Here is a 66261-nt window from a genome sequence, read left to right as displayed (position 1 = left end):
TGGATGGACCTTCAGGGATTATACTAAGTGAAATAAGTCAGTCAGGGAAAGACAATACCATATATGTGGAATTTAGGAAACAAAACAAACGAGCAGGGAGTGTGTGGGGGGGAGACAAACCAAGAAACAGACTCTTAACTCTAGAGAACAAATTGGTGGTGACCAGAAGGGAAGGGGACGGGGGATGGGTGAAATAGGGGATGGGGATTAGGGAGTGCCCTTGTGGTGAAAAAAAAAAAAATTATATGATTTAAAAAATATTCCTCTTTCTTTAAAGATTTTTTTTTATTTTATTTTTATTGATTTGACAGAGAGAGATCACAAGTAGACAGAGAGGCAGGCAGAGAGAGAGAGAGAGGGAAGCAGGCTCCCCGCCCAGCAGAGAGCCCGACGCGGGACTCGATTCCAGGACCCTGAGATCATGACCCGAGCCGAAGGCAGCAGCTTAACCCACCGAGCCACCCAGGCGCCCCTCCTCTTTCTTTAAACAAAAGTGATTTAAATTCAGTTACATTCCTAGAGGTTTCTCCTAACTTTTCTTTTCTTTTTTTTTTTTAAGATTTTATTTATTTATTTGTCAGAGAGAGTGAGCACAGACAGAGAGTGGCAGGCAGAGGCAGAGGGAGAAGCAGGCTCCCTGCTGAGCAAGGAGCCCAATGCGGGACTGGATCCCAGGATGCTGGGATCATGACCTGAGCCGAAGGCAGCTGCTTAACCAACTGAGCCACCCAGGCGTCCCTCTCCTAACTTTTCTGAGGTTGAGTTCTCTTATCTATAAAATGGCAAGAATAGTAACTGGTTTGTGAGTCATTGTGAGGACTAAATGAGAAAGTGAATGTGAAGTTCTTAACACAGAATGTACTCAATAAATAATAGTGTAAAAAAAGTGCACTTAGAAATGGAAGAGACTGTATGAAGCAAGAACAGCAGTAACCACGCAGGTCGCCGCCTGCCAGCCGATGTTATCAGTCCCGAGGGCAGGAGTTTGTAAGGATCAATTTCTTTTCTCATTAAGAAAGACCAGGCTTTGTGGGGAGAAGGGGCACCCTTCATGAGGGAGAAGGAATGCTGCCAACCGCAGTAGGAACACACTGAAAATCTGTAGCTTATGAGCTTTGGCATGTAGGCAGTAGGATAAACTTACTTTCTCATGGTACACTAATCAGAGAGGTCTAGGGCAGAAAAGGGGCTCTCTTTTAAACATTGACATGTAATTGACATATAATGTGTAAGTTGAAGGCAAACAACATATTGATTTGATACATTTATACTGCAATGTGATTAGCTAACACCTCTATTGGGTCACATGATTAACATTTCTTCCTCTTTTTTTTTTTTTTAAAGATTTTATTTATTTATTTGACAGACAGAGATCACAAGCAGGCAGAGAGGCAGGCAGAGAGAGAGGGGGAAGCAGGTCCCCTGCTGAGCAGAGAGCCCGATGCCAGAACTCGATCCCAGGACCCCCAGACCATGACCTGAGCCAAAGGCAGAGGCTTAACCCACTGAGCCACCCAGGTGCCCTGATTAACATTTCTTCTGGCAATGGGGACAATCATGGTGTAGTCTCTTAGCCATTTTAATGTTTATAATACAATTTTGTTGTCTTTTTTTATTTTCAAAATAAGACTCCAGGGGCACCTGGGTGGCTCAGTTGGTTAAAGCACCTGATTTGTAATTTCAGCTCAGATCATGATCTCGAGGGTTGGAGCCCTGAGTCAGGCTTCATGACTAGCGGGGGAGTCTGCTTGAGATTCTCTTTCTTCCTCTACCCCTCCCCCTGCTCACGCTCTCCCTCTCTCTCTCAAATAAATAAATAAATAAATATTTATTAAAAAATAATAAAACTCCCATTCAGCGGTTCTCAAAGTTTTTGATTTCAGGACCTCTTTGTACTTTTAAAAATAACTGAGGACCCAGAAAGTTCTTATTTTAAAGATTTTATTTTTATTTATTTATTTATTTGTCATATATATATATATTTATTTGTATTATTATATTATTATATATTATATTACAATAATATTATTATTTTATATATTTATTTTATATATAACAAATATATATATTTGTTTATATTATTATATTATTATATATTATATTATAATATTATTATTATATATATTTATATATTTATTTATTTATTTATTTGTCAGAGAGAGAGAGAGAGAGCTAAGGCAGGCAGAGTGGCAGGCAGAGGCAGGTAGAGAAGCAGGCTTCCCGCTGAGCAAGGATCCCAATGCGGGACTCAATCCCAGGACCCTGGGATCACGACCTGAGCCGAAGGCAGCGGCTTAACCAACTGAGCCACCCAGGCATTCCCCAAAAAGTTCTTTTTAAGTGGGTTTTATCTGTTCATATTCACTATATTCAAAGTTAAAAGTGAGAGACACTTAAAATACATATAAATTGAAAATAACAATATCCACGTATTACAGGTTAACGGAAAAAAAGTGCCTACGAGAAATAGCTGTGTATTTTCCAAAATGAAAACTTTAAATGAGAACAGTGACATTGTTTTACATTATTGGAAATCTCTTTAATGTCTGGGTCGACAGGAGACCGCTGGGTTCTTATACCCGCTTCTGCATTCAATCTGTCACCATATGTTGGTTTGGCTGAGTTGGGCAAAGGAAATTCAGCCTCACCATGTATGTCGCTGGAAAAGGGAGAAGTGTTGGAATAGGTTTACCCGTTGTGCTTGTTCTTTCATACCGCACCAAAACCCGCCAGGCGTAGTTTCCTGAAGGTTAGTCGCCGTGTGGAATCTGAAACTCCATTAAAGAGCTTTTCATATCCTGTTACATGAAATCTCATGGGTCTGTCCTGCACCCTGAAGTCATCTTTTATCCATGTGTGATTTTGAACATCACGTCCCGGTCATTTGGAAGATATCGGTTCACCGAGTTATGCAGATTTTCCAAATACTGACACATTTCGTTATACGATACAAACAAAACACGCCCCCCCACCATCTTCATTGATGTCATCACCAACCTCATCAAAACTGAAAAGATTTCAGGGGCGCATGGGTGACTCAGTGCGTTGAGACTCTGCCTTTGGATGCGGTACCTGGGTGCCTGGGTGGCTCAGTGCGTTAAAGCCTCTGCCTTCGGCTTAGGTCATGATCCCAGGATCCTGGGATCGAGCCCCGCATCGGGCTCTCTGCTCAGTGGGGAGCCTGCTTCCTCCTCTCTCTCTGCCTGCTTCTCTGCCTACTTGTGATCTCTGTCTGTCAAATAAATAAATAAAATCTTAAAAAAAAACAACAACAACTCTGCCTTCGGTTCGGGTCATGGTCTCAGGGTCCTGGGGACGGAGCCCCACGTGGGGCTCTCCGCTCAGCGAGGAGCCTGCTTCCCCCTTTCTCTCTCTGCCTACTTGTGACCTCTGTCTGTCAAATAGATAAATGAAAAATCTTTAAAAAATTTTTTTGAAAAGATTTCAAACTCAGAGTAGCAGATAGATATTTGCCAAATTCTAATTTTCACTTGAAAGCTCTAATTTTATCAATGGCGACAAACACTAAGAAGTTGTTTCCCTTAAAGTGACGGGCTCACTTGGTTCACTTCGGAGAAAGTGGATGCCAAATACCCAAGCCCGACTATTTTTTGTCATTTGTTCTTTTAAGTAAAACCAGTGAGAAAAACGACTTTCAGCTCATAAGTCGACTGCATAAATGCTTTTCTCCAAGATTACTATCATACAACAGAATGCAGAAGACATGCTTTATGTATACTTCCCATTTGTCACAAAAATATTGAAAAGACACTTAAGGGTTGAAAGTTAAAATAATTAATAATTTTACTGTTTCATTAAGACATTTTTAAAGATTTTTTTTTTATTTATTTATGAGAGAGAGAGAGAGAGCATGCACAGGCAGACAGAATGGCAGGCAGAGGCAGAGGGAGAAGCAGGCTCCCTGCAAAGCAAGGATCCCGATGTGGGACTCGATCCCAGGACGCTGGGATCATGACCTGAGCCGAAGGCAGCCGCTTAACCAACTGAGCCACCCAGGCGTCCCTCATTAAGACATTTTTAAGTGAAACTGGCCTTTTTCCCCCTTTTATCATTTTTCCTCTCTTTTTTTTTCTGCGCATGCACAGTGGCAGACAAAATTCAAAGCTTGCTGGTACAGTTGGGAGCCACGCCCTGATTCCTCCTTGGGCATCAGATTAGAACTGCCCACCTGCTGCCCTTGCATCACTAACGTGAATATTGACAAAGTGAACATGGCAAATAAAAATTTGACATTATTATAAAAATCATTTTTGTCTTGTGGGTCCCCTGTAAGGGTCCTGGAGACCCCTGGAGAACTTCGAACAAGACCTTGAGAATCGGTGCTCAAATTTGAATTAAAGAATTAGAGTGGTTGTATTTACTTTTCTTTTTAAATTACCCTTTTTTGGGGAGATATCATTCAAAGGTTTGTAAAATGCTCTCTCAAATATCCCATGGAAAAAAATGAAAGTCAATTCCATTTGTGGTACTATTTGCTTTACTTCCTCCAAAAAGGGGCGGGGAGAGGACTCAGAAGCGGTTTGGCCCCTGGGAGTGCACAAGGCATGTGAAGTCATCCATCATATGTGTCATGGTGAGCAGACACAGTCCTGAGACTGCAAAGGCAATGGTGTTGGGAACTCAGAGCCCTCTGTCACCTTCCCCCACACAGTCTCAATAACCACACATGCCAACACCACACGCAGGCACACACGCATGTGTGGGCAGACAAGCCACACGTTTTACCATGGCCAATTTCACACAACATCAATGACAACCCCGACCATGGTTTATACTCACACAATGCAATCAGCCACATCATAGCCAACAAAAGGTCCCAGTAGTCAAACACCCAACCTTATTGTTCTTGAAACCAATTCACGTTTTATAGTCACAGTTGGAGAATTTCAATGGCCATACACCCAGTCATAGTTACACTCAAACTATCAGTATGGCACAAAAAACATCTACTGGGTTGCCATGCAACTCTGTGTGCATATTATTCACACGATGAGAGCGTAGGCTTGGGAGATGGGACCAACTTGGCTTCAAGTTCAAGTTCTACCGTGTACTAGTTCTGTAACCTTGGGCAAATTATTTAACCTTCTTGAGCCTTGATTCTAGAGAAAGGAGCTAATTCCTACCTTGTAAAGTTGATGTGAGGACGACACAAAATAACCGGACAAGTGACAACACCTTGTCTGGCTAGATGTGCCCAGGGATCCAGCTGTAACTGCCATGTATGGCTTTTGTCACCAGAGGGCACCAGGGCTCCAAGGTGTCCATAGGGGGTGCAGGAAGAAACCAGGCCAGAAAGACTGCGATTCCTGGGAAGGATTCCTGAGACAGGTGCAGACTGGGAAGGTGTGGGGGTGCGCATGGGGATATGCATGGGGCTGTACAGCCCCCGAAAACCCCAGACCCCAGTGAGGCTCAGGACACCAGAATGTGCTGCTGGGTAGGATGGGCACCTCTGGGTGAGAATTCTGATCTCACCTAGGAAGCAGGACAAGTACTTACTATATACCAAGCCCTTTTCTATGCCTACTTCACGCATACTTGATCCCCACAATACTATGATTGACGGTCACTTCTAATAGTATTCTTGTTGAGGAACATTGTAGAAACCGAGGGCCCAGTTTACCCGCATATGAAATGGAAGAGCTGGGGTATGAATGCAGGTATCTTGGCTTCAGAAACCCTGTTCGTAACCCCTGCTCTGCATTGCTCTCCCAGAGACCCCTCCCCTCCGCCTCCTGGGGCTCTGCCAGGACACCCTGACCCCTGTTGTCTGTCCTGGAGCTCAACCAGACCCAGTTGACCCTTTCCTCTTTTCCAGCCTCTCCCTGCCTGCACCTTGGGCCTGCCCTGGTAAGAGGCTTATCAGGCATGTGGGGGGGACAGATAAGGCAGGGCCCCCGAACATGGCTTATCCAGTCCTGCCATCCCCAGCTGCTGGGACTTTGGGGAGCTGCCAGTAGATGGAGCCCCACCCACCCAGCCCTATGCCACCCACACCCAGAGCCTGGTGTCCCTCCCTGCCATGTCACAGCTCCCTGTGATGTCATCATCTGTGGTGACATCATTGCTCCTCCTTTGAGTCTAAAGGGGCCACCGAGATGGGAGTTGGGGAAGTGGCGTTAGACAGGAGTCTTAGCCAGGCTCCAGGTCAGCAGGGTGGGTTGGGCTGGATGTCCCAGCATCCTCTCCAGGGTGGATGGCTATTTTTGGTATTGGCTGCTTCACTTAGAGCCACCCCCCTCTGGTCTTCTCAATCCAAAGAGGCTCTGGGTCTGGCAGGGGCCGGAGAAATCTCCAGGACCATTGCAGAGTGGCTCTGGGTATCAGCCTCTAGCTCTGAGCCAGCCCCCTACTCCCCACAGGGAGGCCTGATGCTGGCAAATAGGGGCCTTGCATCACTTCCCGTGGAAAGTGGCAAGGTAGGGAGGGACTAGAAGGATGTCCTGACAGGTGGACATAGCTGGACCTGCTCTGACAGTCACGTGTGTCAGCTTGCTTGTGTCATCAAGTTTACGTTCACAGCCTCTGACCAACACCATCACACGCCAACAGCCGTTCCATCTCACGGACAGGCCCTCGGCCACAGATGGCCACGTGGTGAGCCACACCAACACACCAGCAGAGGCACACTATCCTACCTCTCACATGGGAGAGCGGGGACCCCTCCCCCTTCATGTATTCCTCTGTATTCCTAGAGATTAGCAAATTCCCAGTACCTTGCACATGGACACTCCTATGTGGTGAGTCCATGGATGTCTGATTATACGGGACCTGTGACTGCGGTGGGGGTGGGCCTGGGAGAAAGCCAGCCCTTCTGTGTCCCCTCTTGGCCTCTGCGGACCCAAGATGGGGGCAATGAGGAAGCATAACTGCTATTTCCAGCACCACCCACAGCCCCAACTCCAGTGATGGTCGCTCCCCAGTTTACACCAGTCCCTGAAGGGCTCTGGGCCATGCAGGGGCACTGCTCCATCCCCTCCAGGTTGTTCTCTGGTGAGTTTCAAAATTGGGTATTAGGAATGTTGGATGATCTAGATGTTGGGTACCCCGGGCATAAGCCCACCTGGGTATTGGACCCCTGAGGCTCTGGGTATTGAGAACTCTGGATTTTGGGTTCTCTGAAGTGTTGGGAGCTCTGGCACCCTTGGCATTGGGTATTCTGGATTTGGGGAGATCTATGGTGTTTCAGAATCTGGGTTTTGCACGCTCTGGACGTTGGGGCTACCCACCCACCCAACCCCAGACAGGGCCAAAGCCAGCGTTTCCAGTCTATAGGCCTGATTTCACCTGGAGCTGCTAAGATCCAGCCTGACACCCTGCTCTGAGCCCCATGATTGGCTCATGCTGCCCCCTTGGACCAGACCCAGAGACAGCTCAACAGAATGATCTGAGAGACACACGGAACCCCACAGACATCTCCTGGATTGGGAACCAATTTAATCTGCTCCCTTGCATTAGGATAGGACAGGGAAGATGCCAGGTACTGAGCACTGGGCTCCAAGTTCGAGAAAGAATATGAGAGCCGAGCCCACGTGGGCCACTCCCAACAATCTTGCCCTGTTCCTGAGGCTGGGACTCCAAGAAGGTGGAGATCAATGGTCAGAACAGGCTGCAACCCAAAACAACGTCTACCCTCCCCAACGTCTCAGCAGGGCCCCTCCCCCTCTGCACCCCTCCACCAAGCTCCTTCAGTGCCCTCTAGAAGCGGCCCACATCTGGTCTTATCCCTATTGCCACAGACACAGGCCCAAGCCAACTCTGTGTCTCCCAACAGAGGCCTTGATCCTGCAGGCTGACGACAACAAAGGAGGAAGCCAGCCAGCACTGGGGGATCCGACGCTGGGTGCAGCCCTCCCAGGAAATAGCACTGTAACTGGAAGCTTGGGAGACACACCTTAACCCACAATGGGTGGGGCCCCGCCACAGGCTGCCTGCCCTCTCGCCCAGCCCCAAGAAGACAAGAAGAAGCAGGTCAGCAGGTCAGCAGATCCCACCAGTCCTCTTGTCTGTCCTAGGCCTGATCCCCCTACTCTCCTGACAATGGTCCAGGCTAGCCATGCCCTTCCCACTTTGTGGGCCAGCTGCCCAGGGCCAGGAGCTCCCAGCCAGGGACGAAGGCCATCCAGTTCTGACCTGGGCTCAGCCCAGACCTGCCTCCCTTGGGGCCTCATTTTAGTTGGGGAAGAAAAAAAAAACACAGCTGCTCTTGTCCCTGTCTCAGGGAGCCAAAATCTTTCTCAAGTTTCTCCTCAGGATTCAACTCACTGTATGGCTGCCCTTTCTGGATCAAGGTGGGTAAAATGCACACATCCATGAATCTCTCTATACGTATACAAATATATTTTGTGTTCTGTCATCTCTGTCTAGCAAAACCCTCATGGGCAAATCTCTAACCTCCCCACCAAACACCCCAGGGAAAATCTTTTCCCCCAACCCATGGACTAAGGTGATAACTGCCTCCTCACCTCCCCCCTCCCAATTAATGCCTAACTATCCTCCCAGTAAGGCCTCAGGTTGCTGAACCCTGAGCACCTCACCCTCCCCTGCCCCCAGTCCCAAAGCCTGAGGGCCTCCTGGGCGTCTGGTTCTGAATCTCCTGAAAGGCTTCCCTTCATATGGATGCCTTAGTGTGAGGTAGGAAGTCTCCTCAGGCCATAATAATCATCAGACACTTCACTGATCTGCTTGGGGCCTTCTTGTGCCCCTTCACCCTCCATCTACTGCTCCAAGAGCCAAGGAGCCCATTGAAACCCCCTCTCACACACTTCCTTTTCCCCACTCCCTACCTGGGGGACTCTTCCAAGAGCCTCCAGAGAGGGAGGGAGAGTGAGACCAGAAACAGAATGCATGTCCTAGGCAGGAGTGTCAAGGAGGGCTTCGACACTCCTGTCGAATTTGATGCTGCCAGTCCCCGGAGTTGGGGGCGCGCGCACACACACACACACACACACACACACACTTGCCACTGCACAAAGTGGCAGCAGTGCACAACAACTCCTCTAGCAAACACAGACCCACCTCCTCAAATCCACAGGGTAAGCCCACACAGGCCCAGCTGACTCCCCGGGCAGAGGTGCACTAGAGCACGCGCGTGCACATGCACAGGACACTTGGCCATTCGTTCTAGAACAGAACTCCCTAACCTGCTGTCCCTGCTAGGTTTGGGAACAAGGTAAAAATGCAAATAATCTGGTGATGAGGTAAAGTGTCTCTCCAGATCCAATCAGGTCTCCAGTGTAAATAGGTTGTAAGGTCTGAGCCTACAGCCCTGGGGAGAGTTTGTGAAATGGGCTGTGTGCAGCCTGAGAGCGCTCCTGTGGACAGGAAATGTTTGTGCCTGATACCTATTATCTTGCTCAATGCCTCTGATTGTAAATTAATCAAGTGGAATCTCACTTGTGTGACTTTGGTGTGTGCTATCAGCTTCTCGGGAGGGTGACTGTCCCCAGGGAACAAGAAGACCACAGTGAGAAACAGAGGCAGGGTCCAGAGGGCGTACCATCTCCCCAGGCTGGGCCCCTGCCAGGCAGATGCCCCACTCAGGCTGGGGCAAGACCTGTTTCTCTGACTGCTAGTACGAACTGGTGGCTCTCACAAGGGAAGCAAACTTTCCACAAACTACCAGGCATTGCCGCCCAGGGAGGCAGCCTGGAGCAATGTGTTTTATACACAAGGATACACATCATCTCAGCTCATCCTCTCCACTTCACCGGGGAGGAAACTGAGGCTCAGCAAACTCCTTTTGGCAAAGTCTCCTTTATCTAGTATTGGAACCCAGGTCTGTCTCCCCAGGGAGGGAATTAAGGGGCCCAGATTTGTGTCTGCAGCCCTGCAACAAGCAGCCAAGTAGGGCTGACCAAACCAGTAGCCCAAGGAGCGTCCCTGGAGGAAGAATTACCCCTAGACATCCAGTTCCGAGGATTAAGACCCGGGCCTTACCCAGCTGTGCCCATAGTCCCCAGAGGCACCGCTCCAAAGGCAATGGAATTTGCTCTGACTTCTCCCTGGGGGCAACGCAGGCGCAGAAGAGCAGGGGCCTGGAGGGCCAACTCTAACCCCAGCCCCCCAAAGCGCCCCAGGTCTTCTGGCTTCATTCCAGGCTAGTCGAAGTGGGCAACGACATCTACTTCCTCCAAGAGCTCCAGCTGGGGGTTGGAGGGGGGGCGGTGGGGGCAGCAAGGCAAGGGCGAAGGGGGCTCCTTTGTGGAGCCCACTCCCAGGGGTTATGGGGATCAATCATCTGAAAGCTGGAGAGACTTGTAATTTTATTCCCTGGGAGGAGGAGCCTGAGAAGTCGGCCAGTGGGGTGGGGATGAAATGGGGGAGGGGGGGGACAGCGGCCAGGGGAGCTGTGTTCAGGGAGGGGAGGGACTTGGCTAGGTCTCCCAAGCCTTCTCCACTCTCCAAACTTTCACCAAACTCTTGGCCCCCGCCTCCCCGAAACCAAAACACAACAAGCTCTAGAGGAGCCGCGAGCGCAGCAGCGGGGCGGGCGGACTCGCGGCGGCACTGAGCCTCGGGAGGCTGATGCAACTTTCCCTTTAAGAAAGCCACCTGGGCGCACCGCGGTGCGGACCCAGCACGCCTGGGCCGGGGGCTGCAGCATGGTAAGGGGGCTTAGGGAAGGGAGCGCTGCGGCCCGCGCCTCTGTCTGTCCTGCCGTCGGTCTGGGTTTGGTGGCTCCTCGAGGCTAAGCCCCAGGACCAGCGGGCGTGAGTGTGTGTGTGTGTGTGTGTGTGTGTGTGTGTATGATCGCTCTTGCATGCGGGCATCTGTGGGTAAGAGTGTGGGTACACGCACGAGGATGTCTGTCTCGCCGCAAAGATCGGGGGTAGGTGCGCGCGTCTGGGTGTCACCGCTGTCACCAAGGAGCTAAAGCGGGCGAGAACGGAGGGGGGGGCGCGCTCCCGAAGGGGGGGCGCTGCGTGCCGACGCCGGCTCGGTCGGGGGCGGCGGGCGCGGAGCTGTGCGGGCAGCGCCGGAACCAGAGCGTGTCACGGTCCGTCTGGGGCGCCAGTGGGTCTGCGAGCCGGGGGCCTGCGGCGGCGGGGAACCGGCGGGCCGGGTCTGCGCCCCGCGTGCAGGCTCCCGCTCCATCTCTTCGCACCGCTGGCAGGCCTGTCTGCCTATCTGGCCCCTTCAGCCGGCCTGCCTCCCTATCTGCCCGCCCACCCACCGGCCCGGTTTGGGTTCCCGCGCGCCTGCGGGTCCCGGGAAGCCGCGCCAGGGGGTCCCGACGCCCCCAGGATCTTTGTCCGCGGCTCCCGGCCACGGCTTTGGGAAGGGACTACGGCCGTGCAGTTATTTGGGGGCTGCTACTCCAGGGAAAATCCGCGCCCTCCCTACCCCAACCTTCGTTTCGGGTGCGTGTGGGGCGGGCCCGGGCGGCCACAGGTGAGGGCAGGGGCCTGGCAGCCGGGGGCGCCCACCCGCAGCCGGCGCCCCGCACCCCGCAGCCACCGCGGGGCGGTAGAAGGCGGCGGGGCTAGGGCGGGACGGGAGGGGGCTAGCCAGGAGGGCCGGGAGGGGCCGGAGCCGGCCTGGGGGCGGGACAGGGGGCGGGGACCTCGGCGCCCCGGTACTTTTCCACCGCTGGGGCCGGGGGCGGGGCCGCCGCCTCCACACCAGCTGAGAGGCCCACACGTGGCGGCTGATGTAACACCGCCCCCCAACACCTCGCACCCTGATTAAAGCGGACGCACCCCGCTTCGAGGAATCAGGGTGCTACGGGAGGTGCCGCAGCTCCAAGAGCGACCGCGCCCCTGCCTGCCGGCCCTCGGCCTCCTCGCAGTTCGCAGGCTGCTTCTTAAAGGAGCCGCGCCCCCTTCGGGCCTGCTCTCCACAGACCACGCCCCCTCGCTGGTCACTCTTAAAGGAGCCGCGTCCCCGGCTCGCTGGCAGCTTCTGCACAAAGCCTGGGTCTATTTCTTTGCTGAAACAAGCTTGATGCTGCGATTGTTAGAAGATAAAGGCTGGGGTGGAAGTGGGGAGCGAGAAATGGAAAAGGAAAGAAGGACCTGAGAACTCCAAAGTGAGAGAGCATCGGAAGGTTGGAGAATAGGGGGTGAGGGAACCGGTTGGCGGCACTGAGCATGCCCGAGTGTTTCCAAGGACCGCAGAGAAAACGCCCCCCTTAGTTGGCCTACACTGCGACTGCGGCGGTGCCCGCTCAGTGCCCAGCCCTGGGAACACAGAACAATCACACGTTTTCCCTGGAAGATCTCTCCAGTTCGTGGGGAGCGAGAGCTGGGCACAAGTAACCATGCCGCGACACTACATGTGATGAGAGTGTTCATGTGATGTACACGCTTTGGGGGTACAGCAAAAAGGTGACTGCAGCTGGAGGAGGAAGGAAGGCTTCTTGAAGAGAATGCTACTGGGACAGGCTTTGAAGCTGGGTAGGATCTATACAGATGGTAATGGGGACAAGGATGCTCAAGGAAGAGGGAATTGCCTGCACGAACATGGAGGCAGGAACCTCTGGGAATGGTCCCACATGGCCACAGGTGGCTGCAGGTAGCCAACTTGGGCTCCAGGCAAAACTAGAAGCCATCCCCTGCTCCCACAGACCCTCCACTCCAGCATCACAGTGAACAGAATTTATGTTTCCTCCTCTGTCTTTCTCCTTAACTATGAGGTCCTTGAAGGCAGGGAAAGAGCCCATCACCTTTCCATTCCCAGAGAGGACTCCAAGGCTTGGCTCAGATGGACCCTTACAACTGATTGACAGACAGCCCCCTCTGGGGAGAAGGAAAGACAGAGCAAAGGTAGCTGGGTCCTGGGACTGCCCTCTCACCATCCACCTTTGAGTGGCTCCCAGGCAGCTCACACCCAGCTCACCTGCCTCCCACTCTAAACCTGCAGCACCCCACACTCCTGTCCCTGGCCCTGGCACTGGCTTTTTCCTGTTGCACCTGCAGAAACCAGAGATCCCTGCTTGTCTCTCAGCTCCTGTGAAATTCATCACCAAGTTCTACCAACGTCAGCTTCTATATTTTTCTCAGATCTGTGCACCTCTCCCCACCCTATGGCCACCTTCCTCATCCACACCCCGTCATTGTGGCCTGGCCTCTTCCAGACTGACTTCTCTTCCACTAACCACTCCCTCTCGTCCTTCCCCCACACTGTGTCTAGGGTGATGTTTTCAAAATGCACCTTCTACCATTTGCTCCTGCCAGGTGCAACTCTGCCCTAAAGCCTTTGATTGAGACTACTGCCCTCAAGATAAAAATCAAAATCCAGGCTCCAAAGGCCCTGACCCTACTTATCTGTCCACCTCCATCTTTGGCCACTTTCTCCCTGGCGATCTGAGCGCAGCCTCAGGGTATTTGCACGTATTTAATTTGTTTGAATCTCTCTTCCTGTTCTCTTCCTCACTATTGCCACTTTGCCTGAATAAGTCTCCCTGAGCCTCTAACATCGCTTCCTCAGGAAAGCCCCCTGTGACTCTCAAACAAGGCCATGTCCCCTTGCTCCCAGCTCTCATGGAAGGATCTTTCTCCCTCAGCCTTTGATTGTCTACATCTGAGTCATGAGTTTCCCTTTCCCCCTAGTCTGTTAGATGCAGGAGGGCAGAGACCAATGAGTTCTTGCTGCCCAGGACAGGTCTGGCCCAGAGCAAGCCTGAAATATTTGTGGAATAAAGTAATTGAATTGTGACCAGCCCTAAATGCCCACTAAACAATCTAGGCCATATCTGTTGGCTGTGGAGAACCATGAGGGGGAATTCGGGCTTTAGGGCTTTGGGAAGCTTAATGAATTGGCTAGAGGGGGGGACTTGCAGTAGAGTCCAAAATTAAGCAGAAACTTCAGAACTTACAGAGGAAGTATTACTAGTCCCGTCTTCCAGTTAGAGAAAACTGAGCCTTAGAGAAGTTAAGTAACTTGCTCGGAGTCATATACGTAGTAACTGGCAGAACCAGAATTCCACCCCAGGCCTACCAGGTCCCAGAGCCCAAACTCTTCATCACATGCTAAACTAACTGCTTGCCAGTGGCGGCCCATATGTGGTTCTTTTTGAATGGATGGACAGGGCCATTTAACAGAAATGGCAGAAGTGGGAGAAGCAGCAAAGCTTTCCAACCAACTCATTCATTCTCCTGGAGCCACCACCAAGCTGTCTTCTGGTCACCAGTAAACACTCTGAGCACAAGTACTATATTTGTAGTCTGTGCTCAGGGATAACCTGAGTGAGAACACTCTGGAACCTGAGTTCCTGAGCAGAGTGCCCTCAGTTTATTTACCTAATCAGGGGACATAATAATTACTAACCCAATATTTGAATAATGCCATGGGCTGTTATTACCATTTGTTGGCTGAAGAGGGACAGCTTTGGGGAAGTCAGATCTAGAGTTTACAGCTTAAGGAGGGGTGCAGTGAGTGAGGAGGACAAGGGTATGACCTTCCAAAGGAGCACAGACCCCCTCTTCTCCTGACTGCCCCCAGAAGACCAAAGCCATGTTCAGGGACCTCTTTAGGAGGACCCTTTGAGAGGCAGAGAGGCCAGACTGGGTGACTGACGAAAGGGAAATGGTTACAGGTCTTATCCATGCCCATACCCCTTCCTGCACCCACCTTGGGGAGAAGACTGTGCAGGAACCAAGTGGCGGGGGCCAACTCCTAAGGAATCCAAGAGCTGAATTTTCACAGGCAAGGAGCTGCCTCCTCGTCCCTTCTGGCCTTCTAAAACCTTCCTGGGCCTATAGGAGAGAGGGGGCCCTTGACAGGTGGCTGTGGGTGGGGCAGAGTGGCACCGAACAGCCTTTGGAGTAGAGTCTGCTCCCTGGGAGGATAGAGAAGGCCCCAGAAGCTGAACCCAGTCCCTCCTGGGACCAGGCCCTATGGAGGTTGAACATCCTTGTCCACCTAATCCAGGTTTTCCTCCCATGAGAGAATTCCTTGAGGCTCCTTGAAGGTTGAATCCTCTCCTGAGGCTTCTCAAAAATGAGCCCCTATTGCATCTGTGTCTGACATTAAACCTGTATACACCAGTACAGCCATGGCCGTGTGGCCACTCCTTCCATTTGTCTGCCGCCTCCGCTCATCACGCCCACACTGCATCTCAGATGCTTCCTCCAAGGTCTCTGGCTGGCCTGGACTGTCATTCCAATACCTCAGTCTCACCCATTGCCCTTCAATCCCATTTGAGCAAGACATCGGGCTTGTGTGCCCTGGGCTAGGGGCAGGTGTGGAAGGTAAATGAAACAAGGACCCAACCCGCAGGGAATGCACAGACTCAGGTTGATGGACAGAAACAAATAAGTCTAGTATGAGTTGATAAGGACACCAGTATAAACCTGCTAAAAAAAGAAAGGAGGAAGTAGTTTGTTCACTCTGGTTGGGGAGAGTGCCAGAAGAGGCTACAGAGAAGATGTAACATTTCAGCGTGGTTCTAAAGGATTTGCAGAATTTAACCGGGTGAGCAGAAAGGAAGACGTTGCAGGCAGGGGAAGGCCTGAGGCAGGGCAGGGAGGTGGTCCCGCATACTGCATGTTTGGTGTTCACAGAGCCTGTGGTCCAGGTCCAGCTTGCCCGGCTGTTCTGGAGCCCCAGATGAGTGGCACCAGGTTGAGGAAGGAGCGTCCTGGCTGCCTGGCTGGGTGAGCCTGGGGAGCACGTGCTGATCCACGCTGACTCCCCTTCAGGAGAAAGGTTGAAGCCATCCACACAGACGATGAAGGAATTGGACCCTGTCCCAGTCCTGTGTTCATTTTTTAATCTTTTATAGAATTGGGCATCTGGAGAGTCAAAAATAGACTTTTGCCCATTGGGACAGGAAGCCTGGAGACCAAGGGATTCAAGGGAAAGGTTGGAAGAAGGGTTAGGAAGGAACTGATCGAGGGTCATCCAGAAAGGACCAGATGGGAAAGGGTCTGGCAGACGGTGGGCCAGCCTGGGAGGGGAGTGAGGGCCTGCCAGCTGGTGGCCCAGGCCCAGCACTACCTGTCCTGGAGAGCTCTGACCACCCCACCTGGCTTGCCCTCACTTTCCTGGGCCAGGTTCCCACCCCGCTCTCTGCTCTTTCCACAGCTCTTGAGGTCTGTGGTCTGAAAGGTGCTGGAAGCAGAGCCTGTGAGCGTGGTCCAGGACTCCAGGGCCCCCCCAACCTGCTGCTGCCATGGTAGGAAAAGGTGCCAAAGGGATGCTGGTGAGTACAGGAACCAGACTGCAGGGAGGAAGGGGGGATCATGAGCACTGCCCCCCCGGAGGCCTTCTGCTGGCTGCTTAACATAACAGGAGAGCCAAGGGGGCTTCTTGGGGCCCTGAGTCTGGCTGCACTGCTGGGGCTCCTGAGTAGTAGGGCTGTTCCAGGCCCCAAGTAGGCAGCCCCTTACCCAACAGGCTCAATGGTATTGTAGCTCTGAGCCCATAACAGGGCCGATGCTGCCACAGAGCCCACGACGGCACATCAGGAGGCAGGAGCGCACACCCCATCCTTATTACAAGAGGTGCTCTGGCCAAAAAGACAAGAGGACACCCAGGACCATCACAGAGTTGGACCCCAGTACCCCACCCCCACCCCGTGCTCTGCCTGCCACACAGAGCATTCCGTATGTGCAAACCCAGGGGTCTTCAGACCGTCTGTTTTTTCTCTCCTTCCCTGGTTCCTTCTCACTCTGAAAAGGAACAGAGAACATTTCATTTGAATCTTCTTCCGAGGCCTCAGGAAACTCCCCTCTCCCCCTTCCCCAAGCCATGGCCTTTCCTTTGCCCACTGCTACGGAGCACTGGAGCGGTGGTAGTGAGGCCCCGTGAGAGGCAGCAGGCAAGGGCCGGGCGTGGTCAGGGCTTGAAGGAGGAAGACTCGCCGATGGACAGAGCAGGTTGGCACTGGAAGCAGGAACCGGGAAAAAGATGTCAGATCCCATCCCAAGAGCAGTGGTTGTGTTTCTTCTGTTGGGATCTTGCCTTGGGGACAAACTAGATGGGGCTGCTGTCAGGGGAGGAATCCAGCGACGGAGCGCAACCCTGCTCTTGGCACCTCTCTCGCCCACATCAATTCCTTCCATTGCTTTTCTCATTCTGTGAAGGATTGACTGGCCTAGGGTCTCTGCAGAGCTCCCCCACCCCCTAAATAGGCCCTGTCTCTCACCAGAGATTTCTGGGGCTCCGAGTACTTGGTCCAGAGGAATGGCCTGGGAGCAGAAATGGGCAGTTTCCCTCCAGGGTAAGGACCCTCCATTCTACCCCGTTCTGAACGTCTAGCATTCAGTCCTTCAGGCCTCCTCTGGCCTGGCTCCTACCTCGTTGGAACACGTCTGAATGAGCCAAGCTTCTGAAAGCACTCCCGAGCCAGCCTGAACTCAGGGTGCTCACAGATGGGCGGAGAGGAAGTCTCGTGATGGAGTCAAAATGGCCTCCCTTTCCCAGAGAACTCTGGGAATCGTCACATAGGAAGTGGGGTGTGGCTCTGCCCCAGGCTACATGGAGATTCTGAGCCCCATGAAACCTAAGAAACCCTCGGAGGATTCCCTGGCTGCTCTTCTGTCTTGGGAGTGACCCTGAAAGGACTGGTGGGAGCAAGCAGTCGAGATGCAGGCCACAGAGGGAGCATGAATCACAGCGTCCCATAATCCCTGCCCCGAGCTGGGCTTCCCGGACTTCGGGCCCTGCCCGGCCAGCCTGTCTGTAGAAGGGAGTGCTGCCTTGGGACGCCCGTTCCCAGCCCCAGGATGTGCCTAAAGATAGCTGGGGCTCGGATGCCCTCTGCCCTTTGGCTTTTGCCTGCCACTGCTGGTTTGAGGCCCATAACATCTGTCCCCTGGGCTCCCCCATCCCCCACCACAGCGGTTGCTAGAGATTCTATTCCTGCCTCTTTCTCAGTTCTGCTGATGACCTTGGGCTACTCTGTTCTCGGGCCCCAGTTTGGAAACTGAAGCCATCTCCATTCAGGGCCTGTCTCTAGGACACAGGCTGCGAGGGGCGCCATCCCTCCTGGCTAGCTGAGTCAGCCCATTTTTAGGTGTCTCTGCTCCCCTAAGGGCAGAGAGCTAAGGACACTCCTTTCAGACATGCCTTCCTCTCCATGCTGGCGTAAGGGCAGAAGAGAGGCTACTGAGGGCCACGCATGTAAGCTGCATGGACGGTCCCAGGCCTGTGGCTTCTTTTGCCATTTGTAACCTGGTATGTGGGGATAGGGTAGTTAACCCCTGCCACCGGGTCCTTCCTTCCATCCCCTTTCTGTCTGGTTTGGGTGTGAGGACATGGGTCCCTCCCATCCCCAGGCTCTCTTCGGTGTCAGCAGACACCCTGTTTCATCCTTGGAGCTCCTGCCCTGCTCTCCATGGGGCAGGGGCCTGGCGGGGAAGCAAGGCCCTCTTCAGCACGTGCCCAGGCCCACATGCCTGCTGCACGTGTCCCTCCCCCACCCCCAGCCCAGATGGTCTCTGCCGGTCTAGCTCAGCTGCCTCCCTCACGCCTCAGCAGCTCCTAGGACAGGGCCATGCGAGAACCCAGCTGGCCAGGGTGCCTCCAAGCCTGGGAGCAGCTGGGATGCTTGGGGGCACTGGAGGATGGGTGGGGTGATACTTGCATGGAGACCCAGTGCCTCTGTACCCGCATGGGGCGGGGCTGCCTGAGGCTCAGAGGACAGGGAGCTGGGGGAGAGGAGCCCAGGACAGGAGAACCCCACTGGGATTGGCTGTAACCACATGGCCTCCCAGCAAGGTCACCAGCTGGCTGATTTGGTCCCCTCCCTGTGCCTGGTCCCCACTGACAGCATCTTGGCCAACAGAGGCCTTGGTGAGCCTCATTGGCCTCTCCCTGTGTCTTTGAGCACCCTGGTTGCTCTTGTCATTGGGCAACCTTGCGATGATTAAGAGCAGAGTCACCTGGGCTAGGGCGGTAGGCGCCAGAGCATCTAAATCGTCCCAGAAGCCTTTGCAAGCACCACAGGCACCTGGGGCTGCCCCGCCCTGACCTGCTCGGTTAGGCTTTGACAGGAGGATTTGTACAGTTTGTACACCTCTTATTTGCGATGCCCATCACAGGGCCTGGCACACAGTGAGTCCTCCCCCAGCCCACAGCCTGACATGTGGCAAGTGCTCAGCTAATAGGGGCTTGGCACATGCTGGGAGTTTACCAAGCACAGGGTTTGGCTGACGTTAGGCACTTCCTAGGGGAAGAACCTGTCCTCCGCTAGGCCCTCACCGAGCACCAGCCCCAGCACATGGGAGGCGCTCACCCAGGACAGACTCGGCATGCATTGGGCGCCCATCTGTCAGTGCCAGGCGCACAGTGGGTCCTCCCCCAGCTCCACGTGGGGCATACCATGGATCCTTACCTGGCACGGAATTTGGCCTACATGGGCTTCTCCTCTGGCGCAGGACCTAGCCCACAGCTGGGGCTCGCTGGTGTTGGGCTGATAGGAAGGGGTGCTCTCTTCACCCCAGTTTGGCACCGTACGTGTCCTTATAGCTCAGACTTTGCGCATCGTGGGCCCTCTGCTAACACAGGTCCTGGCCCACAGTGAGTGCTTTCCAAACACAGGTCCGGGGTGGTACATCGGGTGCTTTCCTAGATCGGGGCCTGGCACACAGTAGGTACTCTCTTAGCTCAGGGATTCGCACATAGTGGCAGTGGCATAAGAAGTGCACCTTCTTATAGGAGGCCTAGCCCAGATTTGGGGCTCTCTTAGCCAGGACAGCCTGAACAGTGACCTAGGTGATCAACCAGGTGATTGGAGACATGTAACTACACCCTCCCTGTAAAATGGACGATATCTAGATCCAGAGGAAAAGGCTCCATGTTCCTGAGGCCTCCTCTCTGGACCTAAGATCCTGCCCTCCCTTCCCCTTGGTCTCCTTCCCCTCCCCACCTTCCTGGGAGCACACCTGCTCCATCCTGTGCCCTCCCCTCAGCTCACAGGGCTTCCCTGCAGCCCTCGCCCTGCTCAGTCCTAGCTCTGCAGGACCTCCCCTCTGGAGGCACAGGGCACAACAAAGCAACTAGATTCCTTGCCCCTCTGGAGGCATGCCCACTCTTATTAAGAAAAGTCAGGCGTGGGGGCTGGGGGAGTCGGCCTCCCAAAGTGGGGCTGGAGCAGCTGGATCCCACTAATGAGGCCTCATTACGGCCAGGGCCCAGCTGGGCTGCTGCCGCCTCCTGTCCCCATGGTCAGGGCCAGAGAAAGCCGTCCAGCCAGGGCTGCCTGTTCTGGGCACCCTGCCCAGGCCAGAGCAGCCAGAGCCGGAGCCCACCCTGGGTGGAAGTGAGCATTTGGGCATCATGGGTGACTGGGCCTTCCTGAAGGCAGTGGCCCAGCCAGGGCCTTGGCCCGTAGTCTGTGCGCGCAGGAAGTCGGCGGAGTGTGTCTGGGGACCTGGCTGCGTGAGGCTGGCCCAATGAGACACTGAAGTCAGTGGGGTCTCAGACCATTCTTGGGAGACTTGCTTGAGCCAAGGCTGGTCTCTATCTATCCCCAAATATGGGGCTAATATCAAGGGATGGGTCTACATCAAGGCAAGGGGCGGGGGGATGAAACAAATATATATATATATGTGTGTGTGTGTGTGTGTGTGTGTGTGTGTGTGTGTGTGTGTGTGTATATATAAAACGTGTTTAGGACACTGTCTGGTCCATAGTAAGCACTCACTATGTGTTATCTATTACCGTTGCTGCTAATTCTCACTAGACTCGGTGATGGGTGGATATTATTCTTATTTCAGAGATGAGGAAGCTAAGACCAGACATATTAAGTGATTTGCCTGTCTGTATGGTGAGAAACTGGCTGTGCTGGAGTTTAAACCAGGTCTGTCTGACTCTAAATCTTGTGCCTTTTTTTGTTTGCTTAAAGCCATTCTTAAAAAAAAAAAAAAAGCCATCCTGACTTGTTCCCTTCAAGGTCACCATACTTACCAAGCTCACAGAAAGGCTAGGTTTTCTTTACATCAGACTGCATGCTTCCACTTGGTGGGTACTTGCTAAGATTGTACCGTGTGCCCGGCACTCTGCCGACCTATCCATTTCCAAAGAGAGGTTCGCCTTCCGGGGAATGGAACACTCTTGTCTGCCTTCCTGACCGCTGGTCTGTGGCATGTCAGCATCAGCTGGAGACTGACCTGTGAGTGTGGTCTCAGAGAAGTGGGACTGGATGGGTCTGAGTGACATCCCGTCCCAGTGACAGGGACACCTGCTGGACGGAACCCAGCCCACACGGCACAGACTCCCAGAGCAACACGTCAGGGTCTGGACAATGCAGTACAGATCTCTAAGAGTCCTACCTAGTCCATGGGTCCTCCTTTGCCTGGACTCTGTGGTGACCACTCTCTGGGCTGGTGCCATCTTTCTTAGGATGGTGACCGGGTAGTGTCTGGGACCAGAGCTTTCTTGCATGGTCAGCCACATTCTCCTGTGAGGACCTCAATCATCTTGGCTGGTTGAGGGTCTCCAGCTCTTGCAGGGGGATGGGGGAAACAGCTCCAGGGCCCACCCCCGCTTCCCCCCACCCATATCACTCTAGGCAGTCGAAGGTGCTTTGTTAGGGCCCTGTGGACTATGCCCCCCCCTTCTTCCTGCCCTTCACCAGGTCTAGTGCCCAATGGCACCCAACCACCCTACCAGGAGCCCACCAAGTACCAGGCTTGGGAGATCAGAAGCATCTGGGCCCTGAGGCCGCTCACTCTCTTAAGCGCTCGCTCTGCCTCACTCTGTGGTTGTGAGTGTGTGTGTGTTTTGTTCCAATAACTTGCTGGGAACAAGGGAAAAACACAACAAACCCCATGCCTCACTCCAGCTCCAGAGCACCAGCGCTGGGCTGCTGTGGGGACTGGCCCGAGGGGGAGGGCCAGGGGAGGGGGAGGCAGAGCTTCGGGAGGAGACGAGGTGAAAGTAATTGACGCTGCCCAGCCAGCAGTGGGAGAGGCAGGGATGCGTCAGTGTCGCCTGGAGCTGGCAGAGGTGTGAATGAGCAGCGGAGACACGAGCACTGCTCTGAGGGCTCATCCTGGGATGGCCTCGGCTTGTGGACCTGTGGCCCCCTCCTCCCCAGAACAGGTCAGTCACCTTCCAGAAGGTTGAGCGCCCCCCTCCTGGAGCCAGGCGGTGTGGGAGGCTGGGCTGGGGGTGGGGAGAGGGGCTGAGTGGTCTGTGCCAGGGAGGGGCAGGCACGGCCAGCCAGGGAGACAGACACCAGCAAAAGTGACCCAGAAAGTTACAACTGTGCGAAGGAGTGCAGGAAGAGTTAGCTGTGTGGTGGGGGCCTGGGGGAGGAGAGTGGGGGTGTTGCGGGCTCCCCCAGCCCAAGGACCTGCTGAGAATCTGCTCTGTGTATCAAAGCTGCATTGTCCCAGCTCCCGGGGAGACGGGCCGGAGGTGCCCAGGAATTGTACTAATCAATACAGCCCCATTGTCCGTGCCACGGCAGTTACTCCTATGGGGAGAGTGAGCGAGGGGGTAGGGGGACGTGGTACATGGACTCAGCAGTGACAGTGGGGGAAGAGGAGGGGATGACGATCTCCGCTGGGAGGAGAGAGACCCCAGAGAACATTCACCAGTGTCCACAGCAAGTGCCCTGATGAGGTGGGCACCCTGTGGCCTCCTCCCTGGAAGCTGGGGTTGGGCAAAGATGTTGGGGAAAATGGGGCTGATGGCAGCAAGGGTGAGGGGGACAGGGAGAACCATCCTCCCCACCCTGTAGAGCATCCTGATTTGACCTTCAGAAGGCAAGAGAAGGAATGTCTTCTGGCGAGACGCAGGTTGGGTCCTGGAGAAGCATTATGCAGAGCTGCCCTCAGACCTCAGAACTGCCAGGGTCACAGACCAGAGCCACTTCTCTGAGTGCCAGCCCCAATGCCAACTGCCTAGGGTAGAGACTGCCCACAGCCGCTGTGCGTGAGGCTGGGCTGCTGGACTTCTCCAGGCCCACTCAGTGTTCCCCACCACTGCTCCTCAGGGCCTGGAGCGGAGCTGGGCATGCCTGGGGGTGCCCCTTCTGTCTGCTGTCCATAGTGTTGGCGTGTCTCTCTCCACCAATCACGGCTCTGGGCGAGACAGCACAGGGTATCCCCTTGCCTCTCTCACCTGCTCTACAAAGGCTTAGACTCCTAACGGGTGCCCAGAGCTTTCTCTGAAGCTCTCCTGGAGGCCAGAGGCACTCACAGCCCCCGGGTACTGTGCGAGCCTCAGGCAGATTTTCCCATGGTCCTGTCCCTCCACCTCTGGTCCCTCTTTCCCGGATCTGGAGCAGCGAGGCCAGATGAAGGACGGAAGGCTCTGTCATTGCAGGGCAGCGCTATGTAAGGGCCAGCCTGGCCCCTGGACCAAGGGGAGAGAACTTGGGGGAACAAGAATCTAGGGGTATGAGGCCGTTGTGAGGTCTTCTAAGGCGGCCACAATTTACTGTAATGGCGTTCCTGCCTGAATTCCCTGATGGGGCTCAGAGAAAGTTGCCAGTGATCTGGATTTGGCTCAAGGTCAGTCTGGGATGTGGGGTCTTGTCTGTCCTCCTTCATAAAGTTTGTCTTGGATGGGACTTCATCCCATGAGCAAACCCTGGGGCTGTGGAGTTCTGAACCAGAGGCCTGCTGGATCCTAGCGGGGCCCGCCCAGCCAGGCGGCTCCAGGATTCTTCTGTGTCCACCGAGAGCAGGAGGGGGGAGCTCACAATTCACAAAAATATCCAGTGGACCCTGATCCGGGAGGGCGGGAGTCAGGAGCCAGAGGAAAGCCGTAGCCCAGGGTAGAAATCCGCGCTCTGTCCAAGTCTGTGCATGGAGAAAAGAGGGGGTGCCTCTCGTGTTGGTGGTTACCTCTGGGAGGGGACTCTGTGGCTTTGTTTCCTCTTCACTCTTTGCTGTGGGTTCCCATTTTTTGGTGATAAGCTTATAATGCTCTTATAATTAGAAGAAAAACAATAACAATAAAAAAATCATTTAGAAAGTTAGTGGGAACTAATGGGAGATTCAGAAGAGAGTCGGAAATAGGAAAATTCCAGGCAAGGCAGAACTGCAGAGGCTAGTAGATCTGTTGAGGTGGCCTGGTCTGTGAACGGATTTCATAGTTAAGGATGCTGAGTCGCAGGGAGTGGAAATGACTTGCCCAGAGTCGCTGGGGTAGCAGGATCTAGAATGCTGGGGTTCTCACTCCTGGCCCAGGGTCCTGCCCTGCCAAGCCCAAGGCACAGTGGGGAGATCTGGATTCTGCCCTTGGAGCTGAACACCGCTCGTTCCAGGAGCTGATCTAGCGGGGACTAAGACAGGCACAGGGCTGTGTAAAGGACTTACGTAAGTGATTGTTCTGTATGGCTCACCTGGCTAGGCAGGCATGGGGTGGGAGGTGACAAGTCCTTGTGTGGGACTGGACCCTGCTGCCTCAAGGACTGCTCCTAAGGGGAAGGGCATCTGTGCATGTGTGGTCTTACGTGAGGGTCTTACGTGCGTTTGTCTATGTATTGTGGGCATCGTGGAGGACGATCAGCCAGCCTACCGCTCTCAACCATGGAAAGAAAGCCCCAGAGCCTGCCTTCTACTTCGCGTGGGGAGCTTGGGCACAGGGCAGGGCTGTCCCTATCCTGGAGACCACCGATCAGGCCCATGGTCATGGAGTCCCAGGTGAGGGTGGGGGCTATCTAGGGAGCCTGGGGAGGAAGCACCAGCCCACTATGGTTTAATTCATCACCGAGGTGTGAGCAGGAGAGGAAGGGAGAGCAGTGAGGGGCTGAGAGTGAAAGATGGGTGATGGGCAGGAGAAGCCTGGAGCCTGGCCAGTCAGCAGGGCTGAGCTGGGTCAGGCAGACGGGCCGCCAGTCTGGGTGAAACTGTGAGCACAAAGGGGTTCTATCGTGGGTGCCCGAGAGCCGACGTCCACTGCAGGGACGGGTCTGATCAGTGACACAGGTGTCTACCCAGCAGATGAAGAAAATGAGCGGCTTGGGCTAGGGGAAAGGACGAAAGGAGAACAAAATCGAGGCAAATACTAGGAAAGTCTTGCCAGCTGTGGGCCTCTCTTACCGAGGAAGGCAGCAGCTGAGAGTGCCCAGAGGAGAGCAGAGAAGGAAGCCGGAGCCCTTAGAAGCCCCGCGGGGCATGCATTTTGGAGATCCTTTCCTCTAGCGTACTTGGAGAAAGGGGGCTTGCTATGTCCTCTGCAGAGAGCCAAGCCCTCACCAGCCAAGTCCCTTGAACATAGCTCGTTCTAGCACAGAAGTCAGAGGCCTAGCCGTGCTCTCACGGTGACCTCCCAGCCACAGCTCCGGGAGTCTGCCCCGTGCATGGTGCTGAGCCGCAGGGCCTGGGAGCCTGAGCGGGTGCTGCGTCTGCGGGGCATTTCTCACGGGGCTTGCAGAGCATCGCTGACCCCCAGCTCCTTCTGCCCCGCAGACCCTTAGTGTGGTCAGGGACTCCCACCAGAGCCCCATCCCTGGCTCCCGGCCCCTGGGCCCAGTCCCAGGGCCCCTGCTTCCCCGAGGCATGGATTGTGGTCAGCATAACTAAAGTGCTTAGCGCAGGGCCCAGTGGCGTGCAGCTCATTAACTGAGTGGCGCTGGCTCCTGAGGGCGGCCTGGGGCACGTGGCTGGGGAGCACTCACACCCTCCCTGTCCCCCTCGATGCCAGGGAAGGAGCAGACCTCAGAAATCCCAGTCAGGTCCTGCTGAACTTGGTCGGGGGGAGCTGGGAGCAGGACAGATGCCCCAGCCTTCCAGCCTTGGGGACCTCGGTCTCTGCGAGGAGTCCTGGCTTTGCCCTGCCCCATGAAACACTCCTGGCCCCTCGGCTGTCTCTGTTACAGCTGTGAGCGCTGCTTCATGACCCCACCCCTGTACTGGGCAGCTGCCACAGTCTCCCATTGTGCCCCTAAGTAAACAAGCCTTGGACAGAATAAAACTGTTATTGTAGGGTCAACATATAGGAGCCCTATTTGGCCGGGATTTGTTTGGGAATGCAGAAACTGTCCCCCAGCCGGACTCACACCCTCTGAAAAAATGCCCCCCCCCCGCCACCCGGACCATGCAGAATTGCTAGGCCTGTCCCCAAGAAGGCCCTCCTCGGAGGTGGTGACAGCCTTAGGCACGATTTTGTATAGGCCTGTCCCTGAGGGCACCCTCAGACTGTGAGCCACCCTCTCCCAGAGCCAGACTGGCCCTCAAGCCCCTTCATCAGGGAAGCTTTCCTGACCTCACCCCAAGGGCCCCCCGCCTGGCCTCCTTCCTTATTATTGTGTCCTGAGAACTTCCGCTTTGTGGTCACCTTACGGCTGTGATATAAAAATCACGGATTTGTTTCTGACATTACCGGCTTGCTCCGCCACCAGATTCTAAGCTCTGAGCGCACCGCCGTGTCTGTTCAATTCACTGCTGGGTCCCCAGTGCCTGGGGCGGGGCCTAGCACACAGGGGGTGTTAGTAAGTCTCCATGGTTGGTGGTTGCGGGAATGAACGTATGTGGGCCCTTCCAGCCTGCCAGCCTGCTCTGGGCACTCCTCGGAGGGGACCAGACCCTGGTTCTCGGTGCCACGTCCCTGAGCCTCCCTCGAGGGCATGAAGGTCAGCATCTCCTCTGGGGTCAATACCAGTTTGGGGGAGCAGGATGGTCTCCCACAACACCTCACAAGAGTGTCTGTGTTGTAGGGGTCAGGGTACGCAAGCCGAAGGGTGCCCACCGTGGGAGCCAGGGGTCCATGGCTGGGGCCTCTGCTGGCCCCTGGTGCCCCCACTGGCCCCTGGTGCCCCCTGTGTCTGCATTCCCCAAATAGGCCTTTCTGGAAAGCACACAGGTCCCCGAGAAGCCATTCCTCCCCTCTGCATTTGTCGGTCAGTGTCAGGATCCGATAGCATTTCAAAGCACTAGACCTCTTTGCTTATGGGCCAGTGTCACTGTTGTCCTTGACTATGTCTCTTTCAAGCTGAGGGCTGGTGTCACTTCAGCCACGTCTCTCAGGAGCCATGCTGCTCTGTCTCCAATCCCGGTGTCCTCTAGGAACTCCTGTCTCTTTCTCTCAAGGGAACAGCCCATCTCCGAGAGGCTGTCTCTGTCACTCCAGGGCTCTGTGCTTCTCTGCTGGTGATTCTCAGGGTCCCTGGTCTCCAGTGAGACGCCCCCCAATCCTTTAGGTGCTCGCTCAGGGTGGCTTGATTTCCTGGGAGGAGGTGGAAGGGCCATGGCATGGGGAAGGGGCATATTTACACTTGTAAAGGGACTTGCTGAGTCAGTTCCAACTGTGGGGTTGGGGTTCAATAGGGACTGTCCTCAGTGGGGCCTCAGGCCACCCAGCCCAGCCCTGAAGCTCCCCAGGGCAGGCCTGGCTTCCTCTCCTTGGGGTGAATCCCCTCATCGGCCCCTCCTGGCCAGCCCCCTGCTCCTCAGCTCAGAGACCTTTTTCCGGAGTCCCTCCCTCTGTTTCCCCTAGCAGAGTCTGTCCTCCAAGTCTGGCATGGTGCCTACAACTCTGGTCTCCTCCCCCAGCTCATGGCCAGCACCACCCAGCCCAGGTCAGCTTCCCCAGGGTACCCCCCACCCCAGCTATGGCAGTATAGGTGGCTCCCTTGGGTCCTCCCATCCTGAGTCCCAGATCACCCTCCCTGATTCTGGCCCAGTTCAGTTGCTCTCCCATCTCCCACCTCCAGGCCCTGCCATCCTGTGCCCCTAGGAAAGTGTCTTCGGCTGGGGAAGGGGTCGGGCATCCCCTCCCCCGCACTGCCTGCCCATGGGCAGGCGTGCTTAGCCTGGTGATGTGGTCATGGCGGATGGGGGGGGCTGTCTGGACACAGGCCCCTTTGTGCCCAGCCCGACTTGGCTGCTTGGTATGAGGCTCAGCTGCTCCCAGATCCTCACCCAGAGGGGAGAGGGGAGGCTTTGGAGGGGCTGGGGCTGGGGGCTCTGGACTTGAGCTCCCTCTCCACATCCCACCTCTCAGATGTTGGGAGTAGCTGCTCAGGTGGGCTGGTGCCCCTGGCACAGGGTGCTGGGGGGCTGGTGAGCAAGGCCCCGCTTGGAATCCTCTGGCAGCCGCTCCTCCCTCCTCCCCTTCTCTGCCAGGCCTGCCAGCAGCTCCTGCCAGCAGACGGGAAGCCCAGGGTGGGGGTGGGGGCTTGGAGGGTCCATAGTGTCCCCGCTGGGAGAGGCCAAGAGGGTCAGGCACGGGAGCACAAATGCCTTTCTGATGGTAGCTTCTCTCCTGTCCCCACAGAATGGTGCTGTGCCCAGCGAGGCCACCAAGAGGGACCAGAACCTCAAACGGGGCAACTGGGGCAACCAGATCGAGTTTGTACTGACGAGCGTGGGCTATGCCGTGGGCCTGGGCAATGTTTGGCGCTTCCCATACCTCTGCTATCGCAACGGGGGAGGTACCCAGCGGGCACAGGGCAGGGACCACCCACTTGGATAGAGCCTACCCACCAAGGCCCGGGCTCCCCCCTCCCCGGCACAGACCCCTCTCCAGACAGGCTGGCCTCTGGCTCTCATCTCCTTTGCCCCAATCCCTGGCTTAGGTACACTTTACCTAAGGCACGATCACCCCCTGACCCTGGCTGTCTGCTGTTTGGGCCTGACCCTGCTAACCTGCTCCCTTGAGGTCAAGAGAGGTGGAGAAAGGCACCTCAGCCTCCCAAGGTTCCCTGTCTTACACCCACTGTGTATCAACAACCCCTGAATGGCTTGGGGAATTTGAGGATCCCAGCAACTTAGGTTTGTGACTTTGCTTGGTGAACCCATCAAATCCCACCCTAACATGGTGGGTCTGGGGCCTGGGTTCTGTTCAGGAAGCCTCTGCCAAGTTCAAAGGTGGGCTGTGGGTAGGATACCTCAAGCCCCAGGCTCCTGTTCAGTGTGTGGCCCACCCTCCTTGGGCCTTAGCTGATCGCGAAAGTTTTGCTGTTGGGTTGTCAGCAGGAAGAGGGTGGGAGCCCCCAAGCCCACCCTGAGCCAGACCTTTCCCTGCCTGCCAGGAGCCTTCATGTTCCCCTACTTCATCATGCTGATTTTCTGCGGGATTCCCCTCTTCTTCATGGAGCTGTCCTTCGGCCAGTTTGCAAGTCAGGGCTGCCTGGGGGTCTGGAGGATCAGCCCCATGTTCAAAGGTGAGGCCTGGGGAGGGTACACCAGCCCCCCACCCCCACACACATGCACACACACACACGGGCCTCTGGGGCCCTACTCACCCATCTGTACAAACACTGCCAACCTCCCCGGAGCCCTGGTGCTTGACCCCAAGCCCTATATCAATGGCCAAGGCCACGGATGCATGCTGGGATCCAAGTTTACTTGGCCTCCGCCCTCCCCACCTACCACGTGTATCCATAAAGTCCCTGGGCCGCCCAGCTCACCCCTGCTAAGGCCTTGACCTGTCCCTTCGATGGCCCTCCACAAAAGCCTGCCCCGGGGGAGGGGGGCAGGGCGGGGGCCCTTCAGCGTTAACCTTGCTTCCTTCAGCTAGATGCGTGAGGCTACCCCCCTCCCTCCCTCTCGCAGGTGTGGGCTACGGCATGATGGTAGTGTCCACGTATATCGGCATCTACTACAACGTGGTCATCTGCATCGCCTTCTACTACTTCTTCTCGTCCATGACGCATGTGCTACCCTGGGCTTACTGTGATAACCCCTGGAACACGCCTGACTGTGCCGGGGTGCTGGACGCCTCTAACCTCACCAATGGCTCCCGGCCCGCCGCCCCGCCAGGCAGCCTCTCCCACCTGCTCAACCACTCCCTCCAGCGGACCAGCCCCAGCGAGGAGTACTGGAGGTGAGGTCCCACTGGCCCTGGACCAGACCCAGTGGGGGATGGGGTGGGGTAGGGGGGTGGGGAGTGGGGGACGACATGGATACCTGGTGCCAAGCCTTGGCTTTCCCCGCCTCCCCTCCACCCTCCCTGCCCAGCATCTCCCTGCCCAGCACCCCCAGCCATCGTGCAACTTTCTGCTGAGCAGGTAGGGGGCCAGGACCAGAGCCGGGGAGAGGGCCTCAGGAGCTTACAGATGAGCTCAGGAGAGAAGGCTGACCCAGCCGACAGCGCTGGAGGGCTAGACGCTGAGTGGAGCATCCTGACCAGGGTGCCATGAGGGAGGGAGGGCTCCAGCAGTCGGACACGAAGCAGAGTGGAGTGGGGACAGTGGGGTGTCTTCCTTGTGAGAACAGCGTGAGCAAAGTCCTCAGGTCCCAGAGGAGCAGAGGCTGGTCCTAACCCTGAAGGGAAGCTCTTCTGCTGAGACTCACAGGTGTGTGGGAAACTCCTGGGACCCAAGGGAGCCAAGGAGGGGCTCCAGCCTTCTTGGAGAACTTCTATGAATTAAGCATAGACATACCACTGCAGGGCGAAAGGAGCTGTAGAAGTTTCCTGAGCCCAGGGCTGTCATCATCAAGCTATGCTTAGGAAAGACAGCCTGGCACTGATATGGTGACAGAGATGGGAGTCTCAGTCTGCTGCTGGAGTGTTCTAGAACACCTTGTTCCCACGGGGTAGGAGTGAGGGCGCAGGGGGAAGTCCTAAAGGAGACTCCCCGTGTCTTGTTGGGGAACCGATGGGAAGAGAGTGTTGGGGGCCTGTGGGAAGGGCATGTTAATTCATTCCACATCTGCACGGTCTGCTCTGCCAGGTCCTGGGTACCCATGGGGTCTGAAGAGCCCAGAGGTGCTCACCTGAGGAGTCCACAGCCCTGAGGGGGTCCAATTAGGGCAGAGGTGTAGTAGGGGCACAAAGAGGGGGTGGCCAGTTCTGAAGGGACGGGGGCAAGAGGAGGTGGTCCAAAAGGCTTCCCCTAGGAGGGAGGAGGGAGGTGTAGAAGGGTTAGGAGAGACATGGGAAGGTAGGCCATTGCTGCGAGGTGGCTGAGGTTTGAAGTCTGTCCACCAAGTGGCAGAGAGCCATAGGTGAGAGGGCCGAGGCCCCAGGGAGGCTGGAAATCCTAGCAGGTCAGTATCCTCTGAGCCTGGTCCTGGTGCTCTGACCCCACAGGGCCTGGCTTCCCTGCACCAGCCGCTGTGCTGTGCCACCGACATTCAAAAACAGCTAAGATGTGGTCACTACCACCAGGGGCTCGCAGTGTAGACAACAGTGCTCCTGCCTCCCAGCGAGGGGCAGGTAAAATTACCTCCAGGCTGACTCAGCCCCTCAGTCGCTAGACAGACCATTTCTTTTCTTTCTTTCTTTTTTTTTTTTTAAGATTTTATTTATTTATTTGACACAGAGAGAGAGATCACATGTGGGCAGAGAGACAGGCAGAGAGAGGAGGAAGCAGGCTCCCCGCTGAGCAGAAAGCCCGATGCAGGGCTCGATCTCAGGACCCTGAGATCATGACCTGAGCCGAAGGCAGAGGCTTAACCCATTGAGCCATTGAGCCATCCAGGCGCCCCTGGACAGATCATTTCTTGAGCACCTAGTGGGTACCAGACCCTGCCCTTGGAAGGGAGACAGCATGAGGACTGAGATACTCGGCCTCTGCCCTCATGAAGGTCCCATCTACTGAGAGGACCAGGCAATTTACTGCCCAGTTAGGTGTTGTACTACATTTGAGGCACGGTGTGGGCTGGCAACTTGATCTAGACTTGGGGGGGTGGGGTGTCTGGGGAGCACAAAGCCTCACCCACACCCACCAGGCTGCTTCCGAAGCCCTCACCCTAGCAGCTGTCTGCCAGGAAGTCCCAGCTAGCTAGGGCCAGCCAGGGCAAAGTTCTGGAGATTTTATCCAGAGGGGAATAGTCCTCAAAGAAAACTGCTCATGGTTTGGGAGGGCTCACTGGGTGGCCCATTGAACTCTCCTCAGTCAAGGCTGGAGCCAGGCCTGCCTCACTAGCCACAACCCACCGGGACTCCTTCCCTGCGGGATGGCTCCCTGCTGCCCCCTTCTGGAAACCCTGGGAAAATGACCCTTGAGAGGTCTGCCCAGGCTGGCTTCCGCAAGGAAGTGGGGAGAGCAAGCACCCCCATTTCCTGGGCCCCTACTATGTGCCAGGCATATTATCTCCTGTCCTAGTACCCCTATTTTTCAGATTCAGAGGCTGATGTTCAGAGATTAAGGAACTAGGCGGCCACGCTGGGTCAGGATACATGCCCTCCCCCGTGTGTGAATCAGGTCGATGGTATGAATCACGCCAATGAGACTCTGCAGGTGTCCTTGGCCCACGCTCTCCAACACCCCTTCAGAAAGCTGTGTGATCACATTGCAGCCCCACCACAACCTCGTTTGCTAGCTCGTGCAGGTAGTATAAAATAGTCCCATTTTACAGATGAGGGAAGCAAGTCAGAAAAAAGATTAGGAGACACTTCTAAAGCAAGAGAAGCGCAGAGGACAGATTTCTGAGCCCCAGTCTGCCTCCTGCCCACCCTCTGGCCCATGGTCTCCTCTCTCCTACCAGCCCTTCAGTCTTATTTCACGATCATCTGCGTGCTGGTCTGATTCAGGCCTGGAGGTCCTAAGAAACGACCAGGCCCTCACCTCCACAGCCTGTGGAGCCCAGAGCACCCGAAACCCAGTGGGACTCAGGCCCCAGCACCCTGCTCCCAGTGTCTTCATGGCAGCTCTGGAGTTGCACAGACCTCCCTCAGATCGTGGCTCTTTCGCTTATCAACTGTTTGGCCTCGGGAGACCACCCAACCTCTCAAAGTCATAGCTGTTCATCCATTAAATGGGAGGGGGTCACAGCACCTACCTTGTTGTAAAGAGGAGATGAGATCACGCAGATGGACCACGAAGGACAGGGACGGGTGCTCGGGTAGCACAGTGATGCCTGCCGACGAGCTCCAGCTGCTGCTGGAGACGCAAAGAAACAGATTAGGCTATTTTGTTCTCAAGGAGCTGATCGCCAGGCTGCGGCAATTAAAAAATAATGCAGAATAATTCCAGAGATGTTATGCACCGAGAGCCAACTTGTAAAGATGTTGGGTTCCAAGAGTTCTTAGGTTAATTGATCTCAAAAGCACATGGTCCCAAAACAAAACAAAAAAAAACTAAATATGGTGCCATAAAAAAGAGAGGTAGAATTCACTACTTGGTGCCCAGGCTAGCATTCTAAACTTTGTTAACCCCCTGGTATTGTAATGCTGTGCCCTTGCAAATCATATAAATGATTAAACAAAGTCATATAAAACACTACCAGTTGAACATACATAATTAGACAAAGTTAAAAAAAATCTTTTGAACAAGAAATGGTTTCTTTACATGGAATACTATTGCCTGAAGTAAGGCAGGTCTGAGTGGTAGAAGCAGAAGGACCCTGTGGCTATTCTAGAGGGCAGAACTTCCCAGCACGCACACAGTAGGTGTGCCCCGTAGAGTGGGGCCTGGGCAGCCCGGAGCCCCAGCCCAACTGCCTTCAGCTTTGAGTGATTTCGTCTGTTTACCCCCAGTAGCTCCCAGAATACTTTTTCTGTGTACTATGAAGGAAAAAAGATTGAAAGCACTGTCGAAGGGGATCAGGTGCCTCTTGGTGGTGGTCCCGCAGCTCCTGAACCAAGAGCCTGGAGTTGGGGGCGCAGAGGGACGTGTCGGACAGCGCCCTCTGCGGGTTGCGGTGCAAAGGGTGGCCTCCGGGGAATTTCCGTGGCTGCAAAGAGACAGGCCTGCGGAGCAAACACCAAATCCCAGGCCTGGCAACATTGTCCCATGAGGGGACAGAGCAACATCGCATCACAAGGTATTAAAAATGTCGCCGTGAGGTTTGAGAACTGACTTGGAAAAAAAGGTGAGAATAGCTGAGAACGGTAGAGGACAGTCTATGAGCTATTCTGAGAGATCTTAGCTGTGAGAGGGGACAGAAGGGAGCCTGTGTTTACCTAAGTCCAGCTACAGATTATGCTAGATTGGTGTTGTTATGCCCATTTTACAGATGAGGAAACTGAGGCTCAAGAGCTTGCCTCTTGCTCATCACTTCTGGCCTGGACAACTGCAATACCAGGCTGGTCCCCGCTCCCAGGTTCTCTCCTTTCTACTTCCGAGTCCCTTTACCACGGTATTCACTTACTCATTCATTCATTCATTCATTCAACATCTTTTGAGTACTGCTCCGTGCCAGGCACTTTGCTAGACAGTGGGGGAGCTGGGTACTCCTGCCTTCCAAGAAAATGGATGACAAACAAAATAAATTAGGTTAAAAAAAAAAAAAAAAGGAGATGTGTGCTGTGGAGAAAAATCTAGCAAAGGGGGTAAGGGGTGCTGGGCAGGGACCAGGGCTGCCATTTTAAGCAGAGTCGCCAGAAAAGGTCCCTTTGCAAAGAGGGTACCCAGAGCAAGTACCTGAAGGAGCTGAGGAGGGAGAAGGCGATGCCGACAAACCCAGTGGCGTAATTTGTGGGACCCAGTGTGAAATGGACATATGGGGCCCCTTATTCAGATGTAGTCAGAATTTCAAGATGTCGGTGGCAGAACGTTAAGTCCAGAACAAGGCCCTTTGAAGCAGGGGCCCTGTGTGACTGCACACGCCTCACACCCACGTGTCCATATGGATGTCTGGGGAAAGAGCACTCCAGACGGAGGGAAAGCTCATGCGTGCAAAGGCCCTGAGGGAGGTGCGTGCCTGGCATGGTTCAGGAACTATGTGGAGCCCCATGCAGCTGGGGCAGGGAGTGGGTCATCAAGTGTAAGGACAGGAGACCAGAGGGGTGGCAGACTGGGGACAATGGACCACTTCGGGCCTTGCAGCTACTGTAAGGACTTAGGCTTTTCCCTGGTGAGAGACGGGTGCTACTGCAAAGTTTTGAGCCAAGGAGAGACCCTGAAAGTGCTATTATAGAAACCCTTCAGAAGCTTCCCATTGCTCGCGGGATAAAATTCAAACTTCTCAGCCTTGCCTTTCATGGCTTCTTATAATCTGGCTTCTTCCTTTCCTTCATCCTTCTCTCTTCCCTCACCTTCTGTTCCAGCCTTGCTGAGCTACTGACAAACCCAGGCCAGGCCACGTTCTTTCATGATCCCCTGTCTTGCTGCGAGCTGCACCCACGACCTGGCATGCGCATCCTCTTCTCTTCACGCACCTGCTCCCTTCCTCACACCTTAGCTCAAGCCTCATCTCTTCTGGGAAGCCTTCCAGAGTGCCCCTCTGCCTGGTATCGAGATGCCCTTCCTTGGTGCCCATGTGCCTGATCTGGGTCTCTGTGCCCGGCACCTATCACAGGGCCCAGCCCATAGGTGCCCCGTTGATTGAAAAGGCACTGCTGGGGCGGTGTAGGGCACTAGATAGAGCCACACATACATAGGGGAGGAATTTGGGTTCAGGCCTAGGCCTGCATGCATCAGAGCCTCCAGTCTTTACTGAGCACTCCACCACCTCCCTCAGCTCTTCAGGGATGGAGAAGCTAGTGTGGGTGGAGAGTTCCCAGAAGGCTTCCTGGAGGAGGTGACGCCTGACAGGATGTGACCATTCTAGAGGAGAGGGCATTACTAAAGGAAGAAAGGCACAAGTCAGGGTCTGGGATGGGCCCGAATAGGGGCGGGGAGACCTTGACACCCCGGGGGCTGAGGAGGCTGGTCCAGGCTCAGGGTGTTACCTCTGGGCACCTTTGAGGATCCCGGAGGGGCTGCAAGCAGTGGTGTCTCAGGGAAGCGGGCAGAAGGGGTGGGGTGGGACCCATTGGGCTGGGGCCTCCCAGTGGCCCCCTTCTTCCATGCTGGGACCTCATGAGAAAGAAGGAACCTGCCAGGCTGTACCCTGGGCCTTGGGACTCAGTTGCTGGGCATCAGGGACCCAGGCCTCAATAACAGAGTGTCCCCTTCCCCAGGCTGTACGTGCTGAAGCTCTCAGATGACATTGGGAACTTCGGGGAGGTGCGACTGCCCCTCCTTGGCTGCCTCGGTGTCTCTTGGGTGGTGGTGTTCCTCTGCCTCATCCGAGGGGTCAAGTCTTCAGGGAAAGTAAGTACCCCTACCCCAGCAGGGTGTGTGCTCACCCAGGAAGATCCTGCCTCCCCTGCTGGGGTTTAGTGTATAGGGCTTGGGTGCAGGCAGTGATGAGAGGACATGGAGGAGAGGGAAGGGCCAGAGGGCTGGTGGTGGCTGGGGGACCAGGCGGAGGCTGCCCAGGGCAGGAACAACAGCTGGGAGGAGCCCAACAGAGCCCGTCTTGCGCACAGGTGGTGTACTTCACAGCCACGTTTCCCTACGTGGTGCTGACCATCCTGTTCGTCCGAGGTGTGACCCTGGAAGGAGCCTTCACTGGCATCATGTACTACCTGACCCCCCAGTGGGACAAGATCCTAGAGGCCAAGGTGGGCCATGGAGTGTGTCCTGGAAGGGGCGGAGAGGGGCCGAGAGGTGCCCGCCTCTGATCCCAGCTCCTCTGCCCGTCCTGCCCCGCAGGTGTGGGGGGATGCTGCCTCCCAGATATTCTACTCGCTGGGCTGTGCCTGGGGAGGCCTCATCACCATGGCTTCCTACAACAAATTCCATAACAACTGCTATCGGTGAGATTCCCCCCCCCCGCCCCTGCCCTGCCAGCCCCAGGCTGCCCCCTCTACCCTGCAGCTTTCCCCAGGCTTTCCCAGATCCCCAGACCCAGTGCAGCCTCCTAGGCCTCCCCCGAGGGCCCTCCGTTCCACACATGGCCTGGAGGTCCTGGGAGCACTGGGTCTGGAGTGGGTCACTGGAGAATCCCGAGAAGAGGGTGGGGAACGGTGATGCCCTATGGGTCTGTGGGGACTCGAGAGGCTCAGCCCACTTAAAAAGGCCAGGAGCAGACCAGAAAAGAGGCTGAGGGGGATTCTGTTCCTAGAATGTTCCATCTCAGGTCTCCTCCCTGCCCAGCTGGGCAAAGGGAAGAGGGCAAAGGCAAGCCAGCTGCTCATCTTGAAGCCTGTTTTCCTCCCTCTCCCCCAAGGGACAGCATCATCATTAGCATCACGAACTGTGCCACCAGCGTCTACGCCGGCTTCGTCATCTTCTCCATCCTGGGCTTCATGGCCAATCACCTGGGTGTGGACGTGTCCCGTGTGGCTGACCATGGCCCTGGCCTAGCCTTCGTGGCTTACCCGGAGGCCCTCACCCTGCTGCCCATCTCCCCACTCTGGTCCCTGCTCTTCTTCTTTATGCTCATCTTGCTGGGGCTGGGCACTCAGGTAGGAGGTTCGGGACATGGGCCAGGGGCCCGGTGAAGGAGGAGGTGGGGCCAGAGGCCAGGCCCCTGCTCTGACAGCCACACCCTGCAGTTCTGCCTCCTAGAGACGCTGGTCACAGCCATTGTGGACGAGGTGGGAAATGAGTGGATCCTGCAGAAAAAGACCTACGTGACCTTGGGTGTGGCCTTGGCTGGCTTCCTGCTGGGCATCCCCCTCACCAGCCAGGTAAGACCTGAGGGAAAGCCTGGGCTGGAGTGGCCAGGGTAGGGGGTTTCTGGGGCGGGAGATCGGGGCCTCGGGCACTCCTGACTCAGCTACCCACTGTCCCGTAGGCAGGCATCTACTGGCTGCTGTTAATGGACAACTATGCGGCCAGCTTCTCCTTGGTCATCATCTCCTGCATCATGTGTGTGTCCATCATGTACATCTATGGTAAGTGCCCAAGTTTCTGTGTCCTCTCACGTCCCAGGCCCTGGCCTGCCCACGCTGCCCTGCCAGGCTTACTGACACCCCTCTCTCAGGGCACAGGAACTACTTCCAGGACATCCAGATGATGCTGGGCTTCCCACCGCCCCTCTTCTTCCAGATCTGCTGGCGCTTTGTGTCTCCAGCCATCATCTTTGTAAGTTTCTAGTCTGGACCCTTCCTCCCTGCTGCCCTCTGGCAAGTGTCCTTCTATTGGGAACCAGCAGAGGGAGCTCGGGAGCCCATCCGTCTAGCCAGAGCTCCCCAACGGGGTCTATGCACCCAGGCCACTGGGAGTCTGAAAGAGGTTGCACAAAATCAGGTGGAGACTCAGAACCACCCAGGCACCGGCCTCAGTGTAGGGAGGGAGCTGAGAGCCCTTATTCGACTGAAGAAAGCAGACTGGCAGCTGCTGAGAGTTGGCCCTCCCTCCTGCCTGTCCCCGATGGGCCTCAGCAACCATTAGTGATATGGGTGTCCCCCTTGCTGGGCCTAGCTGAGCTCCCATCTCCAATCTCTCTAAGCCCAGGTGCTCGGGGTATGCAGTGTGAATGCATGGGTGTTCCAGAAGTGGGTTGTTCGAGTCAGATGTCAGCTCCAGACTAGAGGCAGCCTCCTAAGCCTTCTAGGCACCAGAGTGGCCTGGCTCTGGAGAGGGAATGCTCTCATTCCACTGATAATCAACACCTGGGAGACTGGAATTTCTGCACGTTGTTCATGGATCAACTCATGTGATCCGACTCTCCAAGGTATCATTGTCATTCCCACTTGACAGATGAGGAGACAGAGGCACAGAGATGTTCAGTCATTGACCCAAGTTGACACAACTAATAAAGGACAGAATCGCCCTTGGAAGCCGGTGGTCCCGTCTGGAGCCTGTGTGCTGGGCCAGGCTACATCAGAAACGCCTGCAGGAAGGCGGACTGGTCCACGGGCTAAAAACCATCTGATTTTGCTCCTTTATGCCCAGGGTTGGGGGAGGAGCCACAAAGTGTTTGACGATGGAATGGTGGCTCCACAGAGAAGAGGAAGGGCCACCTGAGTGACAGAAGGGTGAGCCTAGTGGCAGGGGAAGCAGTGTTCAGTCATGTCCCTGTCATGCCCAGCTTCTCTGGGCCACAGGGAGCTCAGCACTGGATTTTCACTTGAGCTCCTATTTCTGGGGGAGGGAAAAGGCCCCCGAGGCTGAGGAGGCCTCTGTCACATGGGGTGTGGGATCTTCCCGGAGGTTGGCACAGCCACCAGCTCTGGCCACTGGCCCAGCTGTGAAACAGGAGCAACGGAAGCCTCCTGTAAGTGGTGGGAGGCGGGGGCGGCTAGGCACTGTGGCCAAGCGTGAGCCCCTGGGGGCTGTGGCTGAGGCCAAGGCCCAGGACCCTCCGGAGGGGAGCTCACCCTCCAGAACTCCAAAGAGGCTGCCACCCTGGGCAGAGACCCCGGGTACCAGCCAAGGCAGAGCAGGAGGCAGTGAGGAGACGGACACAGGAAGGCTCCCGAGGTTTGGGCAGGGCAGTGGCAGACTGAGCCCAGGTCCCATGTCTCTGTGAGATTGAGACAAAGTGGGCAGCACCATCTCTGAGTTCAGAAAGCCAGGCCGGAGTCGCCCTAAGCCGAGGACTCCAGGCCCTGTGGACCCATATTTCTGGGCTGTCATGTCTTCTTTGGGGGCTTTACTTCTTTATATTTCTGAAAGGCTCTTTTTGACAAACTGTCTTTCTGTCAGCTGAGACAAGGGACTTGTTTACACCTTGATCAGCATCTAGTTCCGTTCAGGAAACTTGTCATAAGCTCCTACTATGCACAGCTTCCGGGAGGGAGGCCCCCTAGTGGATGTGGATCTCGCCCACCCGGAATTTGGGCACCAGGATGCTGCTGAGGGCTCAGGAGGCGGGAGGCAGCTGCCGAGGCCCCCCGGGGAATGGCCCTTGGGCCACCTGCCCATCTTTCTGCTTCCTTAGTTTGTTGTCGTGTTGCTGTGGCCCCGGGGTTCATTTCCATTCCATTCCTCTCTTTCCAAAACCGTTCCTGGTCCCCAGACTGCCATTCGCCATTTCTAGCCTTTGGAGCCTCCCCTGTGGCTCCCGAGCCTTAGACAGGTGGGGCTTGGCCCTATCCTCTCCTGCATCGCTCCCATCTCTCTGCACAAGTCAGTTCAAATCGACAGTGAAGTTGTGCCAGGTACTGTGTCGGGAACTGGAGACCCTGATGGGGTCCCAGGAGGCCCCAGGCCTATGGGAAACATGAAACAAGTGCTCAGCAGTTGGAAAATGCCATTGAGAGCCCTTTTAGGAAGAGGGATGAGAAATCTGGAAAGGCTTCTTGAAGGAGGTGGCATTTACATAGGGTCTGACAGGAAAATGGAGAGGATTCTCCAGAATAAATGAAGAGGGAGGAAAATGCTGGGTGCAGCCCAGACACTGAGACCAGGGTGAGATCAGGGTAAGAACCCTAAGGCCCAGGATTCGGCAAAAGGGAGCCATCGAGAGTCTCTGAGCGGAACTGACTCAGGTGGTTATCAGTTGTCATCAGTGTTATCAGTGGTTATCAGTTGTTCCCTGGCGGGTTCAGGATTATGGTGCGGACAGACCTCTTCTCTTCCACGATGCCTGATGCCTACCTGTCCCCCAGGCCCTGGACCCCTGGTTCCACCTGCTTTTTCCCCTTCCCAAACCTTGACATTGCCTCTGTCCTGCCCCAAATGCCTCTTCCTAGTTCGGGAGACCAGAGAGGAAGGGGAAGGGGTGCTGGGCGGAGGGCAGAGGCCTGGAGAAGGGTGGGGATGGAGGGGTGGAGGATGGAGGGGCGGGGATGCAGGGGCGGTGCTGGGCTGGCCTCAAAGGCACTCCCTTCCCCTACTGTCTGCAGTTCATTCTCATTTTCACCGTGATCCAGTACCGGCCAATCACCTACAACCACTACCAATACCCAGGCTGGGCTGTGGCCATCGGCTTCCTGATGGCTCTGTCCTCCGTCATTTGCATCCCCCTCTATGCCCTGTTCCAGCTCTGCCGCACAGATGGGGACACGCTCCTCCAGGTGAGGGGTCGGGGCAGGCCACAGCCAGGTGAACCGGGAGGGGGTGGGTGGATGGGGCTTCATGGCCCCCTTCTGAAGCACCCATCCACCCTCCATGTCTACCTCTCCTGCAGCGTTTGAAAAATGCCACAAAGCCAAGCAGAGACTGGGGCCCCGCCCTCCTGGAGCACCAGACTGGGCGCTATGCCCCCGCCATCCCACCCTCTCCTGAAGACGGGCTTGAGGTCCAGCCGCTGCACCCGGACAAGTCCCAGATCCCCATGGTGGGCAGTAACGGCTCTAGCCGCCTGCAGGACTCCCGGATATGAGCACAGCAGCCCGGGGAGGGCCCCGCCCAGGGAGGGCCCCACCCCCGCCCGTGCTCCCACCACAGAGACTGGGGAGAGAGGGGACAGGTGTCACCACCTGCCCCTGCCATGCCCTACCCAGGGCGGCTGCTGTTACCTTGGTCACCACTGGTAATGTGGTCATTTGTGCTCGTGTCCCCAGTGTTTACAGGTTCTTTGGATGCCAAGATGGCAGCTGGGGATGGGTGTGGGCGATAGGAGGGTTGCCAGGGGTGGGGCCAAAGCACTTTGGAGGGGGTCTCAGGCCAGGTCCCCAGAGATCTGCTGGGCTTTACATGGCCTCTGATGCCCTCACACTTTGTCCGGAGCTGCGGTTCTAGGTGGGCCCCTACCTGACCCGGTCCTCAGGCCTCCAGCCGCCTGACCAGTGTTCTGCCCCCAGAGCAGACCCCAGCCTCTGCCCAGGCAAATTTGGGTCTTCCTATCCAGGGGCAAGGTGAGGGGCTAAGGGGCTGTACAGTGTTATTTTGTCAGGCTGTGCTGCCCAGCCCTGTTTGTCTGTGTGATTATTTTTGTAAAAATCGTATTCTCTGTGGTTGCCACTCCCATGCCCCCCGCCTTGGGCCCCTCTGTCTTCCCTGCCTGCCTGCACCTCACTCGGCTGCTCTGGGGTTTCCACACCTCATTCCAGCCCTGGCTGTCAGGCCCAGCCAGCAGAGGCCCATCACCCAGCAGCCTGCCCAAAGCACTCGTTTCTGGGGGGTAGGGGTGGGGTGCTGCTCAGCAGGAGGTTTGAACCCAGAGCCCCAGGGAAGGGGACCTTACACGAAACCCCCTTGCCCTCCCTCCACCAGGCTAAGGTCCAGTCCTCCCAAACTGGACTGCCCTTGTTCATGTGCCAAATGGCCCCATCCTGCGTGCCCCATCCCCTCTGGAGCCAGAGCTCCTTTCCCCCCAGCCCCGCAGTGTCCGTCTGTCTATCCTCTGTGCCCCTCTGTGCAGTGACAGCCCTGAAGAGCCGCCTCTAATCGTCTGTAGCAATAATGGTGCATCGCCCACCCCTGCCCATCCGTGCACCACTAGGATTTTAAAGTCCATAGATTTTAATGAAATTTCTATTCCTGTCTCTGAGCTGCTGCTGTGCTTTGTCTGAGTCCCCCAGGGGGACAAGAGTCGGGGCAGGGATGAGACCTCTGCCTGCCAGGCCTTTGTGGAGGACCGGGAGAAGAAAGGCCAAAGGCTCTGATGGTCAGAACCAGACACCAGGGGCTCAGCGAAGGGGAGGGGCAAGAAGGGCCAGATAGATGGAGAGCCTTGCATCCTGGCTCGGGCCCATCCAAGACTAGATCTGAAGCAGGCTGGGCCACAGCAGCTGAGGGGTGGGCAGCAGCGGACGGGGTGAGTTCCAGCAGACGCCAAGGCCTACTTGACGATCAGCCCTTCAGGTGGAGGCCTGGGGTGTTGCGCTGGATGATGGAGTAGACACTGGCCTTTCCCCAGGGTTGCCCTGAAGCTTCCGGCCCCAGCGGCAGGTGGTAGCCAGGTGTCGGGGGCGAGGGCAGCACTTGGGAGGTGGGGCGGGCAGGCAGCACTGGCCAGGCCCTGTCCAAACCCCAGCCGTCCCGAGGGGGCAAGGCCGGGGTCTGAGCCCCGGGCTGGAGGATCCCACGGGCTGCTGCCTGAAGAGGAAAGAGCAGCAGTAAGCGAGCAGCGGCCTGACCTTCTGGCCACCCTGTCCGGCTGGGCCACCGCTGGAGTTGACCTGAGGCTGGAGGAGACATGGGAGGGCCTCGGAAGTGCCTGCAGCTCCCGGCGCATGGCTGCCTTCTGCTCCTTCAGCTCTGTGGGAGAGGCGCCTCTGACACACAGCGCCCAGCAGCTCTGGGCCGTACACCAGTGTGGGGTGGGGAGCGGGAGGCTGGGTGCTCTGGGGACTCCTTGGGGTCCTCACCTGCCAGGGTGGGCGCTAGGCTTGCCTTGGAGGGCTGCGGTGCCCCTGTGTACTCCTCTTCCAGGCAGCGCTGCTGGGAGAGCTGGCTCAGTGCCTGGCCTGAGGCATGGGTGGGGCAGGGCAGGGTGCAGAGGCCAAGATCCCCATGGCAGGGCCCCCCAAACAGGCTCAGGCAGCCCATAGGGGTGGGGGGGGACACTAGCTCCCCTGAAAAGCCTTTCTTGGTAAGGGGGTGGCTGGCTTGGACTCAGACTTAGGGAAGGGAAGGAGGCAAAGACAAGGGACAATTCAGCGAGTTAATCTAAAAGTGCTGACCTTGGGCTAAGGGGCTCAAACAGAACCTTCTGGATTCACACACATAGGGACCATGCACATGTGAGAAATGGCCACAGCACCCACACACACCTTTCCATGCACATGTGCACCCAGACAAACACACACAACACACGGCTCTCCCATGCCAGGTGAGAGGCCGTGGTGTCTACACTTGGCAGAAAGGCTCTGGGCAGGGAGGCCCCGGGCTGCCGCTCACCTGCAGGACAGGGATCATCCTCTCCAAGGTGTGACACTCCTCCTCTAGGAGGCTCCTGGGACACATGGGAGTATGGCAGCCACGGCCAGCTCCGCGAGACCCAGTCTCAGTTAAGCCCTCCACCCAGCCCCTAACCTCCAGCCTCCCCACCGCTAGGACCTCCTGCCTCAGGCCACCCTGCTTTCTGGGGCCAGGCACTGGCTGCAGCCTTCCACCCCTGCCAGCCTCTTCCAGGACAGGATGTGTCCTCCCTGTGCCGACCTCACAGTGCACACCAGCCTCCCTTCTCCCCCACATCACAGCCCCTCCCCAGCTCAAAACCCTGCCACAGTTCCTCCACAGCGGCCCTGCAGCAACCCACCCTTTCCACTTGTCAGCCTTCCTCTCCTGGTCCCCACCAGGTGTGTGTCCCCCTTTTCCTCTCCCGCAGTCCAGTCCCGGTACTTGGAGACCTGTCCCAGCCCCATCCTCCCTGTGTCCACCCCACCATGTGCACTCAGGGGCCTCACCGCAGGTGTCCAGCAACCTGGTCAATGCTGGACACATTCAGTTGGTCCTTGATGATGCTGAGGTCCCTCTGACCGCTGCTGGCAGATGAGGTCACTGTCACTCTCCCAATGTTGCCTCACCCCAGGCCTTCAGGATACAAATGCCACTTCTCCTAGACAATTCTGTGTCTTTTCTCACAAAGGCAACATAATAGACCGCAAAGGGGAGGAGTTCTGAAGCTTGGGTTTGCAAATCAGCTCTGCCACCCTTCAATGTGCATGAACTTGGGCAAATGGATTATCCCTTCTGAGTTTCAGATACTCGTTGGTAAAAAGGGGCCATCATTCCCCTAAAGGCTTGTGTGAGAACGAGAAATAAGTGGCTGCTTATACACTTGTAAACGTGCTCCTTCTTTATCTCAGGCAGTCCCCAGCATTCTCTAGCCCAGCTCTTTTGGATCCCTACATATGGTTGTAGGGATCCAAGCTCCAGGCCAGGAACTTCTCCATGGAGCCAAGTGGAACCCACCAGCTGGATGGGGTCCTCTGCCAAGCAGGAACAGCTCCCTCCTCTCCTACCACCACTTTACCTGAGTTCACCAGCTCTCATCTGCAATACCTCCTGTTCTGGCAAATCACACCTAGGCTCCTCCAAGGCAAAGCGCAGGACCCTGGGGCTATACTGGACCCAAGCCTGGGTCTGGTCCCTGCAGAAGGTGCACTGAGGGTAATTCAGGGACTCCTTCCAGGGAACCATCAAAGGCAATCCTGGCCCCTTATCAGGCGCACAGCTAGCCCCTCTTAGTTCTGCCGCAGGGCCTAGGTCTGAGGTTCCCACCTGCCCTCGCAGATGGCCTTCTGGCGGAGCCCTAGGAGCAGCTGCCTCAGTTCTTGGCGCATGAGGTCTCTTAGGAGGGGTGGTGGTGCCAGAAGGGAGGAGGGATCAGAGGTGGGGCGGGAGCCAGAGGCTTGGGAGGATAGAGCCTCTTGGAGCAGTGACTGTAGCAACACCACCTGCAAGGAGAGCTGGGACACCTTGGGACTCGGGGGAGAAGTGACGGAAGTGTAGGGGGCTGGGGGACTGAGGGGCAGAGCAGAGTCAAGAGGGCTGGGGACGGTGAGATCCGGCAAGATCTCGAGAGCTATCAGGCAGGACCGGGGACCCGGAGGAGGTGGGGTAAATCACCCGAGTCCTGGGACAGACCTGGAGTGTGGCCCATCTGCCCACTCCCCACCTCTGCTCGTAGCTCCAGGCTCAGGTCCACCGTCGTCTCGCCCAGAATCCTCTTCACTTCGGGCCGCTCCGGGAGCGGAATGTGCTCCTCTACCAGCTCCCACAGAGACGGGGAGTCCCGGAGCATGGCCCGCCTGCGCCGCCGTCCCCAGACGAGCGGCCCGGGTCTCGCACCTGCGGGAAAGCAGGTGGCCGGGCTGCGTTACCTGGAGGCCAGTCGCTCAAGGGTGGGCCCCGCCCCCTCGCGCCCCGCCCCTCCTCACGGGCCACGCCTCCAGCCCCTCGCACTCCCCGGACTGCCGAAGCCCCACCCTTGTTCTGCCGCCGGTCTCAGCGACTGAATTACCCGGTCCGGAGCCGCCGGTCTCTAGCGCTGTCCCTTCTGCCCCGCTTTTGGCTGACTCTCGGGGGCCACGGTTCCCCGTCACGGCCCCCAGGAGCCGGGAAGTGGGAACCGGGGCTATAGCCCCGCCCCTTCCGCGCGGCCGTCACCCGGGAAACCGCGCCGCTACTCAGGCTCCGCCCCCAGCCATTCCAGGTGGGGTGGGCGGTGCCGGCTAGCCGGGAGTCGGACCAGTCCTGACGCCAAGCCCTCTGGGCTCGTCTCGCGGCAGCTTTCGGCTTTGGGGCAGGTGGGAAGAACCGAGAAATCGGAGCCCACTGGGACCGTTATTACCTCATTGCCTCTCCTAGCGGGAGGCAGCGGCAGGGTAAACCTTTCCTCCTAGAGTCGGCGAAGTCTCGCGAGCAACTGGGGCCTGGGGAACCCGGACAGCCCGGGCCAGACAGACGAGTTAGGCCAGGTGCCCTCCCACAAAACACACGCGGTGTGGAATCTGCGCCCAGATTCGCTAACCCCAAGCAGACAAAGGGGCTGCTCCATTCACGTTTTTTACTAAAGCACCCACACAAGTTTCTGTGCAATGTACAAACAACGAGCCGGCCCTGGGGCTACTGCCTTCTCTCTGAGACAGGGAGGCGGGAACCAGATTGACTGATCTAAGCCCCACCCGCCCCCCATGCAAAAGCCCAACCTCAAGATCCCAGGCAGCGACACAGCACCCCCTCTGGTCCCCTCCTGGGGCTGCTCCTCAGCAGGGGGCGCACCAGAGTTTGCCCCTACAATGTTGAATGAAAAAGGTTTCCCCTCCCCTGGGAGCATGGGGGATCCCCAGGTCTGAGAATTCCCCCTGGAAGCTACACTGCCCCCTAGTTGTACCTCCCATTCTTCCAGGCCCTAGGGGACTCAAGGGGGGAGAAACTGAGGCACAGAGAGGTGGAGTGACCTAGCCCAGGCCACTCGGTGAGGCAGTGCAGGGGCTGGCCCGACCCTGACAGTGAGGGAAGGCTGGGCTGGGGAGGGAGGGGCAGGAAGAAGGGTTGACCCCAGAGAGGGCCACACTGGAGGGGCTTGCCCAGGTTGGAAGTCCCCCAAAGTAGGTTCTGAAACTTCCAGGTGCAGCTGGGGGTGCCTATGGAAGACCCTCCAAAAACAGAGCCCACAGTCTCAGTCCTGGGGGGTCCCACAGAATAGCCGCCAGCCAGGCTATCGAGGTCAGTCCTCTGGCAGGCAATCCTTGGCCCTGGGAGCCTTTGTCCGTTAGTATCAGCCCCGGGGGGGCCATGACGGGGGCCGCCCAATGTCCACTGTGATATTGGTGAAGAGTGGTTGCCGAGACACCTCCAAGACCTGGTACCGCACTGACCCGATGCCATCCCGCTTCATGGTCAGCTTCGTGTTTTGAATCTTGGTAAACCTAGATAGGATAAAAGTGGGTCCAGATCAGGGCTACCCAATAAACCCAATATGGGATCTCTGGGGCTAAGAATCAAGCCACCCTGGCTTCTTCCAGGGATGGCTCAGTTCTCACCAAACCTTCTGCACGTCACCTGCTTGGAGCCCTTTTGCTCTGGCATCTGCTTTCAAAACAGAGATCTTATCCCCTTGAGGCCAGAATTGTGACACCCTCACAAATCTCTCTCTGATCTCAGCCTTTTCTCCTAAGCCTTAGACCCAGACACAGGCATCCCACAGGCACCTCAAATGCAAGGGGTCCTGTGTCAGTCATCATCTGTACTCCCCAAACCCCTCTTCTCTTTGTTATCTTCTCTGTGTCCCTTACCACTTACTTACTGAGCAATCCCCAAGTACCAGGCACTGCTCTTAAGTACCAGGGACACAGGAACAGGACAGTAAGTCCTTCCTCTCATGGCAAGTCTGTTCCCCTAGGGCAGACAGGTAACAGACAAGGAGCACATCAGAATGCTAAGGGGGAGACAGGGCAGAGAGACCAAGATGGCTGCTCTGGGAGGCGTAAGCGCATGACACCAAAGCTGACAGCAGGGGGAAGGGCATTCCAGGCAGAGGTAAGCACATGCTGACCCTAAACTGGAAATGAGAATTTGCACAGCCAGTGGTTCGAGCTTAATGGGCCAAGGGCATAAGAACAGCTTGGAGGCTGGAGCGTGTAGGGATGGGGCTCTGGAAGTCAGAGGATGCAGGTTTTTTTATTCTAGGAGTGAGAAGACAGGGATTTTTAGCCCAGTGGGAGGCAAGTGGGAAGGGCCAGAGGACAGGAACAATAGAAGGACGAGGGGGAAATAGGGAAACTAGTGAGAGGCGACTGCAGGAGTCCAGACAAGAGGACAGAGGCGGTGCTGGGGCAGAGGGGGTGAAGGGAAAAGCGGATGGGCTCAGAGATGTTTTAGGAGTGGCACGGGTACAACCTACTGACGGTTTAGACACACAGGGTGAGTGAAAGAAGAATCCAGGGAAACTAGATTTGAGGCAAAAGCCACTAGGTGGATGGAATCATTCCTTTCTTTAAGCCAGAAATGCCTCGCTGTCTTACCACTTCCTCACCCAAGGCGGACATCACTAATTCATGAGGACACGGTGACCTGAAACAGGACCAAGGCTCCTGGCATGAGCTTTGAGAGCTCCCCTCCCACCTTTACTGAAACTGTTTTGATCCTCCCGGTCCTTCTGAGCTCAGCTCACATCCCTCTCCAGAGCCACCCCAGCACTAGCACTCTCCCTCAGATGCCCTGCAGCCCCTCTCCTCCCATCCCTGTTCACCCTGCTTTTCATCTGAACTGCTTTTCCATCAGCTCCCTGGATGCCCAGTGCTTCATGCTCCTGCCAGAGGCCAGCCCACCACTGGTGCTGCAGCCTATCTCCCTCCCCACTCTTCCACCTGGCTTCAGAGCAGAACACCCCTACTGTTCTATCCAGGCGTGTGGCAGCCTCACACTCAGCACACTCCTGGGCCCCGTGATTCCTCCAAGCTTCCTTCCTGGCCCACCAGCAGCTCTGCCAGCCCTTCTTCACCTTCTTCAAACTCAAAGGGTGATCTTTCAAAGCCGAATCTGATCCTGCTCCTTCCCTGCTTAAAGCCCTCCCATGACTCCCCATCGCCCCTGGCACAAAAGTGAAACTCCCAATCTGGGATCCGAGACCCCAGACACCCAGCACTGACCCCACTGCTGTCACTCCCAGCCCTCAGCGACTGTAATACCAGAGTCCCAGACTCTTAACTTATACCACGCACGTTCACATTTCCAGACTCCTGCAAATACCATTCCTTTTCTCCAAACTGTCCTCCTCCACTAGCCCGGTGAATATAGCCCTGTGCCCAAGGCAGGCGTGTGACAAACACCTGTTGAATGCATGATCTTTCAAACCCTGGTTTACCGTCACCTCCTCCTGGAGAGCCTCCCACCATCACTCCCTCTTCTGCCAGGACAGCACCTTGCCCTGATCGCCAGGGCCTTAGCTGCCTGTCTCCCTCACTAGAGTGAACTTTCTGTGGGCTGTCCAGCAGGAACTGGCTCCAGACTCCCCCCACCCACTCCCCCAGGTTAGAGCAGTGCCAGGAAGCCCTTGTCTACACTGCACATGCCCTTAGGTGCCTCTCCTGGCTGGCACCAGCATCTAATGTCACTACGTCCTCAGGGACGGAACGGCCTGCTCCCGTCTCAGAGGGGTCAGCACTGTCTGTCCGCGCCCTGCCCCACATTGCTCGGGCCACCTTCGTTGGGTCCCTAGGCCCAGGAGCTGTGCCCGGTGCCCGCTACCTCTTGTCTTGTCTGCTCTGGCATAAGGGAGGTCTGTGAGGACACCAATGGGAATGTAATCTACTCAGGGGAAGATTTGAACCCTGCCTTTACATTGTTGTGACCTCTAGGAATTAGGCCAGGGATGACAGAAGTCTGGGGTGAGGGTGAGCTAGGGGTTGGGGAACAGGGATCAGGGGCATGGGAGTCCTCTCCAGGAGTCAAGGGGTCAGAGGCCTTGGGAATCACGTCTGGGGATCAGTGGCACTGGGAAGTCCCTTCTAGGAAGTAAGGGATTAGGGGCACTTGGGGTCACCTCTGCGGGTTGGGCTCGTTATGCTTGTCCCGGTCGTGCTTGATCATGCGGTAGCGGCCTATGCGGATGTCTGGGCGCGAGATCTTCATCCCAGTCAGGGAGATCCTGGGGATGGGGACAGATGGGCTGGAGCAGGCACCAGGAAGGGCAAGGAGCCTCGCCCAGTCTGCGCTGCACCTGCTGCACCCAGTCTACTCCCCGCCCCACCCAGACTCACCGGTTGAAGATGTCGTCATCCTCGCCACCCCAGCCCCAGTACTCGTTGGGGAAGCCGTTGATTCTCAGAAACTGGGCTTTACTCAGGCCTGATACACCTCCGAAGTAGCCGGCATAGGGCAGCCTGCGGCACGGAGGGGCAGGTGTCAGCCATGGGCCTGAGGGGATTCCAGGGGGAAGGCCGGAGACGGGGTGAGGAGCTGGGAGCAAGGGGGCGCTGGGTGCAGTACCGACCGTCAGGGCAGGAGTCTGGGTCTGGCTGAGAAGGGAGCCCTCACCGGAAACCAAACTTGTCCATGGCAATGGCAAAGTGGCGGGGCTGGTCACCACAGCGGTACAGGTTGCGGTCATCCATGGGGACCAGGTCCACGTCGCTGAAGATGAAGCAGTCATAGGTGGCATCCTCTTTCAGCGCCTCCAGGAAACCTACGTTGAGCAGCTTGGCCCGGTTGAAGGTGTCCTCGCCGTGCTGGGGTTGGTGCAGGGGACAGGTCAGCTCTAGGCCTGTGACCGGCAGGCACCGGCCACTTTACCACTGGCCAGAGCACTCCCCAAGGGGCTCCTACTTCCCTGCCTCCCCCTGACCCCACTCTGAATAGCTCCCCCAAGTCCTGCCTTCCAAGACCTTCCAGGACTTGGCTCCAGGCTCCCCTCTAGCCGTTGCCCTCAGAACCCAAGGCCCAGCTGCGATACGTTCCTCAGCAGCCCTGGAACACTCCAGGCTCTTTACTGCCTCGAGACCTTGCTGTTAGCTCTGGAACACTCTCCTCTGCCGGTCAGGCTGGTGTGTGGACAGGCAGCCCTGGTCACACCTCCCTGCCTCTGTGACGTTCGTTCGTGCTGTCCTGTGAGCTTCACCGAGTGTCCGGTTACACTGTGACTTAGCGTGCTCATTCCTTTCATTCTCTCCCCCCTTCATCCCAGCATGCCCTGTAGCCCTGTCCTGGGTGCCCGGCATCTTCCCGGGGCCGGTGGGAGCCTTCGAGGAGAGCAGCCCGGAGCCCACTGCATCCCTGATGAGCACACTCACAAGAGAAGATGAACAGTGAATGCCCCAAATGACCAGCGTCGAAGACAAAGAAAAACCAAAGAAACCGGCCCCTTTGGCTCGTCTGGATCCGCATCCAAACCCCCCGGGCAGCCTCTGAGACCAGGACAGGACCTGGCGAGATTCCCCAGTCTCCCCCCGCAAAATGCCAAGCACAGGTGTACAGGCAGTCATGGCCCAGAGAGCCGGGGCGTCCCCTGAGCAACCTCTTTGAGGCGGGGTTCCTGGCCATGCAAGCCCAGGCTCCCAATTCTAACCAGAGCAAGGAGGATCCCATGGAAGGAGCTGACTGCTGAGCCCCCTGTGCCAACCTACCATCTCTAGGCTGGAGCTGGGCATGGCCCTGGAGAGGAGTCTTTAGGCGGGCCCCTTGAGAGCGAGAGGAGGAATCATGGCCCCTCCTTCCCACCAGCCAGCCTGAGCCCCACAGGGTGGGAGAGGCTCACCCTGCTTTTTCTCTCTCTCCTGGCCCTGCACCTTCCCTCCCACCAGCCCTTGCAGCAATTGTGCATTTTCTCCTGGCTCATCGGCTCTCCTTTCTGACCTTTCTCACCAGCCAGGAGCCCTGAGTTTCTCCCACGCGGCTCATAAACATGTCCAATTTTACCCCATCTCAAAAAGAAACCTCTCCAGCCACCACCCTACCTTTGCCTCTCCTTCTCGGCAGAGTGTTCTTTTGTTTTTTTTTTGTTTTTTTTTTTTTAAAGAGTTGCCTCCAATTGGCTATTTCCATTTTGTCAAATCTGATTCCTTCTTCAACCCACTGCAATCTGCTTCCGCCCCCACCATGCCCCTGAAATGGTTCTCGCTGGGCCCACCTTGTTGCTAAATCCACTGGACGCTGCTTAGTCCATATCCTTCCTCCCCCAGCAGTGCTCACGTAGCTGCCATGCTTCCTTCTGGACACTTACTCCTGGGCTTCTGGGACACCACACTCTCCTGGGACTCCTCGAACCTCTTCTGCCCAACCTTCCCGTCTGCGGCGCTGCCCCTTTCTCCACCCATCCCTTACATGCTGGCTTTCCTCTCTCAGGCCCTGAGCTCCCCAGGCAGGATGGACGCTGTTGGGTTTAGGGACCATCTGCATGCTGGTGGCTCCCAGATCCCGCTCTGCACCTCAGACCTCACCGCTGGGAGGACTCATTGCTCCAACTGCCAGCTGAACATTCCTTTTGTACTTCGCGTGGGCACCCAGACTCATCCCATGCAAAAAAAGAATTCAGGGTCAGGCTCTCCCTGAGACCTGGCCCAGCTCCTCTGTTCCGTCTCACTCACAGGCGCAGCTAACCATACAGCAAATGGCCAGGAAGAACCCTCCAGGTGTCCTGGTGTCTCCCTTTCCTTACTCTCTACCATGTCACATCTCTCCCTTCACGGCCACCACTGCTGCTGACCCACACACAGATTCACTGTCTCTTTGCTGAATGTCATACCCCTTCTCAACTGGTCACCCTGCCACCAGCTTCCCCCTCCGTCCCATTCCCCACATGCAACCAGAGCGACCTTCCCAGGAAGCAAGCGTACATGCTACTCCTTGCTTAATCCAGTGGTGGCACACCGCCTTTAGGCTGGAAGTCAACTGCTTCGCTTGCCTCCAGAGACCTTTCTGGATTTGGCCTGTGCCAGCAACTCCAGGCTCATCTTTGCTACCCACCCTCCATGCTGGACCCCACACCTCCGCCAGTGGTTCCCGAAGACACGAGACCAGCTCTCTGGGTGGGACCTGGGACCTCCAGTCCGTCTGCAGACTGATCCCTACTCATCCCTCAAGCCCCATCTCAACCACCACTTCACCCCAGGGCTACTGTTCAAGGCCCATCTGTGCCCCCACAGCCCCCTGCTCCAACTCATCCCACACAGTCTTGGAGTCTATGGGGATCCAAGTCCAAGTATGGGAGTCCCAAGTACTGGAAGGAGGACCTATATCAGATCCTCCCCAGGTCCCAGCAGCCAGGCCTCACCAGGCCCAGGGCAAGGCTTGGACCCTGAGCTGAGTTCCCGGGGCCTCTGCTGTGGCTGTGGCCCTCACACAGACTTCATCCCTCTTTCAGGCTCTAACCCGCCCCTCTCCAAAGACTTCTCCATAGCCCCTCACAGCCAGCTGACCCTAGGGTCTACACGGGGCCCGCCAAGGGTAGACCATGGGGCTCATCTGCGCTGAGGCTACGCACATGGCCATCAGCGTGTGTGCCAATGCTTGCGTGCACACTCCCCATCACGCACCTGCAAACCCTCCCACGTGAACAGGCACGTACACAGAGCCCCACACGACCACAGGCAGGCGAGAAGCCATGAATGCTCCTGCCCGCACTCACTCACTGAGAGGCACACGGTCTCCCCAGCCGCAGGTGCTCACGGTGCCCAGCCCCGGGGCCCCAGGCAGCACACCTGGTTGATGACGTAGACGCCATAGCGCAGCCGCTGTCGCCTCAGGATGGGGTGCAGGTAGTGGAGCCAGTAGCGCAGGTGGTGCTCTCGGTGCCGGAAGGGGATGATGACTGCCACCGTCTGGGCCGGCGTGCAGTCAGGGGGCGCGTAGCGGCCGCCCAGGAGCACGCCCGGGTTCTCCCTCTGCACCCGCTCCAGCGGCATGGGCGAGGTGAACTCAATCAGCAGTCGGCCCACTGCAGGCAGGACGGTGGCAGGAATCAGCTGGCCGTCCGAGGCCAGGGACGCTGGCCCTCTTGCTCAGCCCCAGGGGGAGGCCAGGGAAGCCCCGGAATGGCCCTCTTGCAACAGACCCGGACCCCCTGGACACCCATGGGTCACTCCCTGAACCAAACCACACCGGTCTTCTGCCCACCCCTAGAGGCTGGCCCTACCCTGCAGGCTCACCAAGGCCTGGCGGCGAGTCAGGACAGGGAGGCAGGACAGGAGCCGTGGGGCCGGGCCGGGCGCTGGGAGCCTCGGGGAGCCCCGAGCTGGGGGCGGTGGCGTTGGGCCGAGAGAAGTTGGTGCTGCTGCTGGCAGCTGGGTGGAGGGCCCGGGCAGGGCCGCGGGCACTGAAGCGGCTGAAGAAGGCCAGGTGCTGGGCGTAGACGTCAAAGTAGAGGATGACGGCCACAAGAAAGTGCAGCAGGCAGAGGAGGAGCACGGCCTTGCACACGCGCTCCAGCGTCCCCCCCAGCAGTCTGCTCATCCCGCAGGCGGCCGCCGGCCCGCCCAGTGGGCCCGGGCATCCGGCTGCCGGCCTGAGCAGGGGGAAGAGAGAAACAGACCCAGCAGGTCAGGGCCCGATGAGCCAGGCTACCCAGCCCCCGCCCCTGCCTGCTGCTCACCCTCACAGAACCGCATCCTTACACTTATTACCTGCTCACATCCTGTGACACTCGCGGACTCCCATTCACACGGACACAGTCCCTGGCAACTCACTACTCACACAGCCTCACACATCTGAGTACAAACCCACAGACACACATGTTCCTCATTCTCACTGCCACACATACACAGAAACACAACCTCATGCTCCCACACTCAGGTGCACGCCCTTATTGCGTGACTCGACACACAACCCTGTGTGTCCTCAGAAACATGAACACATGACCTCTGACCACGGTGGTTCATACCTCCCAATGAAAACACATTTACTTGCAGACCCACATGTGTACCTGTGCCCCAGAGAACAGACACCCCACAGGCCAGCATCCCAACTCAGAGCTCCTGGTCTGGGGAGGCGCGACCATTTACTGAGTACCTAGCATGCAGGAACCCTTGGTACTCGTGACTTCAGTTTGTCCTCCCAGGACCATGGTGGGCAGTGGTGTGGTTGGACAGGTACCAGTGACAAGTAGGCCAGGCCAACTAGGACCAGGCTGGGAAGTGGCCCTCAGCATCCAGGAGGCCCAAATATGAACAAGATGTTTATGGGATCCCTGCCCTCCGGAGTGGGAGCTCAAAATACAAGGTGGGGCATACGACACCCCTCCTTTAAGACCTCAAGGATTGGGATGAACTTTCTGGAGTCTGCCCAGCACTTGCTGGTTCTGATTCTGGGAAGAAGGAACGCCTAGGCCCTGGAGACGGGTCCAGTACCAGCATGCCAGGGAAGGGTCTTGGGCTATGGCTCCAGCTGGGATTCCAACAGAGCAGCACTTCTGGGGGCTGGTCTCACTCAGAGATACACAGCACCACACAACCACAGCCACCGTGGGTCCCAGCTAAAGTCACCTGCACTCACACACACTGAGAACTACATGGAGTCACAGACACACCCCAGTGACAGTAACAGTAACAGTAACAGTAACAGTAACACAGAGTCACACACTCACAAACAAAGCCGCTGCTCCTCGACGTACACAGCCATGCATGCAGGCTCCCGGGCAGCTCGGACGCCCGGCCCCACGTGCAAACATTCCCGCCCCTCCCTCCGTGGCAGGGGTTCTGGGTCAGGCTGGCGGCCAGGCTGCGAGGTGCCTTAGGGCGGGGCTGAAAGGTAGACCGGCCTGAACACGTGGCTCCCCGGGGCGGGGGAGGCAGTGAGGACCCGGTGGGTGTGAAGTCGGGGGGGGGGGCGTGGATTGGGGGGGGGGATGTGGGGCGGGGGCCGAGGCCGGGGGAAACGTGAGTGGAGCGTCTCCCCGCGCCACGAGGCCAGGGCGAGCGAGGACAATAAGGGAGGCTGGCAGGGGGCGGGCAAGAGGAGCTCCGGGCGGGGGGTGGGGAGAGGAGGGAAGAGCCGAGGGGGAGGGATGGGGGAGGGATGGCGAAACGCCAGGCCGGGGTCTGGCCGCCGGCGCCTCTCACCGGCTCCTGGGCGGGGATCGCGGGGCCGCGCTCGGGGCGCTCCTCGCGGGGTTGGGTCTGGAATGTCGGGGCCCTGGGCTGGGGGCCGCGCGCGCACCCCTCTCACCCGGCGCTCGGGGCTCAGCAGGGGGCACCGCTCCAGCTCGGGCTGGGTTCCCGGCTCCCGTGGCTGCGGACGGCTCCGTCCCCCATGGCCCGGCCCCGCCGCCTCCCGCTGCCCGGTCAGCGGCCCCCGCGGCCCCCGGGCCGCCTCCCGCCGCCGCCGCGGGCCATGGAGCCGAGCCGCCCCGGGGGGCAGGGCGGGGCCGGGCGGCCGAGCAGACCCACGGACCGGCGGACCGATGGACCACAGCGCCGCCGCCTCCCTCCCGCGCTACGGCGCCTCGGAGGGGCAGGCCCGGCCGGCGCGCCCGCGCGCGCGCCCCCGCGGCCCCCGCCTCCAGCGCGCCCGCACCCGCCGCGCGCCTCTGCCGTCCGCCCCTGCCGGCGGCCAAGCGCGGCGGAGCGAGGGGACAGAGGTGGCACGGGACCAGAGAGGGGCGGAAGAAATCGGTAAGGCTCATCCCAGAGGTCGGATTCGGGGTCCGGCCTGGGGAGGGTGTGGGTGTGGGCTGGAGCGTGAACTCTGCCAAAAGTGGGCTTGGAAGTTAGGCGACTCTAGCAGGGAGGTTAGGGATTTGTCCTCTCACTGATGGGAACAGGGTTATAGGTTTGCCAGCGGTCGCGGGGTGGGGGTGGGGGTGGTTGCTGGTTGGGCAGGACCCTTAAAGGCCTGAGAAGTGTGTGGCAGGGGCTTCTAGGGTGACAGGATGTTGGTACAAGATTGCACAGAAAAGGGAGGAGCTGGGGCCCTAGGAACAAGGGCTCAAATTAGTTATTGGCAGGGGATGGCACTGGGATATGCAGAGGCAAATGAATGGGCTCCAAGCCCCACAGGGATAGACAGTGAGGGATGCCTGAGGGTAGAGCCAGATAGATGTGGCCCATATGGGCTTAGCAGACAGAACCTTGAAGACCTGGGACTGGGAGGATAGCCCCCTCCTCTGCACAAACACCTGGGTCCATTCATCCCCAGCGTCCCTTGCTCCTTTCAATAAAGATATTCAAGGCTAGAGTCCTCAGCCCAGCATCCTTCCTTTCCACCCAGGAACCAGCTCTGTCCAAAGCAGAGACTGTATATGAGACAGGTGCCAAGAAGCTGGCATAATGTTGAGGCCTATAGGTCGGTTTACCCTCTCTCCATGAAAGAATGTAACAAAGGAGGGCAACAGAAGCAACACTGACCCAGACAAAAACCACGTTTATTTCACAAACACTGGGAAGATGGGTTGGGGGTAGAGGCGGAACATAGGTGCACAGCTGCACACGGTCATCAGCGACCTACTCCCCACACTGAGGCTCCAGCCAGGTAGTGACTCCAAGTTGATGGGCAGCGAGAAGCCAAGTGCAGGGAGGGCCCTGAACACCAAGCCCCCTTGAAAGGCCAAGGGTGACAGCTCCAGCTGTCCTGGGAAAACCACAAATAAATAAGAGTGGGACACGGTCCCACCCAAACAGATCATCTAGTCACCCATCTTCACTCTGGAGGTCTGCAAAAGAAGAACAGGGAGAAATTAGGCAGTGACAGAGGAATAAGTAAGACAGTAATAACAAATAACATAAGGTTAGCTCTAGCAAACCCATGGTGGGATGGACAGACCACAACAGATGGATGATGGGACCAAGATGGACATGCTGTGACAAACACCGATGAACAGGGACAGTCAGTCAACCACAGAGTTAGGCTGTGGGATAGAGAGATAGAGGAGTGGCACATGAACAGGACCCATTACCAAGAGTCAACCCAGCTAAGCATTCCCATTCAGACCACCAGGCTGATCCTCAGCCACACGCGCACATTGTTAGAAAAGATGCACACAATTCAGACATACTGTTCTACTCACAGAATAGATACACACAGGCCTTGAGACACAAAGTCAAACACACCAAGACAGACTGACAGACAAGATCCCAATCCAGGCTAGACTACAAATAAAGACCAAAAAATAATACAACAGAAAGCCCCAAAGAAAGACCTATAGACACAAAGCAGCAGGGAAATACACATTACACTAGTCAACGATACCACGCTGGAAAGCTCCAAAAGGGGAAAACCGAAAAATGGGAATTAAGTGGCGGGAAATGCTCAGGAATTCTATGGTTATAGATGGAAAGAGAGTGAAGCTGGGTTGGGGACAAGGACACAGGCTCCCCAGGGGATTCATCACCTGAAGGATTGCAACAATGACACCAAAGAGGCCAATGGCACTGCCAAAGATCTCCACGATGAGAATCTTCACAAAGAGGCTGGGGTTCTGTGCATCAGCCAGGGCAGCTCCACTGCCCACGATGCCCACGCAGACTCCACAGAAGAGGTTAGAGAGGCCCACTGTGAGGCCAGCTCCAAACATGGAGTAGCCTGAGGGTATGGAAGGAAGTGTATTGAGGCCAAGCCAGGCACAAAGGGAGAGGAAGACAAGGCCCCAACATGGACTCATGGGGCTAGTCACCACTCCGAACTCTGCAAAGCAGGCCAAACAAATGGAGTGAATGTTGAAATGATGGGTCTAAGCTGGGGCACAGAAGTGGGGAAGCAGACATAAAGCCCCAGCTTTTTTCCTTCACATATCCACCTACCTGCATGGTAGTTTCGATGCCCAATGGCCTGGGGGTCAGTGGCACTGAAAGGCTGCAGGAGGCAGAGAAGTAATCAGAAGCCACTCTTCCTCCTCCAGTATCATTAATCACTGTGTAGAACACACTGGAATAGATGCCCACCCCACCGTGGTTCTCCGTACCTCAGCCATGTTGCTGATCACAATTGCCATGATGATGCCATAAATGGCCACAGCCTCACAGAAGATGATGCTGGTAGTGGTGGGCATGGGGGTGGAGAGGAGAAAAAGATGAGAAAGAAACAAATCTTCCTCCCCCAGAGAGTCCCCAGCCACCATTTCCCCTACTGATTTCCCACCCCATCAGGAGGCTGGTCAGAAGCGGCATGTCAGGTCAAACAAACAGGGAGCTCCCAATGCAGATGGTCTGGCAACCCTCCAAAGGTCCTACATTTACCTGACCAGATTCTTGGTCTTGATCCTGGGGGCCTTCACCCCTCCTCCAATGATAGAAGAGCCAGTAATATAGATGCCCCTGGTGGAAAGATTAAAAAAAACGATGAGCAGAGCCCAAGCTTGTCACTGCCCCCAAGATGACTAAGGACCCACTGACACCACCTGCTATGACTCACCTCTCTCCCCAGTCCCACCACCCCAACACTCACCATGCTGCCCCAACCACAGACAGGGAGATAGCTAGACCAATGCCCAAGTTTGACCACATGAATGGGGAAGTTTCAGTCAGGAACCTGGTGTGGAAACAGGGAGGAAAGCAGTTTCAGCCTTGGTGGAGAAGTGAGCACAAAATCCATATACCAACCCTCCAAGCCCAGAGTCCTGAACGCTGAGATAAAATACATCTTATGTCCCAAAGGTCCATGTCCCATGCATCTGAGGATGGGGTGGAGTAGGGGCTTAGATCAGTGAAGGAAAGGGGCAAAGAAGCTCCTAGGGGAATCCTCTCCCTGCAGTCCCTTACCATGCCACATCAAAGCGGAAACCCAAATCAAAAATGGTGTAGCAAATTCCTGCAGGAGTGAGGAAAAAAGGGTTAGAGGCGGTTCTCTGGAGAGAAACTTCCCAACTTAGATAAGAAGTCGTTGCCCAGCTGTAACGTCCCCAAAGGTCTGCCTACAGTTAAGTCAAGGGAGACTTGTCAGGCTGGCCTCCATGTGAAAGCACGGCTATCTATTCAGACTCCTCGGCTCAGGCCTCCATTTTCTGCCACTCCCTCAGTAACCTACCGTCTCCCTGTGACACCACCTCCCAGACCAAGACCCTCCACGGCCATCTACCAGTAGGTCCGAATACCCCGGAGAAAGGGAGAGCGCACCGGATCCCACCAGCCAGATCTGAGCCGCTGTTTACCCAACAAGCTGTGGGTGGGGGCGGAGGGCCAAACGACCGGGAAAAGAGGAACTGGAACGGCCGGCTCATGACCTAAGCAGGCCCCTCTGGAGCAAGCGAGGGGTCGCAACAGTGAGATGGGGGGAGGGGCGGTAGTGACAGAGAAGTAGGAGCGGCTCTCGCAGCCCCCACCTCCCCCCGTCCGCGCCCCTCCTCAAGGGGCTAGAGATCCGGGTCTCCTCTGTCAGGGTCAAAAGCCCCAACAGCCTTGAGGCAAGTCCTGGGGCCCCAGACACAGACCCCACGCTGGGGCCCAGCATTCCCGGGACCCCACTTCTCTCGCTGGGCTCCAGCCCCGCCAGCGGGGCCCAAATGCTGGCCCCGCCCGCCAGGGCCCGGCCTCACCCACGACCAGCATGCAGGCCCAAAAGGCCACGAAGACCCCGGAGTAGAGCAGCGCTAGCCCCGTCATGGCGGCAACGACGGCGGGGCTCGGGTCTGTGGGGCCACAGCTAAACCCGCGTCCCTGCGTCCACCGGGCGCCCCGCAGTCTGTCCGCCCGCCCCGCAGCGTCACCTGACTCACCCACGTGACGCGCAGACACCACGTGACCCCACGCCCAACCCTGCGCCGTTGTCCGTCCAGAACTTTGGCGACGCCAAAGCGCTGAGAATTGTGGTTGTTGTAGTCCCTCGCTTCGGAAAGGGATCCAGCTCTCCTCAGTACCTCGACCTCCGGCGGGTCACTTTCGTCTCTCTCCAAACCGCTCTTCCTCAGCCCCTATAGTCAGCTCCACTTGGGCTCACCGGCCCCGCTTTACACCAGAGCCTGCTCGCAGGCCTCCAAGTCCGTGCTGATTCCATGGGCCTCCTCCCTTGCTGTGCTCCCCAGTTCGGCGAGGGTGTCTTGCTAACTTTGCTTATTCTCCTTTCTGCCTGAAGCACGCTTCTTCGTATTCATCTCGTTGCCCAGCTAACACCTACTGGTCCCCAGAAAACACTCTTCTAGGAAGCCTTTCCTAACCCAGAGGCAGGGCAATGTGCCTGCTCTGGGCTCCCCTGCTGTCCTGGTGATCCCTATGAAACTTGTCACTCTTTAGTTTAAAATGCCATTTCAGGGGTGCCTGGGTGGCTTAGTCAGTTAAGCATCCGCCTTTGACTCAGGTCATGATCCTGGGGTCCTGGGATAGAACCCTGCATCGGGCTCCCTGCTCAGCAGGGGAGCCTGCTACTCCATCTCCCCCTGCTTGTGCTTTCTCTCTAGAATAAATAAAATACGTAATAAAATGCCATTTCACTCAGAATAATAGCCACAGTCTTAGTAATGGCCTACTACTAGGCCTCTCCTGGTGCAGCTTCCCATGCCCCTTACCTGATCTCATCTAATATTCCCCCATTAACTGCACTGGCCTCCTTGCTATTCTTTGAACATACCAGCCATACCCCCACTACATCATCCTTGCATTTGATCCCTCTGCGTCTACTTATCCATATGGCTCACTCCATAACTTCCTTTCAGTCTTTGCTTACCTTCTTCAAAAGGCCTTCCCTAATCATCTCATTTAATACTGCAATCCACTATTCCTTATGCTTCTTCCCAGCTTTAAAGTTCTCCATAGTACCTATCACCATTTCCCATACTAAGTATTTTGTCCATCTCTCTTCCTCCACCCCCCATGAGAATGTAAGTACCATGAAAGGGTTTCTGTTGAGCTTACTGTATTTTCAGTGCCTGGCACACAGTGCGTGCTCCATATGTATTTGTAAAATACATGACTGGTGCCCATTTTGTCCTCTGCCACAGTCAGTTTACAGATCTGCCTCTACCAGTAGACTGGGCACTCCCTGAGAGGAGGGACCACATCTCCGTTTACCTGCTTCTTCAACACCTTGGACAGTGCCAGTATGCCAAGAATGTCTGCAAACTTGGTAATGAAGAAATGCCCCCATGGGGCGCCTGGGTGACTCAGTTGGTTAAGTGGCTGCCTTCAACTCAGGTCATGATTCCGGGCTCCTGGGATTATGTCCCACATTGGGCTCCATGCTCAGGAGAGAGCCTGCTTCTCTCTCTCCCTCTGCCCGCCGTTCTGCTTAATTGTGCTTTCTGTCGAATAAATAAAATCTTAAAGAAAAAAAAAAAAGTGCTCCCAGGGCCTTCCCTCCTCACTGAAAGTAGTTTCACCTACTTGTAATTGCTTATTTAACTGCCCCTCTTCCTAACTACACTGTGAGGACAGGAATCCAGTTAAATACAATTCAGATCTCCACTCAGGACCTATAGTGTTTGATGAATAAAAAGAAACAGAAGGAGAAAAAGTATCCAGTTTATTCAAGTTTCTGTGATCTCCTGTGAGAAACAAAATAGGAATCAGTATAGACCAGCATTGTCCAACAGAACCTTCTGAAATAATGGAAACGTCCTATAGCTGCATTATCCTCTCATGTGGCTAAATGACCACTGAAATGTGACTAGTCTGAGAGATGGAATTTTTATTTTTTATTTTTAAGGTTAACTTTTTTAGTCATCTGTTGACCCACCACGTTGAACTCATGATCAAGAGCTGCACACTTTTCCAGCTGAGCCAGCCAGGCACCCTGAGAAATTTTTAATTTTAACTAATTCAAATTCACGTTTAACAGCCATGGGTGTCTAGTGGTTACTTTGTTGGACAACACAGGTCTACACCAGTGGTTCTCAACTAGGGACAGTTTTGCCCCTATAGCAGACACCTGTCAATGTCTGGAGGCATTTTTGGAAATCACAATTGGGTATGTTGGTGGCATCGAGTGAGTGGGCATAAGCCAGAGACAATGCTAAACGTACTATAGTGCACAGAATAGCCTCCCACAGCAAAGAATTATCTGGTCCAAAACGTCAATGGTACCAAAGTTAGGAAACCCTGGTCTAGACTACCTAGAGGGCAAACCCTCAATTGCACATCAGAAACTGGGACTGGCCAGAGGTCCTGGGCTGTTCCCAGGAGGACAGATGGGCCCATAAGACTTCAGGAAAGCTCCAAATCAGTCCCATCAGTCCAACAGGTATTTATCAAGCCACTATATGCTAAGCCTTGTGCCAGGGCCAGGACAGGGACAGAGCAGGATTCCCTTCCTCAGTGAGGGGCTGTCCACCCTTCCCTGAATCCAGGCTCCTTCAAGGATTCTGGCAGAGGAGGCGGATGCAGGGAGCATTAAAGGTCTTTGCAGCAATTCTTAAGTCCATCTGTGTCTCGGGCCAGATGGTATCAGCTGCTTCCCTCATCCTCGTAGGCGATGGCAATCCCTCGTCTTCCACTCACAGCTCCTGTCACCGGTGTCTGACCCAGACGGGGCTGCAGCCCTTGCCAGCTCCGAGAACTAAGGTACAAGGCTGTAGAGAGAGGAGACTGAGGCCAAGTGGGCGGAATCTGGGGAAAGAGTTCAGCTGGGAGCAGAGACTTGGCACACTTACCTGCAGGGCTGCTCTCAGCCAGCTCTAGCTGGGGCCGCAAGGTCAGGGCCAAACACCCAGGATCATCTGATGGCTTCCACACAGGTGGGGGTCGGAGTTCCCCAGTAATGAGCGACACATCTGGGGTGTCCCACAGTTCTGAGTCAGGTGGTGGGAGGGGCACGTGGAAGGGAGAACCTGGGAGGGAGAAAGAGGATCCATACTGGCCCGATTCCTGCCCCCCGTGTTTCCAGCTCAGGCAGTACCTCAGCACTCACCAGGCAATAAATCTGCATAATGTGTGAGGTGGGGAGCCAGGCCTGCAGGTGGCCAGGCGGGGTTGCAGGCAGCTTCCAGCTCACATGGTGCCAACACAGGCCGGAAGAAGCCACCAGAAGGCTGTGGAGCTAAAGCACCAAGAGGGCAGGCCAACAGCACAAAGACATCCACCTCAGGGAAGTTGGCGAGCTTGGGAGGCGTGGGCCGCCCCAGGGCCAACACATAGCTACGCTTGCCTGCAGCCTGAGCCAGGTTCCGCAAGTGTGCCAGTGCCTCACGGTGTCGGGCCACACCCAGTGTCCCTGCCAACAGCCCTACCACACGGGCATCTTTGGCCCTCTCTACCAGATAGTGTCTACGTGCCCTTAGCCGCCCAGCCCGGACACCTTCATCCTGAGTCTGCCCTGTATCTGGGCAGCAGGTGAAGAAGGGCTGCCCTGGTGCCCAGCCCAAGAGCAGCCGGCTCAGGTCTGGGTCAAGGTCAAGGTCAGCACTGGCTGCAGAGCCCCCCACATAGAAGGCACCATATTCTTCCAGACACCTCCCTGGAGCCAGGGGGAAGCGGCGCCCAAAACGCTCCAGGGGCTCAGGCTCTGGACTACAGGAGCCCACTGGCAATGGAAGAGCTGGGCTGGAGACAAGCAGGTCCAGGTACCGTGGGCGCAGGAGAGTGGCCAAGGCCTCTGGAAGAAGGAGGTGGTGTTAGAGTTGGGGTCTGCCAAAGGAGGAACCCCATCATCCCCAGGAGACTGAATGTGACCCAAAAGCAAAGACTGGGATCAAGCCCGTATCAAAAGCTCTGTGGGAGTATACTGAAATGTGACTATCAAGGCACAAAGTAGCTGGCCCACCCTTCTTGCATGCCCAAGCAAAAACCCTCACCCAAGGCGTGGGCACAGGCCGGCTCACTTAGCAGCACCACAGGAGATTTGGAGTCTGGGTTCTGGGCCTCAAAGGCCTTGGCGCAGAGCTCCAAGTGCACAGAACGTTGACCAAGGACGAAGGCCACAGGCAGTGGGCGGGCTGGAGGGCTTAAGCAGGCAGGGCCAAAATGTACAAGGGCCTGAGCTCCAGCTTGCTCAGCACCCAGTACATCCACACAGCAGCTGCAGGGGAGATACCATTAGTGAGAAGAGTTCTCATCAGGAAAACAGCTGCTGCCCTTCATGGGAAATGTGAAGGCTGAAATGTCGCCAGTGAAGTGAACGATGTTATAAATGAAGACACTGTCATTCAGGGAGCAGCTATAAGAGGGGGCATCATCATCAAGAAAAAAACACAAGACACTGGGGGCAGACACTGTCATAGAAGAGAAACACCAAGAGCCTTGGATCCTAGACCTACTCCCCAGCTCCTACCCCTGTCCCCAACCCTCAAGCTCAAATTCATACCTGCCATAGGCCGTGTCGCCCAAAATGAACATCTTCGACCCTGTGGTCCCCTCCAGTCGTGCAGCCACGGCCCCAGCATCTCCCAATAGCTGGTCAGGGAACTGCAAGGCCACCTGTAAGTATAAGCCATAGAGTCAGGAACAGCTTCTCCTCCACCCTCTTCAAGGAGAACCATCCAGGAGTCCCTGCCTAACCTTCAAAGCCCCTCCTCCCAGAGGAGCAACTGCCCCCGTCCACCCCCCGCCCAATCCTCACAAAACTATCCCAATATCCCGATCTTCTCGGAGACCCATTCCGAGGTGAGCCACCCCTCCCTAACCTGCGCTCACCCGCTGACACCCTAGGTCGCGGACAAATTCAGCGACTCGCTCCAGCTCGTACACGCGGTGGAGGTCCTCCGGAGGAGTGAGCTGCCCCGGGGCGCTCGCCTCTCGCTGCAGCGCTGCCTCAGCGGGGCTGCTGAACGTAGACTCCATGAGGCACCGCTTGGGTGGCGGGAAGCAGCGGGGAACTCCCTCGGTCAACTTCAGGCCCCGCGTCCTTAAAAGCAGCCCTCAATAAGTCAGAGTCATTTAATGAGAGCGGCGAATCTGGGAAGTCGGTGCGCAGCCCTCGGACCATCCCTCCACGCCTCCAAACTCGCGTTTTTCGGCTACACCACTACACGAGGGCATGTGGGGGATTGCTTCCGGGTTTTTGAGGCGGGGCTGGCAGTAGTTTCGCCAATCTTAAACTAGCACTGCTCCCGCCTTCCAATCCTCGCCAGGCCGCCCTCAGAGAACCAATGATCTGCTCCAGAGCCCAAGTCAATTGGGAGGCAGAGGAAGGCGCGGAGCCTTGTGGGTATTGTAGTTCTCCTGGTCCTCTTCTCCAGCAGCTGGTTTTCCTACTCAGCCCGCCAACGGCACTCAGAAAAAGTGACTCCCCGGGTGCCTGGCTGGCTCAGTCAGAAGAGCATGTGACTCTTGATCGCAGGGTTGTGAGTTGGAGCCCCACGGGGTACAGATTAAATAAATAAACTTAGGAAAAAAAAGCGACCCCCTGAAAATACTCGTTTGAGCAGCTCCCATCGTGGTACACTGTTAAGCACTTCATTCCACTCTATCATCTAGGAAGTAGCATTGCATAATTTTCAATTCAGGTGCCAAACTGCCTGGGTTTGGATACTGTGCTCTGCCATTGCTACTTATTCCACGTCTCTGTGGCTGTTTCTTCATCCGTAACTGGGGGTTGTAGCAAGAGGATTCCTAATAGGATTGCTGGCTCAAATGAATTTAGTTACAAAAGTTTACAAAGTAGTCCTTTGCATATCATATACTGAAAGCATCGCTGTTATCCTCACAGCAGTCTGTTAACCGGGTAAATATTGAGCACTTACTGTTCACCAGGTACTACATTCTTAAAGTTAACAGTCTTTGGAGTAAAACTTGTCCCAAGAGCACCTGGCTTGCTCAGTAGGCAGAGCGTGGGACTCTTGATCTCAGGGTTGTGAGTTGGGGCCCCATGGTGGTTATAGAGATTATTTTAAAAAATAAAATCTTGGAAAACAAAAAGAATTGTCCCATTTTGCAGATGAGGACACTGAGGTCCTAGTAAGACACAGCAAGTAAGTGGCACAATCAGTATCAAACCCAGATTTGACTTCAGAAAGTGGGCTTTACCCCCTCATTCTCCTAGCTTATATATGCTACATTTAATCATGGGGGATAGCGAGGAAGACACTTGGATATCATGTAGTAGGAGAAAAGGACTAATAGAAACATTTCCAGGGTGCCTGGGTGGCTCAGACAGTTGAG

At 56.3% G+C, this 66261-nt stretch overlaps 5 protein-coding genes across 22 annotated transcripts; 1 reads left to right on the top strand and 4 right to left on the bottom strand.

Annotated features, from left to right (window-relative positions):
* The first annotated feature begins 10417 nt into the window (after positions 1 to 10417).
* Positions 10418 to 40824, top strand: SLC6A9 (solute carrier family 6 member 9). 6 transcript variants are annotated; one of them, XM_032877559.1, is made up of 14 exons: positions 10418 to 10628; positions 16051 to 16168; positions 28144 to 28300; positions 28901 to 29032; positions 29424 to 29694; positions 35662 to 35794; positions 36013 to 36147; positions 36239 to 36342; positions 36756 to 36993; positions 37084 to 37218; positions 37326 to 37425; positions 37515 to 37615; positions 40324 to 40494; positions 40608 to 40824. In XM_032877559.1, exons 2-14 carry the CDS (start codon positions 16139 to 16141, stop codon positions 40800 to 40802), a joined length of 1902 nt encoding a protein of 633 aa, XP_032733450.1. In that variant the 5' UTR covers positions 10418 to 10628; positions 16051 to 16138; the 3' UTR covers positions 40803 to 40824. The 6 variants fall into 6 exon arrangements, with proteins under 6 accessions (XP_032733450.1, XP_032733451.1, XP_032733453.1 ...); XM_032877560.1 differs by lacking the exon at positions 10418 to 10628 and adding an exon at positions 10772 to 10852; XM_032877562.1 differs by lacking the exon at positions 10418 to 10628 and adding an exon at positions 12325 to 12350 and having other exon boundaries at positions 28144 to 28217.
* A 1042-nt stretch (positions 40825 to 41866) lies between these two features.
* CCDC24 (coiled-coil domain containing 24) lies at positions 41867 to 45125 on the bottom strand. Of its 5 annotated transcripts, none has more exons than XM_032877564.1 (8): positions 44988 to 45125; positions 44591 to 44778; positions 44343 to 44459; positions 43774 to 43851; positions 43265 to 43319; positions 42733 to 42802; positions 42544 to 42622; positions 41867 to 42460 (listed from the first exon to the last, which is right to left on the bottom strand). In XM_032877564.1, exons 1-8 carry the CDS (start codon positions 45111 to 45113, stop codon positions 42223 to 42225), a joined length of 951 nt encoding a protein of 316 aa, XP_032733455.1. In that variant the 5' UTR covers positions 45114 to 45125; the 3' UTR covers positions 41867 to 42222. The 5 variants fall into 5 exon arrangements, with proteins under 5 accessions (XP_032733455.1, XP_032733456.1, XP_032733457.1 ...); XM_032877565.1 differs by having other exon boundaries at positions 43774 to 43848; XM_032877566.1 differs by having other exon boundaries at positions 44591 to 44766.
* Positions 45126 to 45861: 736 nt separating this feature from the next.
* On the bottom strand, positions 45862 to 55744 carry B4GALT2 (beta-1,4-galactosyltransferase 2). 4 transcript variants are annotated; one of them, XM_032877555.1, is made up of 7 exons: positions 55472 to 55744; positions 53458 to 53813; positions 53011 to 53246; positions 49853 to 50043; positions 49576 to 49698; positions 49359 to 49463; positions 45862 to 46743 (listed from the first exon to the last, which is right to left on the bottom strand). In XM_032877555.1, the coding sequence occupies exons 2-7, from the start codon at positions 53759 to 53761 to the stop codon at positions 46593 to 46595; spliced, it is 1110 nt and encodes a 369-aa protein (XP_032733446.1). In that variant the 5' UTR covers positions 53762 to 53813; positions 55472 to 55744; the 3' UTR covers positions 45862 to 46592. The 4 variants fall into 4 exon arrangements, with proteins under 4 accessions (XP_032733446.1, XP_032733447.1, XP_032733444.1 ...); XM_032877556.1 differs by lacking the exon at positions 55472 to 55744 and adding an exon at positions 55366 to 55383; XM_032877553.1 differs by lacking the exon at positions 55472 to 55744 and adding an exon at positions 54891 to 55113.
* Positions 55745 to 56645: 901 nt separating this feature from the next.
* Positions 56646 to 59950, bottom strand: ATP6V0B (ATPase H+ transporting V0 subunit b). 2 transcript variants are annotated; one of them, XM_032877551.1, is made up of 8 exons: positions 59772 to 59950; positions 58999 to 59047; positions 58685 to 58768; positions 58477 to 58554; positions 58203 to 58272; positions 58042 to 58093; positions 57633 to 57823; positions 56646 to 56954 (listed from the first exon to the last, which is right to left on the bottom strand). In XM_032877551.1, the coding sequence occupies exons 1-8, from the start codon at positions 59836 to 59838 to the stop codon at positions 56928 to 56930; spliced, it is 618 nt and encodes a 205-aa protein (XP_032733442.1). In that variant the 5' UTR covers positions 59839 to 59950; the 3' UTR covers positions 56646 to 56927. The 2 variants fall into 2 exon arrangements, with proteins under 2 accessions (XP_032733442.1, XP_032733443.1); XM_032877552.1 differs by lacking the exon at positions 59772 to 59950 and adding an exon at positions 59353 to 59696.
* Positions 59951 to 61845: 1895 nt separating this feature from the next.
* DPH2 (diphthamide biosynthesis 2) lies at positions 61846 to 65304 on the bottom strand. Of its 5 annotated transcripts, none has more exons than XM_032877546.1 (6): positions 64795 to 65292; positions 64466 to 64578; positions 63957 to 64180; positions 63074 to 63757; positions 62817 to 62993; positions 61846 to 62735 (listed from the first exon to the last, which is right to left on the bottom strand). In XM_032877546.1, the coding sequence occupies exons 1-6, from the start codon at positions 64939 to 64941 to the stop codon at positions 62611 to 62613; spliced, it is 1470 nt and encodes a 489-aa protein (XP_032733437.1). In that variant the 5' UTR covers positions 64942 to 65292; the 3' UTR covers positions 61846 to 62610. The 5 variants fall into 5 exon arrangements, with proteins under 5 accessions (XP_032733437.1, XP_032733438.1, XP_032733439.1 ...); XM_032877547.1 differs by having other exon boundaries at positions 64847 to 64952; XM_032877548.1 differs by lacking the exon at positions 63957 to 64180 and having other exon boundaries at positions 64847 to 65304.
* Between the last annotated feature and the right edge of the window lie 957 nt (positions 65305 to 66261).

The sequence above is a fragment of the Lontra canadensis genome, unplaced genomic scaffold (assembly GCF_010015895.1).
Source record: "Lontra canadensis isolate GAN:19392208 unplaced genomic scaffold, GSC_riverotter_1.0 scaffold60, whole genome shotgun sequence".
NCBI classification, from domain to species: Eukaryota; Metazoa; Chordata; class Mammalia; order Carnivora; family Mustelidae; genus Lontra; species Lontra canadensis.
The sequence above is the reverse complement of the archived record's forward strand: the minus strand, read 5'-3'. Positions and strand labels throughout refer to the sequence as shown.

What these genes read in the sequence shown, in the direction of transcription:
- SLC6A9 (XM_032877558.1), top strand. Translation starts at nt 21,925, where the DNA reads ATGAGCAGCGGAGACACGAGCACTGCTCTGAGGGCTCATCCTGGGATG. An exon ending in GATCAGCCCCATGTTCAAAG is followed by an intron (nt 29,033 to 29,423) that starts GTGAGGCCTGGG and finishes TCCCTCTCGCAG; the next exon opens with GTGTGGGCTACGGCATGATG. An exon ending in GGGTCAAGTCTTCAGGGAAA is followed by an intron (nt 35,795 to 36,012) that starts GTAAGTACCCCT and finishes TCTTGCGCACAG; the next exon opens with GTGGTGTACTTCACAGCCAC.
- B4GALT2 (XM_032877553.1), bottom strand. Translation starts at nt 54,925, where the DNA reads ATGGCTGTGTACGTCGAGGAGCAGCGGCTTTGTTT. An exon ending in GAGGAGCAGCGGCTTTGTTT is followed by an intron (nt 53,814 to 54,890) that starts GTGAGTGTGTGA and finishes CCCCCTGCTCAG; the next exon opens with GCCGGCAGCCGGATGCCCGG. An exon ending in TGACTCGCCGCCAGGCCTTG is followed by an intron (nt 53,247 to 53,457) that starts GTGAGCCTGCAG and finishes TCCTGCCTGCAG; the next exon opens with TGGGCCGACTGCTGATTGAG.
- DPH2 (XM_032877546.1), bottom strand. Translation starts at nt 64,941, where the DNA reads ATGGAGTCTACGTTCAGCAGCCCCGCTGAGGCAGCGCTGCAGCGAGAG. An exon ending in GGCGACACGGCCTATGGCAG is followed by an intron (nt 64,181 to 64,465) that starts GTATGAATTTGA and finishes TCTCCCCTGCAG; the next exon opens with CTGCTGTGTGGATGTACTGG. An exon ending in GGCCTGTGCCCACGCCTTGG is followed by an intron (nt 63,758 to 63,956) that starts GTGAGGGTTTTT and finishes TCCTTCTTCCAG; the next exon opens with AGGCCTTGGCCACTCTCCTG.
- ATP6V0B (XM_032877551.1), bottom strand. Translation starts at nt 59,838, where the DNA reads ATGACGGGGCTAGCGCTGCTCTACTCCGGGGTCTTCGTGGCCTTTTGG. An exon ending in GGCCTGCATGCTGGTCGTGG is followed by an intron (nt 59,048 to 59,771) that starts GTGAGGCCGGGC and finishes TCACTCCTGCAG; the next exon opens with GAATTTGCTACACCATTTTT. An exon ending in TTCCGCTTTGATGTGGCATG is followed by an intron (nt 58,769 to 58,998) that starts GTAAGGGACTGC and finishes TTTCCACACCAG; the next exon opens with GTTCCTGACTGAAACTTCCC.
- CCDC24 (XM_032877564.1), bottom strand. Translation starts at nt 45,113, where the DNA reads ATGCTCCGGGACTCCCCGTCTCTGTGGGAGCTGGTAGAGGAGCACATT. An exon ending in GCCTGGAGCTACGAGCAGAG is followed by an intron (nt 44,779 to 44,987) that starts GTGGGGAGTGGG and finishes AAGGTGTCCCAG; the next exon opens with CTCTCCTTGCAGGTGGTGTT. An exon ending in GGATGATCCCTGTCCTGCAG is followed by an intron (nt 42,803 to 43,264) that starts GTGAGCGGCAGC and finishes CTCTCCCAGCAG; the next exon opens with CGCTGCCTGGAAGAGGAGTA.